Here is a 72,089-nt window from a genome sequence, read left to right on the forward strand (position 1 = left end):
TAACACTGAAGTCTTAAATGGAAAACGCCCCAAAACAGACTGTTTGAATCAGAGGATGAGAAACAGGGTGGGAAAAGGTCATAAATCACTAGATTTTAAAAGTTTTTCTTAAAACAAAATATATTAATACTATAATTGCACCTAAGGGAACATAATAATACAATAAAAAAACCATGTCATGACCCCTTTAATACTCTTTCAGTTCGCTACACTCAGTTGTTTATCAAAAACAACAAAAAACAAACATTTAATTCTATTCACGGGTAGGACAGATGAAATAATGCTGTTTGAGGCTCTTAGCATACGCACATTTACAGAGGCTGTTTACAAAAATGCCGTCTTAAAGAGACAGTACCATTTTTTTTAAAAACGTGTTCAACAACTCAATGTAAATACCTGTAAAAAGTACAACTTATTTTATTAATAAATACACATCTAACAAAAAATTATAAATGCAATATAAAGTGCCTATAAAAAGTGTTTATCCCCCTTGGATGTTTATTTATATATGTATTAGGGCTGTCAATCGATTACAATTTTTAATCAAATTAATTTCATGGCGTCCCAATTAATTAATCGCGATTAATCGCATTTAATCGCATATACAAATATTTGCTGAGAAAGCCCCTCTTATAACAATAATTCAATATATAATGATGAAATAATTATACTTAGTTATCTTTAAATATTAAAAAATTATAATTATATATACAGTATATATATATATATATATATATATATATATATATATATATATATTAAGCCTGTCGATTTAATCGTTAATTCAGTGCGATTAATTTGACAAAAAATAACGCGGTAAAAAAATTTACGCATTTAATCGCACTTAATGATTAATGTTCTACTTTTGTTGGCAAAGTTTAGTATTCATAAATGTAAGTATGGTGGTTATAAAACATTCATTTTAATTTTTAATTCAGAGGTTCAGCAATACCTAAGAACAATTTCCAATTTGAGTAAGAAGCTGTAAAGTGTATTGAAATATGTAAACAATTTGATATTTTTATTAAACTGTTTATTTATTTATTTTCCTTTTTGTTGTTGTTTGTTTTAATATACCTCTTGGCTCTAGATGTAAAAGTGTTGTAAGCATTAATAAAAATAAAAAATAAAATTGACGAACATTGACGGGTCCTTAAACCAACTGATTGACAAATTCACTTGTGAAATGGATTGCTGTGAACTGTGTGTCAATGATTGACTTGTGATCAATAATATGGTAGTAAACAATACATTGTATTCTAAAGACGCTTTTTATATTATCTTATCAATGATGAACTCTTCTGCTACAAAAAATAGGACTATGCAGGTTAATTTATAATTATGTTGTATTTAAATATAAATAAAATTAAAGTATCATAGTCACAAGTGCAAAAATTCAAGACATTAACTGTATTAAATTGCATGAGGTGTAATTGTGTGATTGTCCTGCAGGTGTATACATAAGTCAGATATGTCCTTACTCCAGAACATTAGATCTACTACCATTTTCAAGTAGTTACATTAAGATGCTTTTGGGAAACAGCCCATAATTCTAAGATGATTCGTACAGTCATTTCTATGATATAATTGGACTTATAATGCTTTGGAGAAATGATGCTTCACAGACTGAAGTGATGAGCACTTATAGCAGTGATAAGTGCTTGTAAAGCAGTCAATGGAAAGGAGGAGGCGAGAACCGGCTTGTCAATATAAACAATATTTTAATAATAAACTTAAAAGACAACAAACACACACATGACGGAAACGACCTCTCTCTCCTGCACAATCCTCCGCAGTCGACCTTTATCCCTCTCGGAGGCTTGATTAGCCTGATAAGGGACCAGGTGTGTATGATCATGACCCGGCCCCGCCATCCGCCCTGTCACATTCCTCCCTCGTTCTCTCAGGTAGGGGAGCCCCCGGCATGACACCCCCCCCCCCCTCTTTCCCTGGGGAGGGGCATGCCTTTTTGCCCCATCTGCTGGCAGGTCATCCCAGTCTACCTGGACGAGGGAGGGGACAAGGGGAGGAAAACAGAAATAATTAAATAGGGGGTACTTCCTGTAACAGTGTAGTACCCCCCAAAAAACACTGTAAAATTTAAACGAGAGGGAAAAGGCCAACGCGGAGCGGCAGTGAGAGAGGGAGAGAGAGAGATAAAAAAAAAAACACTTACTTGCCAGTTCTCCGATACGCCATTGCTTGTTCCTCGGCCACTCTTCCACCCTCTAACGGACGACAGTCACGCCTCTTCGGGCGGATCAGAGGCAGACCTCCAGCCCCTGACGGACGGAACGCCCTGCCGTGTTCTTGGGGAACAGAAGGGGTCTCCCCCGCCCCTGGCAGCGGTTCTCCCGCTCCAGGTGGTCGGCAGTGAGCCCCTCCCCGCTCGGGCGGTCTAGTAGGCGACTCCTCCGCCCCTGGCAGCAACCCTGACCGCTCCAGGTGGTCAGTTAGGAGCCCATTCTCCCCTCGCGGTCGGCGGCCGTTGTCCTCTTCCAGGCGGCCGGGCTCCTCGTCCCCCGGCAGATGGCCCCTGCTCCGTTGGGGTGGACGGTAGTGGCGAGAACTCTACTATGGCGTATCCCTCCTCCTTCCCGGATTTCAGCACCAGTGTAAAGTAGTCAATGGAAAGGAGGAGGCGAGAACCGGCTTGTCAATTTAAATAATATTTTTAATATAAAACTTAAACAGACACAAACACACACGACGGACATGTCCGTAAACTATCTCTCTCTCCCGCACAATCCGCCGCAGTCGACCTTTATCCCTCTCGGAGGCTTGATGAGCCTGATAAGGGACCGGGTGTGTATGATCACGACCCAGCCCCGCCCTCCGCCCTGCCACACTGCTTTTTAATGAGGCATATATTTTACCGGTTTTGTCAGCATCCTAGGGTATGGCAACTGCCATACTCTGCCATTCGCAACCGCCGCCACTGATCTGGACACAGCAATTTCCCCCATTATTCTTTGCAAAACTGTTCAAGCTCTGTCAGTTTGCATGGGAATCATGAGTGCACAGCCTTTTTCAAGTCCATCCATAGATTCTCAATTGGGTTTGGTCTGAATCTCTTGAAACGATGCATTAAATGGGATTACCCAAAAAACTAAATATAATATTGAATATTACATTTAAATTTTGTTCAGTTCAAATAAAAAAACTTACAGTTGTACTAACAGACTTTCTTGTGACAACAAATGTCTGTTTGCTAAGATGGTCATATAGCAAATTTATAAGAACATGCAGATGTATAGTGAAGGTTGTGTGTTTAACTCACGTCATCTCTCCAGATTTTAATGTCAGTATCAAAAGCACACAGTTTGTTAACTAACACTTTATAAAGTATCAAGAAGTGTGCACATAGTGTAACAATCACTGCAAACATAAGCAAAAGCTCTGAATCAAACTGTAAAACAAAGTCAGTAAATTTCAACTAGAAAAAGAGAAACTTTAGATGAAGTCAGCAGTACGTCAGGACACATTGGCAGGCACCGTGCCGTCCTGTCAAATTTACTCTGATAAATGAAAATAAATCCAATAATGAAACTGTGTTCAGCTCAGCAGCAGCAAATTTAATCTAGTCTGTTATTTCAGCACAAACAAATTCACTGTGTTGTTTACATCCACACAAGTGCAGCGAATCTGTGCTAACAAGAAAGGTGTGTGCGTGTCTCACAGCTGTTATGTCTCTGGAGAGAGTGCACTGGTGTAGCACACTGAGTGGCTGTCATGGATACAGCTCGCTTCCTCCTCTGTGATGATGTCAAACGCTGTATCGTCTGACAGAGAGGACTTCATCACCCCTGTGTGGACAACAGTCACATTGCACACAGAATTACAGGCCACTATCCAGAGACGTATATGTCTGTGAGAGATCATTTATAGTGGCAGGGTAGTACAGTACATTTACATTTACATTTATGCATTTGGCAGACGCTTTTATCCAAAGCGACTTACAGTGCACTTATTACAGGGACAATCCCCCCGGAGCAACCTGGAGTTAAGTGCCTTGCTCAAGGACACAATGGTGGTGGCTGTGGGGATCGAACCAGCGACCTTCTGATTAACAGTTATGTGCTTTAGCCCACTACGCCACCACCCCTCCATATTACAGTAGACAGCGAGACAGCTCACCAGGGTTTTTCTCTTCCTTCTGATCTCAGATGTGATCAATGTCCTAAGGTTCTTTTCCAAACCCTAGTCAGCTGCCTTGCTGTTTACTGTCTATGAGGGTTCAATTTGTTCTCTGTGACCTCTCACCTGTGAAACCAGGCGTGCTGGGGCTTGATAGTGGGCTGTAGGGTGGATGTATAGAACTATAAAGACCTGCCTGTGGGTGGCGCTCTGACACTCGAGTGTAACAGTATTTACAGCAACGCTCCTTTCCGCCGCCCTGCTGGCCACTCACAACATAACTGCAGCAGTAGTAACAGAAGGGATGACCACATAACCTGCCACAAAATATGAAAAACCAACAATCTAATACACATCTAAGTATACTGTTTCTATCTCTGACTTCATTATAACAGTAATGATATACTGAAAAAAGTGTTGACCAATGAGAAGCCTATAGTATGATGTACATAAAGCAACAATTACATTTATTTTATTTTTTTTATTAACTAGACTGCAAGAACTTGGTCTGTGCCATATTTTGATTGTTTGTAATTACACTGCCTGGACAAAAAAAGTTGCTGTTTGAATTTAAATAATGGTTATGATGCTTTTGGGAAACGCACCCTAGGTCGAACTTATCACCTTATGCACTCAATGAGTCTCTCTTCCAGGTTCTTCTTGGTGCAGTAAAGGTCATCTATCTCAGCAGATATTCTCAGCTCACAGGCTTGCTTCTCCCATGAACTTTTGCTGAAGATCACATTCAGGTCATGACAGGCCAGCTGAGCAAGAGCAAACTGCTCCTCAGCTCTAGCAGAAAAACTGCAGCCATTTAGAATGACTAGTAGATGGTGAAAGGAATTCTGCTGTTATTTGTTTTCAATTTATGGACTACTTGAAAAGCAGTACAGAGATTTCTTACCTTGATAATTCCTCTCTGAGGCTTTTTTATCTGTTCCTCTTTCTGATAAAGTATGGTTTCAGAATCACCAATAATGGTGGGTTTTTTTTTCAGATCATCTGACTGTAGTCTCTGTTGACAGACTTTCAAACACAAACACACATGGATGCAAGAGCACATTGATTTCCCCAGATATAAAGAACAGACTTCATCTAATTATTAGGAATGAAAATCTTTTCAGCACCTCACAATTCAGTTTCAATTCAGAGAGTCACAAAACAATAACTGATGCAATTTCTCAACAGCAAACAATGTACTGTGGTAGATCCAGCAATATCCTTCACTTTTTGTGATGTCAAAACTTTGATACTTGCTAAAAGATTCTTTGAAATGACAGCAAAACCAGAATGTTGCTCCATCAGCTCCAGTTGTAAACATGCAAAAATGCATGTTAGTCATGTTCTTGAAATATTTCAATAAAGTGAGATGTTCTGATCTGCATGCCACTTATCTGTTGTTTTGCACATCCTTTTGCAATAAACATTTCTTTGTAATTAGATGTTAAAATGTGAGAAAAAGTGTTTTTTACCCATGCAAAACTACTTACCAGTGGGGTAAGTAAAGGTGCACTCAGTAACATTTGTCTTTGTGTCATCTTGGACTTACACTGACACCTAGTGTCTTGGATGCTGCATTATATAAAATTAATAGTTTTCCATTTCAGATGCAGTTGTAGAAATGTAGTATTCACAGTTTGTCATGATTACGTTAATCAATGAGTGAAAGTGTCAAATAACAGGACGTTACTGAGATTAAGCGAGTCGTATTCGACATGTCATGTGATTCTAACATGGCAGCCAGCATGTTTGGACCCTCTCTGTCATGGTCCTGTCACTCTGTTAGTCTGGGTTTTTGTCTGACAGGACCATGGCACCATTGCACATGTCAGTCTTGTGTTTCGTTGTCTGTCTTTGTGTTAGTGCACGGTTTTGGTTGTATTCCCTGCCGTGCACTCTTCATGCTGTCTTGTTTCATGTCGGGAGCATGATGTCTGTATCCTGACTTCCTGTCTGGTTCGGTTTCGGTCTGTCAGGATTCGGACAGTCATGCTCCATGTCTGTCTATTTCTGATGTGGGTGCATTGCGCTTAAGTCATTTTGGAAGCATGCACTCGCTTCATGTTGTGCTGAGGTTTGGTTATTTTGGTCTAAGGTGTCGGGTGAGTATGTGGCAGAACTCCTGCACAGGTGTCCTGTCTTGGTTTTGTTGCCTGTTGCGTGCATCGTGTGGCGTTGGCCTTGTGATCCTTTGTTTTTGTTTTTTACTCTGCGTGTGGACCCTGCCAGTGACATTCTGTGACACTCTTTGTGTAGAATAAGACAGCTTTTACAATGTTACTGATATGACTATCATGTAAATATAATTTTCCCAGCCCTATTTATGGACAAAGTATATTCAGTTTTCCATGTCTGCGGAATGTAGACTGTTTGTGTGCAGCCTAGCTTTCTAGACTCGCAGAAAATCAGCATCTTTGTGCATTGTCTGCCCATATATTTACTGTTGACTGTGCTAGAAGTCTCTCAGTAAGCAGTCGAAGTGTGTATGCCTTGAATGTGTCTGACTTGGCTTGAGGTAAAAAGAGTATTCCTTTAAAGGCTAAGCATTCGACAGTGCATGAATCGGAATGGCATGCGGAAAAATTAAGTATACACTAACATTAATTATGTATATTTGTCTTGAGAAAGTAAAGACTAACAGCTATGTGTATAATGATCACAATACCTCTAGCTCAGAAACTCTGGACTCAAGACTTGACATTTTCTCAAGTTCAATGTCCAGCCTCTTCCTCAATCAATCCAGTTCCTCATTTAGAACATTCAACAAAAACATTTTAAAACACTGTGCAATTAAACTGAACAATACAGACCAAAATCAACATCCATGAGCAGCGTTTATTATGGTGTACAGATTCATCGCATGGCTGGGATCTCAGAGTGGCTCCTGGCTTATTCTTCAGCCTGTTCTAGCATCTCCTGCAACTTCACATTATGTAATAATGGAATGTGTTACTTATAAAAGTAATGAGAAAAAAAATGGCATATAAGTAACTATAAAACGTAACTATAAACTATAAAAAGTAAGTTTCTATAAGTAACTACATAACAAAATTTGTTACATAATAATGAAAGTTCCAAAACCCTGGTTTGAATTGAGACAGCTGCCATTTTGTGTTTATGTATTGTCCACGTGAAGCACATCATTTTGAGTATATGAACAGAATTGTCAGTTGTCATATTAGAATCTCTAAAGTGTTACTAAACCTGTGTGCAAGTGCTAACCAAACTGTTGCCACTAGAGCAGTGACTGGGTGGTTTCCACAAATGAGCGGGTAAAATAGTAAATCCTAGAGTAAAAGCAGATAAGAAGTATTTTTGTTTTATTTGATTCAGTTAAGTACTTTTAATGATTAGTTAACCATGCAACACATGGGCTGGGCTTAAAAAGTCTGCTAGTTGGCATTTATGTAGGAGTCATTTTGGGAGTTGCCTGATTCTTTTGAAAATACTGAAAAAGTAGATAATTAACCTTCAATTATTTGTATAAGCTTTTGAGTATGTGAAAATAATTTATTGCAACTTTATGCATAAATTCACTAATTATTCTCTAAAAACCAGATTGCTCATAGAATAAAAAAGGCTACAAAATACAAAGAATGCTGATCAAAACAGATGATTTACAATTGTGATATATATGGGTCAAACCATCATACTGTAAATTACCTGGCAAAAGTGGGCCAGTCAGAGTCAAGGTCGTGACCTCTGGATGCTACATCAAACTGGACCTCATTGAGTTCATACAGGTGGTTGATAATATCGATGTTTAGATGTGACTTCAGATAGGGACTGTGTTCATAATACCACTCACTGTGAATAATACATCATATTCAGTACATAAACAAGTGAAAAGTTCTCGGAATGTCTAAAAGTGTCCATTACTGTACATTTGTAGTAGCTATAAAAAACACTGTACATTGGGCAGCTTGTTACAGCTGTATTATCAGTATTGTGATTAGTTGTCACTATTGCATGCTTCATTTGAAAGAGGAAGGAACATAATTTAGTGAAGTCTCATGTTTCAGGAGAACTGAAAACACAATGAGGAAGAGAAATTAATGACTAGACAAGACTCATTTTCATAACTTTACATAAACAGCAGCTTTAATAAAATACTGCCTTTTTAGTGATATCAATAAATGTACTTATTAATGTACTGTATGCACTAAAGCATTAAAACTCTACAAAACACTACAACTCTACAAAATCCATATATATTTGATTTTATAATAGACTAAATGTAAAGTCTAACATTTAAAATGTTGAAAAAAGCTGACTTCTCTTTTAATTCTCTGAGGGTTTTTTTTTTCATGTGAATTTCTAACCGTACTTTGAAACTCAAAAGGCCAAAAGTGGTTGTGGTTTCCACTGATCTGGTTGTTTACAAGTTTGATTGCAAGTCTCATGTGCATTTACATACTCAAAGTATTTACTGGTGTTTAATTTTAAACTGCTACAATCTGTACGAATACATCTGACAAACACAACTTTTGCAACAAAAATAAATAAAATTGCATGAGTGCCACATTTATGCATTTTGAGCAATGTTTCATAATCATACTTGGGTAAAGTTAAGTACACATAAAAGACATACAACTGCACCCAAAAACCCTCATTTTGATCAAAACCCATATTATTTTTCTTTACTGAAAATAGAGAAATTTCAGCCTGTTTCTCAAGCAAAGCTCTTGTATGGCTTTAGAAGACTAAATGTATAGTGCACTAATCATATGCGCTACTTTTATGATACTTTGTTGTTCTTTTGTAAGCTTGACAGCCAAAATCAGTATCTACTTTCATTGTATGGAAAAGAGCAGCTTGGACATTTAGCTAAATAACTCCTTTTGTGTTCCACATAAAAAGAAATGTCATAGGAGTTTAAAACAACATGATATAAATGACAGAATTAGCATTTTTTGGGTGAACTATCCCTTATGATGGTCATATCAGGTTTATGTACAAATACATTACCATGTGATCTTGGAGTTCATAAGACATTGCTGAGTGTCTGCCAGTCTCTGGTGCACCAGACAGAAGCGGATGAATGCTCGTCCAATCCCTAAGGGCTTCTTCACCTAAACCACATAAAATGAACACAAATAGCCCTTGCATTGAATAAAGATATGCATGTTTTAAATGAGAGTTGAGAATGACATGTTAATGTTAACTACATACAAATTGCAAAATCTTCTGTTCAAAAATTACAATAACACAATAAAAAATAAAAATGTATTTGTATTTTTTCTCAATGTTTATTTCAACTGTAAATCAGGCATAGAGCATATGCATCACATTGGATAGAGCGGAGTCAAACATAGTTCATAGAAGTGCAACAAAACTATATACTAAGGGGCATACAGGACATATTAAAATGACATTAAATTCAAGTTTTTCAAAGTTTTTAAATAAAGTCTCATTTCTGTCTTAAAGAGTGTAAAATTGGGTTTTACTTTTGTCCATTGATATCAACCTTAAACTTTAGTAGCACCTTACAGGATAAATTAGATTCATTATTTTAAAAGAAACTTCCCTTACTTTATTGGTAATACAATACTTTCGGGTGATATTCCATACCGCTTTCCAATCAATATGGTCATATCTAGAATTCCAAAACATTTTAGCAGCAGGGATTGAAATGTCTGTGCACAAACTCCTTATGTAACACTTATTAGAATGTTTGTCTTTAATGCTACAAACATGTAATTTAGTTTCAAACTCAAACTCTCTTTAATACCATAGAAACCATTTTTATGAGACCACTTGGAATTACATCAAAAACTATTGCACAGTCTTTAATCGTCACTTATATGCGATATGTTTGTAGGTATTTGATATGGGTGGTGGAGGACAAGTCTCAGTTGCCTCCACTTCTGAGACAGTCAATCCGCACATCTTATCACGTGGCTCCTCGCGCATGACACCGCGGAGACTCACAGCATGTGGAGGCTCATGCTACTTGCCATGCGCCCCACTGAGAGCGAGAACCACTAATCGCGACAAAGAGGAGGTTACCCCATGTGACTACCCTCCCTAGCAACCGGGCCATTTCAGTTGCTTAGGAGACCTGGCTGGAGTCACTCAGCACGCCCTGGATTCGAACTCGCGACTCCAGGGGTGGTAGTCAGCGTCAATACTCGCTGAGCAACCCAGGCCCCCGCAATTATCATAATATTAACTATAAAAACAGTAATAATGATAAATGATACTATTAATAATAAATACTGTGTGAATATTAATCCAGAATTTTACTGAATTCATCCATCTGCTCAACAAAAGTAAGGTCATTCTGAGGTCAACCGTTGGTTGCTTCTCATTCAATGAATAAAATCCATTGCGAGCAAAATGACAATTCATCACGACTGTCACTAGAGGGAGAAATACGAAGTCGTATGTGAATTTCGGCGACAGTGAAAAGGCGGCTTAAGTGTGAGCTGTACTAAATCAGGTTAGCCGAGCACGCAGTGATGATGACATGCGCTAAGTGGTCTTTTGGCATAGGGGCATTTACATTTTTAAAGAGACATGACAAATAGCCTGAAAATACATTTCAAAGACATGGATTATTGTAAATAATTAATTCACTAAATGTATAATATCCTAACTGGGTAAATTAAACTATTTGTATTTATTATCTTTACTGAAATAAACCAGTATTTTTTATTTCTTATGGTGGGTCCCTTATGCCTTATGGGGGGTCCCGGTCCCCCCACCAGCCCCCTCAATTCAAGCATTTGTTACACTATAGTTGGTGCAGGGATTCTGGATTTGCTCTCAATTCAAGTGTCTTTCAAAACTATGCATTTCTGAGACGAAGGAATTTCATACTGACATCCTCATAACTACGATGACTACTAATCTACCTGTCATGTTTTGGTATGAGAACACTTGTGTCAAAAGTAAATGTGCCAATAATAGACTTATAGTGAGAAAGACTACTAGTATTAGTAACGACAGGCACATTAAAAGTACTTTTAAAACATATACTTTTGAGAAAGACTTCATCATAATGTTGACTTAAATACAAACCTATTATGGGGCAACTGTGACACCTGAAAAATAAATTAATCAACTGTGTCTACAAACAAAAACAAAGAATGAATTCATTATAATTTCATTGCCTTAACACTCCTTTATATAGTACTAAAGCTGTCAGTAATTTGTATTTAAAGCAAAAGTATAATTATATGAAAAGAGTTATATCCCTTTTATAAAATATATTTGTCAGCTGATCAGTTGAGAACAATCTTTAACTAGATGCTTTAATAAAATGTTGTTTGTTACATATTTAAAAAATGTAAACTTTCAATTCAGTCATATGACTTTTATTTTATTATTTGAGCTAAAATTGCAACAAAACTCAAATTCATGATATAATGTTGTATGACAACATCTGTCATTCATGTTAACTTTTAACCAACAAATTTGTGGTAAATTACACACTACATTTATATCTCAAAATCAGTTTCAATGGCACAAAGTGAAACTTTCATACATCATTTTCAAGATGAAACTAGAATTAGACTAGAATTAGTCACATCATTCTAATTGTCCCCGATCTCTTCTAGAGACACCAAGAGTTTTTTGTTAGAGTCTCAAAAAACAGTGCAGGAAGTACTGAGAGTGAGCATGAAGTGTGATATAACCTTTGAGAGAGACTCTACGGCTAGTCTAACTATACAAATGACCAGCCTGAGCCAGAGCGGCACTCTGATTTCCTGCTTCAAACCCACCGGAGAGAAGCAGAACAAAAACGGATATCAAAATGTCACAAAACCAGTGACATGAAACAGTGAAAGAGAAATAAGAAGGTACGCTGGACCCAAACACGAACTGGCTAAAGAAACAGCAGAGTTTTGGGCTCATGTGGTGGATTACCTCAGGGATTGATTTGACAAAGCGAATGCCGTCATTAGCTCCTTTAATCTCGGCCAAACAGTCACAGAAATAATCCCAGTAGTCTTTCCTGCTGCCCAGAATTGGGGTCTTCTCTTTCTGGTCAAACTGAACAAAACAGTAAACAATTAAATCTCACAGTATAACAGCTCTGTACAAACTTTAACATTTTCATTTATTCATTTAGCAGATGTTTTTATCCAAAGCGACTTGCAAAGGACTAACGACTGTGTATATTCTAGGGCTGGGCGATATGGCCAAAATTGTTATCGCGACAAGGGCTGGGCGATATGGCCAAATTTTCATATTGTTTGATATCGATATTTATCACGATTAGGGCTGGGACGGTTACCGCATTACCGCAATACCGCGGTCACGTGACTCCAACCGCGGGTCTGAGCTTGTCACCGTCGCCACCGCAAAAAACAAAAACAAAAAACATTGGCCTGCACATGTGTGCACGCTTGTGTCTAATGACATGGATTCGTTGTGTCTAATGACATGGATTCATTGATTCTAATGATATGGATTATGTCTAATGATATTAGCCTACATGGATTCAAGGTTTTCTAAACAAAACTTATCAAAATATGGAGCAAATCCGACCTTTCATGAAGTTGGGGAGCTTAATGTTCCATGACACATAATAACATTCCATTTGTATTAGAGATGCGCTGATGGGCTATTATTATTTAATCCGCGAACCGCGATCACAAAACTCATCTGTCCGCGACCAACGCTTTTTTGATAAATTTTCAAACCGCATCCACGGGCGCTGACTGTTTTAAGGTCTGAGCGATGTAAGTGCTGCTGTCGCGAGGCTAGAAAGCTCTTGGCTGTTCTAGAAAGGAGACTGATCCAATGCAGCAAAGATATTTTAAAGGCTAAAGTCCCTAGTAGGCTATAGCCTATTGGCTATGTTGTATCCCCAGAATATCAGCAGTGAAGTCCGCTTCCGATTGGCTACAGGGATAAAAAATAAATAAATAAATAGTAACGCATCATCGGCAACCTGACTACTAGGCTACTGTAGCCTAAAATTTTATCATTTTGTTTTGAATTTTGTTTAAAATGCATTTTAAGATTTCTATTTATTTCTCATGTCTGTGAGGCAGTAGGCCTAGCCACGAAGTTTCGGTTCATTTATGAGAGAGCTCACGCAAGAAGAGATCGTGATCGGGCGCTTCCACGCCCTGCTGCTGATTATATGTCTGCTATATTTGCTTCTTATTTATTAATTCCAGGCAATTAGTTAATGAAACAGTGATTAAAATTAAGATACAATTTATACAAAACGAAATTTTAAGTTAAAGAAAGGCTTTCTACAAAACAAAACTTAATAAAGTGGTCAAAATCATGTCTGACCCATCTTCAATGCTAATGTATCTGAGAATAATCTTAAATAAGGAAATCTATACAGTGATTAGTTCATGCCAAATTACTGCTTGATGAAAATTTGACTATTTAAAATTGTGCTCGCTTTTTTTCTTCGGATGTAGGTGACAATATTTAAAGTCTGTCTATCAAAAGCTTACTTCTGATGTGTGCTCCAAAGTCTGTCGGGGGGACTTCTCTGATCCAATGTAATGTATTTAATGCGCTTACCGCTATACCGTGAATATCTTGCTTTTCAACCGCGATTAGAAAAAATCCATACCGCCCCAGCCCTAATCACGATATACATTTACACATTGCACTTTCTATTTTATTTCAAAGTTGACGGAAGAAAATGTAAGGCGGGGTGCCAATGTGTTTGCATTCAAAGGCAAAGAGCAAATGCTTCCTGAGGCACCACACCCCACTGAGCGAAGACTGAAAAATCACACCTCATTGTTGCCCTTCCACATCTGTCCCATTCTCTCCCCTCTCCTCCTGATCCATTCCCTTTCAGCCCAGAATCACCTCAAACTCACCTAAGATCTGTATGTAACAAAGACCATATCTGATGTATACAAATAATGTAACTTGTGTAACATGTTTGGTATCATTTAAAATGTCTCGGTGTGTCTGGTATAGTGTTTTGTCCCCAGGTTTATAAAACTTAATGACAACAAAGTTATAAGGTCTTTGCCAAATACTGAATAATTCTGGAGGCCTATCCCCCTCCTTGAAGGTTTAACACCAGGAAGCCAAGAACCCTTTCACCCCCAAATTCTCATTGAACAAAGGATAATACCATTTGATACACAATGTGTATTCTGTCTGGATATTTAAGGAAGGCTGGCCCAGAGCTCAAGATTCTCTGTAGCCAGATGATCCCACACCTCGATGTGTGTAACTGTAATAATAGGAATCTGCATTCAGATTTCCCATGCTTTGCAATTACATGTACTTTTATCAACTGCCAGGTATGTTCTTTGACTTGTTTCTTTAACTTGTGTTTTAAATCCTACCTGGCAAATAAATTGTTACTTTTTGATTCATTCTGTATTCCTCTGAAATCATTTATATCAACACTGGGTCTTTAAAAAAGGATAAACCGCTCTGGAGGAACCGAGTCAGATAAAATTAATATCGGGATGAATTTGTAAAGTGCAAATTATTAACAATAATTGCTTTACTTCAGTGCTCAGAAAAGACAGAACAACGCAGAGACCTTCAAGGTTCAAATCTATATATTTTTAGCAGTTTTGCCTGCCATTTTACAAGTGGTGACCTGCCGACATGATCTCCAACGAGCGAGTGACGTCTTTTCAGCGCAACAACCTGTTTGGTACAGAGGATGAGTTTTGAGCTTCTTCTACTTCTCTGTCTACATCAGCTCTGGTAAGTCCATTCTTTTTGCCTACTAGAAGTTTTGAGGGAAAGCACAGACACATCCCATATAGACACATTTATAGAACGGGTCGGAATACCCACTGTTAGACCGGAGACCGGAAAAATCTGGTGGGGCTAAAGATATTAGACAAAAACATGTATCAGGGACATGATAGAGGCAGAGCAGATGAGGAGGTAATGGAAGCTCTGGCCATAAAATTCAAAGATCTCCTTTTTCGTTTACGCGAGAAAGGACTAAATTTAAAATGGAGTAATGATGAAATCTTATCATGGTACTCTACGGAGGGTCGAAGACTAGAATCTAAATCTAAATACCGAAGAACCCCCGTCGCTATAGTTTACTTGCTTCGCCGTAACGATATCGACACCATGGCTAATAATGAGCAAATTATAGTAAACATTAAAGAAATAGAGAAATCACGATCGGAAGAATTAAAAAAGTTGAGGGCTCAAGTCGACGCGTTTGTGTATAAAAAGCAAAGTTGGGCAAGACGGGTAGATGCGTTGGAATGATCTCCACAAAAACTCAGATCAGGTCGAAATTATGCATCTGCCTTAGAAGAGTGTTGTGATAACGCAGGCTTCCCAACATCAGCTATAAAAGAAGCAGCCATAAATTCACCATTTAATGCAGAAAGAAAACAGGATAGTGACGACGATGATGCGGTAACATTAGCTTACGCAAAACACACAAGAGAGGCTCGTAACCGAGCCCATGGGGATAGTCCCTCTCAGAGGACTAAAGAACGCAGCCCGGTTATGATGCGGCAAAAAGCTAGCGATGTTCTGAAAAAATCAGTTCAAGTCGCAGTCCTTAAGACAATAACAAATGTAGAAGATGACATCACAACTATCAGTCGTCCTTTAACGTGTGAGGAATGCAGCTCACACAAAGAAATAGTTGGCATGATGCCAAGAAGAGGTCCATTCCAGCCTTACTGGGACACCTTAATGTTACAGGCCAATATGTACAATCTAGAGATCAGAGACGTATGGCAAATTGCTCTCTTAACTATTCTGAACGAACTCAGACCAAAACTGAATGAGGAAATGAAAACGGGACGCATTATAACGAAAGACTAAAGCAAACACTGCTAGATCTGAGAGGACCCAGCCATGCAGAATGGAGTAAAATTGTTAACATTAAACAATCAAATAAAGAACCAATCGAAAGTTATGCAGAGCGTTTGTGGGAATCGTACAAAGAATACTCCGGCCTAAAAAACGCAGAAAAGGATCATGAAGTTTTACTTCAATTCCTAAAAAATAAAGCAGGACCCGCTGTTCAACAAGCTCTTTTGAATGGTGCCGACCCAGCTGAAAACACGTACAGGGTAGTGGTAGACTGGGCATCTAAAATCGAAAATAGACACAATCAGTCTAAATCGCATCATATTGCAGCAACCCAGTGGGTGACAGAGGGCAACGGTGCTGAAAAAACTAATTACCACCAACATCGATGCGATTATTGCAGAAGAAAAAGTCATAACATACGGGACTGTTATCAGTTAAATGCTGAGTACGAAAGAAAGGGAGCACCCTCCAACACTGACACTGAAATTCTCAAACGTTTAGATACCTTGAGTATGCAAAACAACACAAGTGCTCCCCGACAAATGGAGGAACAACAGCAACAGGGACAAAAACAACAAAACAGCAAATTACTGTCGAAATATAACATACAATAGGGATGCATGGCCTCCATTGCAATAGGGAGTAATATCAACAGCGGCAACCGTATCAAATTAAGGGCTAACACTGGAGGCCGGTTAGCCAACATACTTATCGATACCGGCGCTGCATGCTCCTGCACAAACATTCCTTTACCTCTAACAAATGAAAACATACAAATTAGAGGCATAGGCGACACACTAATGATCGCGAGCAAAAAACAAGCAGTTCAACTCGACTTAGGCATGATAATGGTAGAAGAGCCTTTTTGGTATTTACCAGACAACAGTGAAGGAACTGTATTGGGAATGGACATCATGCAAAAACATGGCTTTTTTATTCACTGCCTTGAAAAACAAATCGAATTGCGAACAAATAAAACAATTAAAAAAACATTTCACGAGACAAGGAAAGCATTATGTCCATTTCCAAAACAGACCCCATATAACTGCTAATGGATTAATATAGCAATGTTGCTACCTCCCCCACAAAAGCAATACCGCATTAAGCCAGAAGTAGAGGCTGCTGTTCATGAGAGAGTCCAACAGCTTGAAAAAAGAGGTGTAGTTCGACAGTGCAGTTCATCTACCAACTCTCCTTGTCTGCCAGTACCAAAACCAAACGGAAAATGGCAACTTTGTATAGATTATCAGCGTCTGAATCAAGTCCTGCCTAAAGCGACTGCAATAGTGGCAAATCCTTCTACAAAAGCCTCTTGGTTTACAATCTTAGACATCAAGAATGGCTTCTGGTCTATCAAGGTTAAGCGTGACGACCAGTGTAAATTAGCCTTTACTGTAAATCAAACTCAGTATACTTGGGAAAGGATGCCAAAAGGCCCTCACAACAGCCCTGCAATCCTCCATACAACTGTGGAAGATACACTTGGCCCCCTACTGGGTGCAGACAGAGTAGCTGACTATGTGGGTGACAACAACATTGCCACACACATAAACAGAAACCTCAACGAACGCGAGCAAAACAACAACATTGCTGATAAATTAGCAAAAATCACAGCCACGAAAGGAGACGAGTGGCAACCAGACATACTACCTGCCCCTGCTGTGAGTGCGGCCCAAATCACCCCCATCGACCTGAAACAATATCAGAAAGATTTGTGGACAGCTTGGGGGGAGATTGCACCGCACTTACAGCAGGATCAGTTAGTCACCGTCACAGAAGACATAATACTCAGAGATGGGAAATACGTGGTTCCAGAAGCTCTTCAAAAAAACCCATAATCAAATTGTACCATGAATATGCCCATATATCAGCTGTTAAAACACAGCAGTTGATACAAACACCATTTTGGTGGTCAGGAATGACTTCTGATGTGGACAGGTGGTGTAGTACATGCATAGTTTGTGAAACAGTTAATCAGGGCACTAATCTACGCAGGTCTACTAATTAGCACTAATCTACGCAGGTCAGACCCACCCAAGGGACCCTGGGAATCCTTACATTTGGATTTCATTGGTACAGTCCCCAGTGCCAAAGGGGGATATCGTTATTGCCTGGTGATCATTGATATATTCTCTAAGTGGGTGGAAGCAATTCTCACCCGCAATAACACTGCAAACACTGTGGCACGGGTGATAACCAACCAAATCATTCCACTTTGGGTTGCACCCATCTAAATCGAGTCTGATCAAGGAACCCATTTCACTGGGCAAGTAATGAAAAATTTGTGTGCAAAATTCTAACCCTCACAACCCTGACAGACCACAGAGATCATAGATGATCAAACATGTGAATAGCATCCTTAAAAAAATGCTAAGCAGAAAACACATCACCAAAAAAGATGAACTGCAGCTTAAGGTGCAACACACTTCAAAACTACACTAAAATATCAGCAGTAATTCAGATATCACCAAATATGCTCAGTCTAATTTGATTTCTGAAATAAAATTTGCATTAGACATTACAATGGTATATGTTTTTGTAAAGCAAAATGCTTATTTCCCCTGATGACACTAACCATACAAGTATGAGACTAAAAGCTGTCCATAACAGTTTGGCTTTGACCATCAGAGAAAAATAAAGAAAGTACCACATGTCTAAATGCAAATTAATTAAATGTTCAACATTAACTGTTTTCTCTCTCTATTTCAGGTAACAATCTCGTGAGGGACAGATGCAAAAAGGTTTCTGATCCCCCCTGCTTCAAGCCAGGACAACAATTTGGCCATGATGGAGATGGGTGTGGAAATATTCAAAGAGGCCACTCACACCTCACACCATACAACACTACATAAACAAAAATAGCTATATGGCCTTCCGGTTTAGCACCGGAACCACAATTTTGCAACACCAATTGTTCTAGAACAGATTCCACCCATCTCCTAAACACAGAACACACACTTTTATCATTACACATCATGGAACAAAATAATGGCCTAGATTCTGAAAGTACTAATCCACTGAAGCTCTGGCCTGCCTCTCACATACACATAGCCTCTCACATATAGGACATTACAAACCTAATCACTAATTACAACTTCCCAACAACTTATTTGAAATACTGTAATACGCATGGGACATTTGCATGGCTACAGTCACACATCGATGATTTAATTACAAATTGCAAACAAACTTGCCACCCAAATTTCTACATTTCCGCCTGCATCAAATTAAACAAAAAATTGTGCAGACACTTCAATCAATCAACAACCCACTTTGAAAATAGACATGTATCATCTATTTTGACTTAGCCAGCAAATCAATCACATTGGATAATTTTGAATTAGCACTGTGATTATTATATATATCTATAACTGTGATTCTACACTCATAGAATTCTTATTATTACTGTATGCAAAATGACGCATACCACTGGAGAAGATACTATTTATATTGACTCTGTGGTATGTTTCTTAAAATTTAAAAAAGAAGAAAAAATGTATTCTAAATAGTCAAAATAGTCTCTACAAAACTGCACAGGGGGTCCAGAGATGGCCAAAGCAGTGGGGTCGGCGGGATCTTTTACCAATTTTACTATCTTTTACCGTTTATCAATTGAAAATGAATGTTAAAAGATCGTCTGTTTGTTCTGAAGCATAGTGACAGCAGTCCAGTATTTGTTGGAATATTTTTACATTAAAATGAAATATTTGTTATATTTCTTTAGATTCAGATACCCAAGTATGGGGCATTGAAGCCCTTGTGACTGTGGAGTGATGCTGAATGTGGGTTAAGGGGTGTCCCGAGAGAAAATTTAGAAAACAATTTTTAAAAAATGTAAAAAAACTTTTGTATATTTTCATTAAAGTGAGAGACTAGTCTACCAACTAGTAATTTTAATCTTTCCTCCATTCCAGACATCTAATTAATTTTCACAAAATTAGAACAGAAATCGATTTGTGTATTCGATTTGTTTATTATTAAAGGCTCGTAACATGCTGTTTAATAGATACAATTAGAAGGGAAAAACGTTATGGTCTAAAAAGTGCTTTGAAACCACATTAACTCATGCGGCGCTTCACGTCTACACACATGCAGGGTAAAGAGGCAACGCGTGCGGAGTGGGACAGGGCAGAAATCCACGTTTGGTGCTAGAGAACAATATTCAAGATTACAGCACAGAAAGATCAGAGCCGTTGTCCACATCACTGTTTTTCTGTCGCGCTCTTCACTAGAGATGATGAGCAGGCAGCAACCGTTGTCATGAAGTCTTGCGGTGCGGATGGAATCAATGCGGTGTCCAACGTAACATCATTGTTAGCAAGGCAGCTAGCATTAGCAAGTTCATCCAGTCTGACCCTGCGTTACCACTGGTGCGTTGTGAGCGAAGCTGAGAGTGTTTTCAATTCATTCATATGAAAGCCGAGCGTCATGCTCGCGAGGTGGATCGTAGGATTGGCAGCGATGCAGAGCAAGCTCTCCTAGCGCTGTCAGCACCGTTGAGCGGATTTCGTCCACCCCAGTGGAAACACAGCCTGAGAATGCCAAACTGCTTGTGTTTTAGCGACACGCAGTAAATATCATAAATTCCTCAAAAGCCTATCGTGGATTTTCTTTATCGTGATATATATCGATATCATTTTATCGCCCAGCCCTAGTAGATTCTCAATCATCCAGGTCACAATAGAATTGGTCACCATTGATGTCGAAGACCAACAAACAACTAGTTGAAACAACATAGGCGGCATCATCACGTGATGATGTGACAATAACGTAATTTTATTTGATTTCACAAGACATTCTCGGTTCCCCATACATTTTGACCAATTCATTTAAATTACTCTTCTGGTTGTTCTGTGTCATTGACTTGATAAAGTTCTTTTTAAAAATAATTTTAAAGAGATAGAACTTAAAAATACTTTTTTTTTTTTTTTTAACCAATTAAATATTTTAGAGCTAAGAATAATGTATAGTCAGTACAGAAATGTCCATTACTTTTTACGTTTTAATAATTTTCCAGGCCTGGAAATCACAAATTTTAGAATTCCGTGACATTTGAAGATTTTCCATATCAATTGGGAGCCTACACATTCGACACTTAGGGAAGTTATAACAATGCCAATTTTCCATAATTGTAGTATTATTGTAGGGGAAATGTATTGTTCAATCATTGAACCAGAACTTAGAGTGCTTCATTATCACTGGTATCATAAAACAACACTGAAGGAATAGTTAATCATAAAAGAATAGCATAAGAAAGAAACCGAAACCGGTTTGGATGGAACGACATGAGTGTGACATAAGGATGACATAATGTTTGGGTGAACTATCCCTTTAAAGGTTAAAGCATCTTAAAGATTGTGTCGTACTTGCAGTAGGTACTCCAGGTTGTAGCAGAACTTGTGAAGGCTGGAGCTGTCATCTGTGATGGTTCTCCTGTTTCACGATGTTCTTTGCTCAACTCAGAAACAGAATCTGTACAAAGAAACATTGGACATGAGTCCCAGCAAAGTGTTAAAAGTAATTATCAAAATGTGTGGCACAAAAATAAATCAGTCAAATATGTAGGAGCTATATGACTAAGCATCATACACTCATGGTCATAACTCCAACAGAACTGATCAATCTTGAGAAATCAAATCACTCATACAGACACAGGCACGCACACACAAACTTGTTTTTACATCATTGTGGGGACTCTCCATAGATTCCATGCATTTGATGGATTTTATATAGATCTAATGATAATTTATATCCCCTAAACCTAATGCTCACAGACACCCTTTTTGCATTTAAAAAAAAACATTGTTTAGTATATTTTATAAGCCACTTCCCTCATGGGTACCTCTGGCTGGGCCCACAAGGATAGTAAAACCTGAGATCATGTGTAACCTTGTCACCTACATGTGTAAACATGTATACACACACACACACACACACACATGTGATGTTTTTAATGTGGAAGCATTGTAATGTAATCTTCATGTCATATCACGTGTATGAGTGTGTGTGCGCGTGCGCGTGCGTGCCTGTGTGTGTGTGTGTGTGTGTGCTCGCTAACAGCACTTGCCCCTACAGTCTGTTAAGGCTAAATGGGGGGTCTTTGTCTTTGTGTGTGTGTGTGTGTGTGTGTGTGTGTGTGTGTGGGCTTGTTTATGTGGTTTATGAGAACATTTTTTTAGGTTACAAATTAGTAATTACAAGGGTATTATGCTATAAATGTGGTTTATGAGGACATTTCTATTGTCCCCATAATTCAAATCGCTTAAAAATCATACTAAACAATGTTTTATTGAAAATGTAAAAATGCAGAAAGTTTTTTGTGAGGGTTAGGTTTAGGGGATAGAATCTATAGTTTGTACAGAATAAAAATCATTATGTCTATGGAGAGTCCTCATAAGGATAGCTGCACCAACATGTGTGTGTGTGTGTGTGTGTGAGCGAGAGAGAGAGAGAGGGAGAGAGGGAGAGAGAGAGAGAGAGAGAGAGAGAGAGAGAGAGAGAGAGAGAGAGAGAGAGAGTTATACCATGCAGGTCTCTTTATAATAAATCGATCAATAAAAACTCAGAACTGTTCCTTGGTATATGATGTGATAAACAAACAAACAAAAAAAAAAATCTTATTTATGTCATAAAACCAAAAAAATACATAAAATAGAATAATGTTTCAATCTTATGTTTCGATTAGATTTATTGATAAAAGTAACTGCAGGTGCAAAAGGGAGTTGTACTTTTTTTTAAACACAGGAAAATTCGCTGCAAAAAAAATATTTTTTAAATAATGATTAATTCATTTGCGATTAAATTGTTTGTACCTTGTAAACTTTATACTTAATATATACATATTTAAATTAGCCTTAGAGAGAGGGAACATTCGCACATGCTGAACTTCAAAACTTCACAGGACCAAAAAAACAACATAATTTTTTAGCCAAACTAATTTTTCAACAGAACAAATTAATTGATAGAGCATAAAGAGGTGTAATTCATGATTAACATATGTAAATATATACATACTTCATTAAGAAAGATGATCTTGCTCATCGGCTATTACAGTAGATACACCCATGCTGCCATTTCAATGGGGTGGTAACTAATATTGAGTGACAGCCTTCTGGTCCAATCAGAAGTGGCAGATGTTGAACGCTTGGTTTGGTTGCGCGGTAATAGCGCAGTAAACATACAAAAGTGAACAGGAATGAGCGCTTCATCACAGATTACGGCTGTTAGCGTACAGTACATGAACAGTAGCCTATATAACATTGCAAATAACCTTGTTTATGTGTAACCAACAATATTTAGAGGGGCTTCAACACACAGTTGCTTTATGTTTATATCGAAAATGCTCAATTGAATATTTGATAAGCCTGATAGTATATGAAACAGGCCTTTTTCTATTTTATAAGGGTGATTTTTAAAATCCTGTCAGAGGAAGTATATTTGTGTTAAATGTACGGAAGAGGATTAGGGCCAAGCAATAATAAAAAAATAAAACCATCTCGAGAATAAAGTCATTATAATGAGAGATTAAACTCGTTAAATTTCGAGAAAAAAGTCGAAATACAATCTTGAGAATAAACTCATTAAATATCGAGATTAAACTCGTTAAATTTCGAGAAAAAAGTCGAAATACAATCTTGAGAATAAACTCATTAAATATCGAGATTAAAGTCATTATAATGCGAGATTAAATTTAACGAGTTTTTTCTCGAAACACAACGACTTTATTCTCGATATTTAATGAGTTTATTCTCAAGATTGTATTTCGACTTTTTTCTCGAAATTTAACGAGTTTAATCTCGCATCATAATGGCTTTAATCTCGAGATGGCTTTATTTTTTTTTTTATTATTGCTTCCGTATAAATGGCATTGCATCATCTCAAGCTAATTAAATATGCCTATGTAGGGTACTGACAGTTTTACAGTTCAGTGCTCAAGTCATTTATTAGAAAGTGAAATGAATCAGATATTTCAACAAATATCCACGTTTTAATTAACAATTGTTTACAATACATCATGGTTAAAGGAACATAATTTGAGACAAAGTCTGAGAGTTTATGGGTTGTGATTGTAAGTTGATGCATAACCACAAATTCCACAAGTCTTTTTTGAAATACACTACATCAACCCAGTGTATTATATTGGTTGAGATACTTTACAGGCATACAATATATGATGGCATAAATGTATTAGTATTATATGACGCATATACTGTATTATAAAACAAAAGTTGACATATGAACGTAACTGTGGTGTCTTTCTTGTTTCAAGTGCTTTTTTTGACAAATGTATGTTATGAAGGAACAGAAAACCGAAAATGGACCTGTAATGGGTTTTGTGTTTGAAAATGGGGGATCTGAGCATCATTTATTGGGTGGTTTGCACTCTCATAGGAACAATCACACATGAGGAGGGTTTCAGTAGTTCGTCAACCCTCTTCATCAACCTGCAATCGTTTTCTTCAGAGCACTTTCGAAAAAAGGTAAGTGTATTGAAGAGTTTTTAGATGCTATTCTGTTTTTGCATTAACAAAATTATCTCTCCTTATGTAGAGATTATTTGGCATAATTATCAATGAATGAAAGAAGGTGTTTTCTTTAATGTTATGCAAGCATTGATTTACTGATCGTTGAAACTCATAAGGTCGTTACACATTATTTTCACAGTACATTTGTTGCAAATAGTCTACACGTACAGAACGATTTCAATAACATAAGAAATACAAATATAAAATGTTTTTTTTTGTCCCTCAGGTGCACGATTTGCACCCTTTCTAAAGGGTCCATTTCACATCATTTACACATTAAAGGAACTTTTAAAAAAAAAATTTCATCAAGATGAATGAAAGTGAACTGGGAACGTCTACTAGTGAAGATTACACAAATACTTCATCTTACAGTTACGATGAGACTGACTATAAAGATGACAGCTGTAACAAGACAAATGTGGTCCAGTTTGGAGCTGCTGTCACTCCAATCGTTTTCACCATAGTCATTGTGTTCAGCTGTGTGGGGAACACATTGGTCATATGGGTCCTTATGAAATACGAAAATCTCAAATCCCTGACCAACACATTCTTGTTAAACCTGGCTCTCTCCGATCTGATCTTCACCTTTGGCCTGCCCTTTTGGGCCTACTACTACATGTACGGCTGGACCTTTGGAGATCCCGCTTGCAAAACGGTTAACTTTGTGTTCTACACGGGATATTACAGCAGCATCATCTTCCTAACAGTTTTAACTGTGCACCGCTACGTGGCCGTGGTTTACCCCATGTCAGTGGTCATATCAAAGAAAAGTGTACACTGTTACGTAATATCTGCCGTCATCTGGAGCATCAGTCTTTGCGCTGCCGTGCCACAAGCCAAGTTCAACACAGTCATTGAAAATGACGAAAAAATACGATATTGTGATTTCGACCGTCAAGTTAATTGGAAGCTCATGGGTACATACTTGCAAAATTCCTTTTTCCTTGTCGCATTCACGATCATTGCTTTTTGCTACTCTCAGATCCTAGGACGACTGCTTCGGTCCAACATCTCACACTCGCAACAAGACAGTACGGTTAATTCTCTGCATCGTGGTGGTTTTTTTCCTTGGGTGGGGACCGTACAATGTGGCCATATTTCTGGACTCTCTGATCTCATGGGGAATTTCTCCTTTCAATGAATGCAATGTCAGTATTACTGTAGACTACTTGATGTACATCTCCCGGATGGTGGCATTCTCCCATTGCTGCCTGAATCCCGTGTTTTACGTCTTTGTAGGGATCAAATTTAGAAACCACTTGAAGAAAATGTTATGGACTGTCTGTAAGAAAGGTAGAGAGCCTCAGAATCGACACAGCAGGCTTATTTACTCGAATGGTGAAGAAATATCCATGTATTAGATCCCCATGCTTGAAACAATCAACGATAGCTTTAAAATAATGTGTAAAAATACATCTCTGCAACACAAATAATGTAAAGAACTTTAGAAATGCTCCAGCTGATTATATTGAAATTGCATGTTTTAAAAAGTATTTAAAATCAATTTCAAGCATGCTTTTTTAAAGGAACATATAGGAATGGCTTTTAATTGCATTATTGTATAGACAACATGCTATGTAATTTGCATTTGCATTATATGGTACATTTGCTTTGTTTTATACATTTCTGCAATGATTTTCAATTGTGAACTTTGATATATGTAATAACTTTATCTCTCCATACTGTATTTGCAATATTCATCATATACATTTGTAATATTTGAACAATGTAATAACAAAGTAATAACTTGTAATAAGGTGAACAATGCTTTTTGAAAATATGTGCATGATCTATGTCACTGCAAAATATGTCAAGGCTTGTTTTTGTCACATTTGTCAGCCACAAACAATAAAAAGACTTTCCAAACTCTTCTCACTGCCAGCTTCTGTGTTCTATATCGTGCTGCAGTTCACCACAGATTTGACACATTTGCAGTCGTGCGTGGTTTGCAGATTTAGCATTCTTTAGTTATTTATTTTACAAGTTTGCATGATCAAGAACAAATTAAAAGAAGACTACAAATGAGTGTGGCTTTTTGATTCTCATGGGACTAAATTTGCATGATCTAATATGGAAACACTCCACTCATTCAGCAATGTTAATTTGTGTTTACAGTAGAACCGTGCGTGAACAGAGTGCATATTAATAATATAGGTTAATCATAACGTAAATATGATGAATACTATTTATTTAATATCTTGTGTGAATATGATTTAATGTAGCAAATGATGACTTTTGCTTAAATTGTTTTCTCCTGAGAAAAAGATCCCAGTAATCTCATATGTGTTTCCTTTAAAGTTTAGGAAGAGATCTCAAGAATGTCTCAAACTGTGCTTATATTTGAGTATGCAGAATGCAAAGTATTAACAAGTCACATATTTCAATATTAACTACGAATGTCTTATCAAATAATTTTGTAACTGTTCTCTAACTGAATGCCATTTGTTCCAAATGTTGTAGTTTTCATTTCTACACAAGTGATATTTTGGGCAGCTGTGGCTCAGGTGGTTGAGCGGGTCGGCCACCAATCGCAGGTTTGGTGGTTCGATTCCCGGCCCACACGACTCCACATGCCGAAGTGTCCTTGGGCAAGACACTGAACACCAAGTTGATCCCAATGGAGAGCTAGTGCCTTACATGGCAGCTCTGCCACCATTGGTGTGTGAATGGGTGAATGAAACACAGTGTAAAGTGCTTTGAATACCGTTAAAGTTAAAAATTCACTATATAAGTGCAGACCATTTACATGTTCTTTTGAACTTATAGCAACTTATAACTTTGGTTAAACTACATTCAATCTGCTCTTTTAAAAATGTAGTTACACTACAAGCTACTTATCTACAATAACTACAATAAAACTATTTAAAGAAGAACATATTTTTTAGATATATGAAAATCAGATGATATTAATTAGTTTTGAAATCAGTCCTTGCAAAAATAAACAATGGCTTTGATACAATAACCAGTTTAACAATGCATCTGTTGTAAACCCTTACTAAACACAAAACAGTCATGCCTACTACAATATTACTATCATGAAACCATAGTTACTTTTTAGAAATGGATAAATAAATAGGTTGACAATGTTAAATTGAACCTAAATTGCTATACTCTAATAAAACTAGAAAACACCATATTTTATTAAACTGAATTGGAATTTAGTGAGAAACAGCTGTTTTAGGCTACTTGGGCTTAAGTGAATCATTTATGTGAACTAAAGTGCATTTCCTTGGACTATCTCTTTGGTTTATTCATTGTGAAACTGCTCACATTAGCAGAAGGAAATGGCATTGACAGATGTGTAATATCAGTTGTCAAATGCAATTCACACCTCAGCAGATTCACATTTCGGTCACAACAGACATTGAGGTAGGCTTGAGTTTCATGTTCTTACACTCTTCATAAACTATAGATGAAATAAACTGGCATAACTTCTGAATAAGCATTATTTTTTTTATTGAATTAGACATTGGTTTACAACATAATATACTGTAGCTTATTTTTTAAATATCAGCACTTGCAAAGAGTAAAAAATGCAAACTCATCTCTGTCCCAACCATGTTGGTTTCTTTTTTAGAGACGCAAAGGCAGAGATGATGTTCAACAGCAGCTTTGATTACAATAACTCATATGAGTATGACTATAACTTAATTCCAATGTGTGAAGTTGATGACTATCAAAAAACCACAGCCGTGAGTTATGCCATCATCGTCTGTCTCAGCACACTTGGTAACGGCCTCCTTATATGTGCCCTCACATGCTATGAAGACCTAAAAAGGGCCACCAACTTGTTCATGTTCTGCTTGTCTCTGTTTGATCTGCTCTTCACTCTGACATTGCCTTTTTGGTGCGTGGAGTTGCTCCACAATTGGGTCTTTGGCACCATCGCCTGCAAAATCATAACTGGGGCCTACTTTGTTGGCATCTACGGAAGTCTCATTCTTCTGACGTTTATGACGCTTGATCGTTTCATTGTCGTGGTGGTAAGAAGCAACTGGCTAACACGGCGTCGAAGACTTATTTGTTCGCAAGTCGCCTGTGCTGGTGCTTGGATCATCAGTTTGGTGGCTTGTCTGAGAGATTCGATGGCCTCAAAGGCGGAGCTAGATCATATCGACACCTACTTATGTAAAAGCACTCATACCGAAGATGATAATATGGGACATTACATTCAGCTCATTTTGCTTTTCCTCATACCGTTTGCGGTTATAGTTTTCTGTTACACCAAAATTCTATTGACGCTCATGTCAACGTCCACCAGGAAAAAATACAGGACTGTGATATTGGTGTTATGTATTGTCACTGCTTTCTTTGTATGCTGGGGACCGTATCATGTAGTCATAGTGTTGATGTCTGTCTACACGTTTGATGCTTGTGAACATTATCAGCTGCATGGTGCGTTTGTCGTCTGCAGGATTCTGGCATTTTCGCACTGCTGCGTGAATCCAGCGCTGTATTTATTTAGAGGAAAGTTCCGAATGCTAGTGTCCAGGTTGCTATTTTGCTCTCATGAACCCATTCAGTCGGGACAGTACAGAGAAGTCACGGATCAGAGTGACTTCCGGATTCATCCGTACATGACTGAAGTGGTTTCAGAAAATTGTGGTGTGAGACAAACAAATGCCGTAGAGGTGAACGAAAAGTAAAAGCTTGATGAAATGTCTGTGACTTTAAACTTGCATTTGAATTGATGTATTTATTGCTAAAGGAAATCTTATTGCTCAAAGGATGCACGTTCCTAACTCATGAGACTTTTAAGTGGGTTACTTTCTGTGCCACTAGCGTCAACATATAGAATTGCAAAAATAATGACTGGTTTCGAACAGGTTTCCTGAATACTCTCCCCATCTTCCATTGGTCAAAAACAGATAGTCCCACCTCAAACTCATGCCATTGGTTACTGGGATGGGCTGCTCAATCAAACACAGAAGTTGTTTGGAAAGTGCCACAGAATCAGCGTTTCTGTAGCCATTTTCCTCCAAAGTGCAAATTCAATTCATGCAAAAATTTGTGAATAAAGCACTGAACACAATTGTCACTTATGGCGAAATTGGCACAAAATGGAAGCTCAAGCCACTGTGGCTCTTTTATTTGATCCACAGTTATAAACTGCTTGCAGATGAGAGCATACAGACAAAACGCTCTGAAGAAATTCAAGTTTACTAGCATTCAGCAGACAATGCACAAACTTCACCTTTCAAAGTGGTTCTCGGTTATGTTTTATTCACTCATTAAGGATCAGCTTTGATGTTATTTCCTACATTTCCACAGGATCCATAGGAGGAAAATTAATTGGAGAAATAGATACAAATGAGACAATTGTTGGCATATACAGTAGTAAGATTTTTGAATTGTATAATTTATGTGGATAGCTCTTGAAGATAATTTGTTTTGGAACATTTTATTGGAAATGTTTGAGTTCATTTGTGTTCTCATCCTTATTGTGTTTAAAGATTTACTTTTATATGAGATTTTGCATTGAAGATATTTGTTGATGAGTTGTGTTTATACATTTGCCGTCAATTTTATTGCGATTTGACAAAGTGGGATGCGAGTGGGCTGGACAGTCATGCAGAAAGAGTTTTTATGAGACTGGATGGATATTCTAAGGAACAAACCACCACAACCAAGGTATTTCATATTTAATAAAGTATTTTTTTCTTTCATTCTTTCTTTCATTCTTTCTTTCTTCCTTTCTTGCTTGCTTATATTAATTTGTTATGCATTCCTGGTGGCTTTGAAGGAATAGTTCACCCCTAAATGAATATTCTGTCATTACATACTCACATTTATGTCGTTCCAAACCCGTACGCTGTTATTTTTTCTGCGGAACACAAATGCTACATTTGAAAGGAGTCTTTAGAATCCACGTTACTTTTTTCCAAACAATTAGTGACTAAATCTATCAAGCTCCAAAAACAACAACATCCCAAAAAAACACCCTAACACCATGAAATCAATCTATATGAATGAATTTGGAAAAAACTGCCATATGAATATAGAAGACTGAATATAGTACATCTGTTGAATAGACTACTTTTGTGTGTGTGTGTGTGTGTGTGTGTGTGTGTTTGTTTGTTAGTTTTTTGGAATTTACTGTAACAGCAGTTGTCACTTTGAAATATTGTTGTATTGAAAAAGCGTTGTAAAGATTAACTCCTACAAACATCTGACTTAAGTGTGCAGAAATAATTACATAATTTTCTTTATTGGATGAACTATTTCTTTAAAAGTGGACCAGTGCTATTATTTTACATGAATGAACCCGTTTAACTGTCATTGCACAGGTAGGATGTATCAAGAGATTTTGCCAGGGAACTTACATTACATAAACTACACATATGAGTATTATGAGGATTATTAGATAACATTAGAGGATTTTTCTGTTTTTCTGCTACAGCATCATCATCTGCATCAGTCTACCAGGAAGCACTTTTGTGATCTGGATGCTCTTGAAGCAGGTGGGTTTGAGCAGCTCTGCAGACTGACAACATCTGACCTGATCATCACCTTAACGGTCCCCTGGATCGTCAACCAGATCCAGGGCTGGATCTTTGGGGATGTGGCCCTGCAGACTATTCACCTGGGGTCTCTTCCTGTGTCTATACAGCTACACAATGACTCTCACAGTCATAATGGTTTATCGATATGTGGCTGTTGTGTGTCCAGTGTTTGCGTCATAGGCAAACTAAGTGGTCGCCGAGGGCGCCACCTGCTGAGGGGGTGCGAAAGAAGATGCCACCACAACGCATAAAGGCAAGACTTCATGTAAAGTTGGTCAATGCTGGCTTTAAGACAATACTGTACAATTTTCTATAAAGCTGATAAAGCTCTAGCCCATGTGGTGCTTGAACTCGCAACCTTAATCACTGAACCACACAACTGACAAGACAACTTGACACAAGAGACATGTTCCGAATTGCGAGTACAAAACTTCAGAAAAAAACAATGTAAGTAGTAGGATTTATACAGTGAAGTAGGGCCTACATTATAGTAAGCATAACATGAAAACTCAGAGGTTAAATTTTTAAATGGATTCAAACTCACAACCTCTTGAACTGTATTCTAATGCTTTAACCACTAGGCTATAGTGAGCACACAAAAGTGTTGGTTAGCATGCTAACCAATTACCATGCTAACCGATTTGCATTCTAAGCTAATGTTGACTACAGATAGAACTGCGATCAAATAGCATTAAAAGATAGAATTCCCTAATGTTAGCATGCTAACCGATTAGCATGCTAAGCTATTATAACCTGTAGCTTGATAACCATGCCAAACAGAACATTTTCTGTTGAACTAATGATGATGATATCTCCAAACTGATCAAGTAGGCCTACCCTCAGGACACGATGTGTATGAAGCATGCACATTTTAATTTAAATTAAACAATTGGTTTAAAAGATATATCACTTTATATAAAAATTCAAAATGGTGGAGAGGCAATATGCGTAATATTGAAAAATGTTGTCTGGTTGGATTCCGTATGACCCAAGGAATTTAAAAACACAAATGATTTGATAATTTTGGGACAAACAGTTCAAAAGTTATGACACAATAATATGCCAAACTGTGCATGTACCATGTCTCATGGTCCTAATGATGCATACCTAGTTCCGTTTCGATATAACAAAGTGTTCTGAAACAGAGTTTACATCCTATTTCATGTCAACATCATTAATTTAGCGTTAGCGTAACTTTTCAACAGTTGTGAAAATCAAAATGGGGTAAAGTCAGATCCGTGCTAAAAAGCTTAAACTGTAAACATCATAATCCAAGATGGCGGCCACTGTAATGGGCAGAATTTTAATGTAAAATTCCATTGGAATCATCAGGAGGAGATTAATCAGATGCTAAAGGGATTGTGTTTCCAGACCAGATAGTTCACAAGATATGCTCAAAAGAAAAGTAACATTTTTGAACTGGTGGTGGCGCTGTGTAGTTTGTCCTAGGGGTTCCAAATTTGCTATGGGGCATTTCATGCCCACCCCTATCAGTGTGCCAATTTTAAAAACGTATTCCTACATATGGATCATTAAGCTACTCCTATGGTGGAATAATACAAAGAAGAAAAGCTACAAAAGCACTAGGGGCCCTTTGTGACCCTTTGGGGCTTTCCTCCTAATAAGTAAATAAATAAAGAAATTGGTTCATGTCTTCAAAACTAATTTCAAGCATGTAAACAGAAGCCTTTAGATCCAAAGGTTTTTATGAACATGAGAAACATACTGTAAGTAGTTCAGTCATATGTGTCTAAACTTTTCAGTGTTTATTTGTATATATTGTTCATATTAAATGTAATATGTGTATGTCTGTGTTGGTTTGTGTTGCCTTTTTTTGGTTTTGGGAAGTGTTTATTAATGCCAATGTCACAAAGCCTTCTGAAAGAAGAACAGAGAAAGAATAAAAAACTGATGGAAAACTAACGGTGTGGTGTGTCTTCTTCAAAGAGGTTAAAAATAAAATGAAGAAATAAATGGAAAAAAAAAGGTATTGGAAAATATGGAACTTGTCTTCTCACCACGTTGATACTTTCTATTTTATGTTAGATTGAATAGTATGACATATCTAATAGTTATCACAAAAAAACAATAAAAAACAAGGGTTTTATGCAACTGTGCTTTTATAAAACACCTTTTTGTATTTTTTGTTTATATGTGGCAGTTTATGTTGCTGTTCAGCAGGTGGCAGTAGTGGCTAAGACGTGAAAAATGTATGGCCTACATTACATTAATTGTTGGGCTCACAACACAATATATATACTATCACTATCACTCTCTCTCTCTCTCTCTCTCTCTCTCTCTCTATGTATATATATATATATATATATATATATATATATATATATATATATGTATGTATTTTTTTTTTTTTTTACCCATAATTGATTCATAATTGATCACGGTCGAAAACCAACAGCATCATACATCATACCATTCCAAATCTTTATGATCTGGAAGACTATAAATATTAGAATAAATTATTCAAATAATATTAGACAAAAATAATTATCATTGAGCAGACATGTCTACCTTTCCAAAATGATAAAAAATGTAATTATCTACAATTAAAAAATTATTATATCTCTTTTAGTGAGCATTCCTGTATCAGTGACAACACTGACAAGGGCAAAATATTTTATTCTGTGTATTAGAGACCGGGGCTAGTTGTCACATGGGGACATTTTCACAACGGATATATCATAGTAACTATAAGGTTTTGATTCCAAAGCACAATTGTACAAATGTGCATTCTTGCATGTGTGTTATTTTGTATGTGTGTTTTGCTTGTCAGAAGAAATTGTCATGTGTTTTAAATGTTATAATTTTATAAAATATATTAATTACAATATTTGTTGGGCCAAAGCAATTGAAGAGATAGATCCGCACACTTTGATAATATTTTATTGATTAAAAATAGCAACTTTCCATTAATAAATGGGAATAATATAACAGTGTGTGGTTCTGTCTCTTCACTTGTACTTTAATGCTTTATGCTTTGGTCTGGCACGTGTGGAAGAAATATTGGAGTGTTTCCTATATACGTGTTTGCATTTTCCTCCTTTCTTGGGCAAAAACAATAAAGCTTCTCTAAACAAAAATAAACATTTTTTTTTGTATATTACCTTATACATTTTTGCTGTTTCATGAATTGTTTCATAATTACTTTAACTGTATAAACTTTTCTGAAAGCATAAAATTGGCTGTTTAATGGCAGGTCCCACCATAACTGCTTACCCTATATAAAGTGACAACATGCCCCTGCTATCACTACACAACACTGCACGTGTTCAGTAGCTTTTTGTAACCAAGACTATCTATGTTGAGCTGCATAGGCCTACAGCACATAGCTCATATGAATAAATGCAGTCTAGAATAGATTATTTGCCAGTAAACCATCTAGACCTGAATACTAGAGTGTGACTGACAGCTTTCTGCTTTGTAAAATATATAATATGAAATTATCAGATACCGTGTGTCTAATTATGGTCAGTGCATTGTTTCACCTGAACCTGACCAATATGACCAATTTTGCATTCTATATTTTTAGGTGAACTATCCCTTTAAGTGTTCACTGTGGTCACTGTGTATTGCTTAAGAAACATGTAAAACACCCAAAAATATAATACTTCCCGTTTTACTGAAACAAATGGTTTCAATTTACATTCTCTGCGCACATAACGCCAAACATCAACTGTAATCAATAACGTTTGTAAGTCTCAGAAGACAAGATGTGCATACTAATATATACAGCATTAATATAATGTACACTAACACACAACATAGGTGCTTTGACATTTCAACAGTGTCTGTATATAGCCATTACATGCTTCTCTACAGTAAATAACTGAAAGATATGATGAGGAGTGGTGGTGGTGTAGTGGTCTAAGCACATAACTGGTAATCTGGTAATCAGAAGGTTGCTGGTTCGATCCCCACAGCCACCACCATTGTGTCCTTGAGCAAGGCACTTAACTCCAGGTTGCTCCGGGGGGATTGTCCCTGTAATAAGTGCACTGTAAGTCGCTCTGGATAAAAGCATCTGCCAAATGCATAAATATAATATGAAAGTTATATTTTTCCTCAATGTTTTGAGTGTTCTAGATAGAAGTAAACTCGGTTTACACCTTCAATGTCACCTATCCAGCGTGATAAATAATGTAATTTCTTTAAAAGACCTTTGAAATCTGCTCAACTTTTCACGGTTTAAAATGTTTGTTGGAAAAGTTGAGCTCAGAAAAACCCGTTCAGTGCATCTGTGTTCAAGTTTCTTGAAAGACATGGTCCTTTACCATACTGTTCCTGTCTGGCAAGTGTGTGCTCAGATTATCGCCAGGAGCCAAACAGATGTTGTTTTCTGCTCAATAGAGACTCATTAGACCCTCCTGTTCTTACCTGCTTTCCTTCTGTCTTTATTTAACTTAGTGTGTTTTTCTTTTCATTTGCTATCTTTAACTGTCCTTGATATCTGAAAATCGGTGGTAGCTTCAGTATAAAAAGACTACTTTGACACATATCCACCCTTTTGAATATACTGTTGTGCTAGCTGTCACAAGGGCTATGATTTAGTCATACAAAAATGGCTTACACATGCTTTACGAATATTAATAACTAAAATTTCAGTGCCATTATATTTGTGTGTGTTACTATATAATAAAGGTAGATTTTAACAGAAAGTTTCAAGTTCTCAGAACAAGGGTATTTTTCCTAAATGTGGGCAAATAGGGCAAGCTGTCACATTTTATATGTTTATACTGTATGTTATACGATTCATATCTGCTATCCAATACAATGATTGTACATTTGTATATGCTATCCTTTTAGTTTTTGTGTAGTAATATATATAAACTGTTCATCTTCATCAAAAAGCCATTAAACCAAGGGTGTAACCAGGAAATTACTTTTGGGCAGGGCTGGACTGGGAAGAGAAATCGGCCAGGGATTTTACATAGCAACTCGCCCAAAAGTTGTCGCTGTCGTTTTCTGCATATCTCGGCGCCGTTTTGTGGTCCATTCTGCATGACACGGTGGCTCATTTTAGCTAGTCGCGGACCATTTCGCAGCCGACACACCGGTTCTCCCGATGGCCAGTCCACCCCTGATCGGCCCAAAAGTGTGTCGGCCCACTGGAAAAATGCACGGTATGCCAGATTACCAGTCCAGCCCTGCTTTTGTTTGGGCCTCAATTAAAATGAGTGGGCCAAGTTTTCTCCAAAATTAGTTTTGACCACATTTTTCAGTACATTCAAACAGTTCTTTCACATATTCAGAAACAATATTTTATGCCTTTATTTATCCACTTTTTTTTTACTATAGACAATAAAACAGGCAAACAAAAAACGTTTACATTAAAGGAGGGACACAAGATCAGGGCCATGCACAGACATTTTAAACAGGTCAGAATGCTCTCACAGTGAAATCGGAAACGGTAGGTTGACTTTCATTTAGCTAAAATCAGTCTGAGCGGTGAAATGTCCACAGAGGGGCGCCAAAAACGAGTTGTGAAGCCAGTTGTTTTTAGCAGCACAGGATAAAGTGAAGATTAATTCATATTTTCTCAACTGCACCCCTCAACCCAAACCCCAAACCAAAACCATCAGCCGAGTAAAAATGTAATGTCAGAGGAAAAATGCTACCTCCGAATTGTGCTTGTCACAGATTATACAAACAACAATGACTTGTGGTTTCAATGTGGGTTCTGAACCCAGGTCTGCCAAGCTGCTGACGCAACGCACTTCTGGTCGATCCACAAGAGAAGGTCAACCCAATTGAGGCAATGCAAAAATGTCTGAAAGGAGATGCCGTTTGTCAGTGAGTCTGCTTAATGTGTCCTATCCTAGGGAACTGGAACTCTCGGAAACAACATGCCAACCTCCTGTGTGATCATTTTAGAGGGGCAGTGGCCCAAACCATAAAAATTGGTTTCTCACCATTGATATCATCACATTATGGTAGAACCCATTGGTCTTACTGTCTTCTGGCTTACCAAAGCAGGCTAGGTATTGCATCACAAGTAACATACAGTTGTGGCCAAAAATATTGGCACCTTTGGTAAATATAAGCAAAGAAGTCTGTGAAAAAATCTGCATTGTTTATCCTTTTGATCTTTCATTTAAAAAATCACAAAAATCTAACCTTTAATTGAAGTAAACCCATTGAAAGAGGGGTAATATCTTCTCCAAAACACATTGGCCACAATTGCTGGCACCCCTAGAAATTCTTATGAGTAAAATATTTAAAAAAAGAATGTGTGCACCTGGCTGACTAGGAACATGAAACTGTTCAGCCATGACTTCCTGTTTCACAGAGGTATAAAAATGAGGTAACACACAGGCCAAATTCCCTTAATCATCAATCACAGTTTGTTAGACTAAAGATTATAGTTCTGATTTCACAAAATGGGAAGTGTCTAAAAGAAAATAGCCAAAGCATTGAAAATGCTCATTTCCACCATCAGGGCAATAATTAAGTTCCAATCAACTGGAGATCTTAAGAATCGGCCTGGAAAAGGACGTGTGTCTATATTGTCTCCACGCGCAGTGAGGAGGATGGTTCAAGTGGCCAAAGGATCACAGCTGGTGAATTGAAGGAATTAGTTGGTGTCTTGGGGTCAGAAAATCAGGCATCACCTAAATCACCACAAGTTGTTTGGGAGGGTTTCAAGAAAAAAAGCCTCTGCTCTCATCCAACAACAAACTCAAGCGTCTTCAGTTTGCCAGACACTGCTGGAACTTCAAATGCGACCGGGTTCTGTGGTCAGATGAAACTACAAAAGAGCTTTTTGGCAGCAAACACCAGAGATGGGTTTGGCGTACACGATGATGAAATACCCAATGCCCACGGTTAAATGTGGTACTGCATCTTGAATGTTGTGGGGCTGTTTTTTCTCCTGGACATCTTGTTCGGATACATGGCATCATGGACTCTATCAAATACCAACAGATAACAAATAACAAAACCTGACTGCCTCTTCCAGAAAACTTACAATGGGCCCTGGTTGGATCTTCCAGTAGGACAATGATCCAAAACAAACATCAAAATCACCACAAAAATGGTTCAATGATTCTGCCATGGCCATCCCAGTCCCCTGACCTGAACCCCATAGAAAAAGTGTGGAGTGAACTGAAGAGGAGATTCCACCAACATGGACCTCTGAATTTGAAGGATCTGTAGAGATTCTGTTTGGAGGAATGATCTTGGATACCTTGCCAGGTGTTCTCCAACCTCATTGGGCATTATAACAGAAGACTCAGAACTGTTATCTTGGCAAAGGGAGGTATTGAATAAAAGGGTGCAAATAATTATGTGTTTTCGAGAAAAATATTTCTTTAATAATGAGATTAATTGTTTTATTTCAACTAAAGGTTAGAGAATTTTGTGCATTTTTGGAATGAAAGATCAAAAGGCTAAACAATCCAGATTTTTTTTTCACAGCCTTCTTTGTGCATATTTACCAAGGGTGCCAATATTTTGGGCCACTACTGAAATTTCTAACTGTTCTTGTAAGCTGTCGAGAAATGTATTCATCCTCTCAGATAAAGAGAAGCACGTCAGTTTCACCATCTATCCAATTTAACATAATTTATGACTCCAGAGTCACAGGCATTAATACTTGAGGTCGACCCATATATCAGATTTACCTGTTAATCGGGGCCGAGAGTTGCGCTTTTTATCTATGCGTTTTTTAAGTATCGGAACAAAATAAACATAAATAGATTCTGATAGTATTTTTTGTTTGTATGAACTTCTTGGTTCTACAGTATAACAGCACCCTCAATCTTCTTGGACTTACACTGACATCTAGTGGTGTGGATGTAGCATTATTCTAATGCAATAGTTTTCAGTAACCAAGGCCATTGTCAATATTCTTTATTCACTGTCTGCCATGATTATTTGAATCCATGAGTGAAAGTGTCCAGTAACAGGGTGATTACTGAGATTATGTGAGTACTATCAGCTGGTCACATGATTCTAACATGGCAGCTCCCATGAGGGGACCCTCTATTTGTAGAATTAAACAGCTTCAGAAGGTTACTGATATTACTGGAGTCTTCATATCATGTGAGTGCTCATGATTTACATATGTTTTTCAAAATTACTATTCATTTCTTTGGGAGGAAAACTGTTTTATTGAGTGCACCTTTAAGACAACCAAAAGTGGTTTGATAAATAATCAGTCATCATTGTTTATATATAAATGGTAAATGGTAAACGGTAAATGGTCTGCACTTATATAGCACTTTTTTTTAACCATAAGTGCTTTACACTGTGTCCCAATCACCCATCCACACTCACACTCATACACCAATGGCAGCAGAGCGGCCATGCAAGGCACTAGCCTGCCATTGCAACTTGGGGTTCAGTGTCTTGCCCAAGGACACTTTGGCATGTGGGCCGGGAATCGAACCGCCAACCCTGCGATTGGCAGCCGATCCTACTGGGATGGTTAGAACAATGTAACAAAGTCAATGATGGAAACTACTTACCATTCCTCTTGATTCGCCGTTTTGAATAATCATAAAAATAAAGTCACATGAATTTGTGCAGATCTGTTGAGTTTCTTCATATGACAATAAAATAAAACAACAAATCTTGGAAGTAGCGATGAAGCACACAGCCACAATTTGTCTTTGTAAGGCATTGTTTTATGTCACTGCTGAACAACAAACATTTGGTCTGTAATATTTTAATGAATATTTTCATTCATTTCAGATGGCAAAGGCTTTGAAGGTGGTACCAGTATGGGAGAAGTATCGCCATTAAAAGTGATACTAAACATACTTTTGCACTGAGTGAAATCTATTTTATTCATATTATAGATTTTAAAAACTATTGACCGATCAACTATCTGCCTGTTTTCCCAAAATAGTTATCGATAACTAAACCCACTATTAATCGACCTCTAGTTAAAACCTGCAGGGTAACTGTGTTCTTTGTTTGCCCAAAGCAGACTTTTTATATCAGTGAGTCCTGACCTTGTACAGTGCTCAAACCATTAATCTTATGGTTTAGTTCACACATCGCATCCAGACAGAACTTTTTTGGTAATGATAGCCTACAACTTCTCATTCTGGAAAATTGCCAGAGCTGATGTACTGGTGTACCCCAAAGATTCCTGTTCACACATTACCTCTAAGCAGAAAAATGACGTACATTTTCCATACAAGGCTGTATGTTTGAAAGTGACTTATGTGTGATTTTGCTAATTTCTTCTTCTTATTGTTATTACATTTACATTTACATTTATATTTACATTTATGCATTTGGCAGACGCTTTTATCCAAAGCGACTTACAGTGCACTTATTACAGGGACAATCCCCCTGGAGCAACCTGGAGTTAAGTGCCTTGCTCATTATTGTACAAATCTCTTCAACTTTTTTCTCTGACACTTGTTTCAGAATTACAGTAGCCATACCGTGACCTCTTAAACATATGCCATCACCTACTTACTTTGGAAAATACAAAGCAAAGATATTCATAACCCTTGCCCACCTCCCCTACTGGGAGCAAAAGTTTTACAAGAAATAAATAAATAAAAAAATAGAGTGGACAAAGTGATTTTAAACTGCACTGTGCATGACTAATGGTTGAAACATGTTAAAATCATTGCAGAAATGTCCTTGGGAAGACAAATGAATTTTCAGCAGAATAATTAACTTAATTAACAAATTTGCATGCATATTCATCAGGGCCATTGAAGTCTCTCCAGCTCAGTTTGATGAACGCGAGAGTGTAATAACAGCCTCATTTACATTCTGTCGTATATTGCCATTTCTGTGGATTACGACGGCGCGGGCCTGCGCGTTTGCACATATATCTCACGCTGCATCCTCGCAAAGACACAGAGAATTGATTGGCTGTGCAAGGTACATGTAAGATCCGTGTCGATTCTGTCGAAATTCCCACTCTCTGTCCTTCATGATAGCTGTGAATGAATGCCTCCCTCACACCCTCTCTCTGGTGGGCATGTCTTGGCATGGCTCCCACCTCGTAACTCTCCAGGGCTGCCCGGCTGTTCGCCGTTCTCTGCTGTCTCTGCAGGGCAATCTTTAAAGGCAGTAAGGTGTGACGGTACCGACTGGCAGCTTGGCAGCGGTGCCCGATGATATCAGTGCTCTCTGAGCCATGTGCCGATCAACCGCCGCTATCATGATCATCAAACTATCTATACATTAACATTGGCACATATGTGGGTGGATGGGCACTCTTATGTGCAAATGTGATTGTTTTTTTAATGCATGTAGATGACTTGCTCCTGTAAACCATATGCCCATGCTTCCATTAGCCTATAAGTTTGTTTGCAAAGCACAAAGAGGCCATTAAAAATGCATAAATAATGAAACAGATTTGTGTTTTTGTCACAAAGGCACTGGACTGTATCGACTCCTCTTTAAACTCTTGCACACTATTAAGACTGAGATATTTGTACATTTTCTTATGAAAATGTGAGTAGCGTTTGCCAGTGTTGTATCGCATTGTGTTCCCTGTCGGAATCTGTTTCCCTCTAGCACAGATAGGGTATGGGTTATGGGTTATGAGTATGGTTATGGTTATGGTTAGGGTTAAGGTAGGGTTAGGCTTATGTTTGTGCATGGGGAACGCATTCTGACAGTGGAGAATGTACCATCAGATACTGTTCCCCCCCATACTGATCTGCTGGGGGGGCAGATCCCAATGGGGAAACAGAGTTTGACACAACACCGGTCTAAAACTTGCCTCCATGATTCTAGTGTGTTGTGCGGGTTTGCCAACATACCAGGGTGTATGTTTGCAGTTGCTTAAGTGTTCTGAATGTTTTAGCATGTTGCTAGGTGGTTGCTAGGTTGGTCTGATTTGTTGCTAGGCAGTGGCATGGCCAGAAACAAACTTTGGGTGTGCAAAAACTAAAGCACAATTAAGGGAAATTAATAAAATAACCATTAACAACCATTGCTTCCATTTCTTTTTTGTTGTGTATATATATATATATATATATATATATATATATATATATATATTTGTATATATAAGTGGTTGCACTCTAGTCCAAATCAAAAGAGCCCACCCAAGGTATCTAATATATTTTGGTTCCTAGGTATTCAATGTCTGGGATCACTTCGCCAATTTTACCATTCACCAGGCAAAAAAAACTGAAGTTAGATTGCTTGGAAAAGTCATAACACACCCGTCCTTTACTAGCTACAAGGTTTGAGATATACTGTAAGTCTTTAGCGAAAAACGATACTGGATGAATTGCATGCCAAAGTGTAGTGTTTGTTCAGATCTCTTAAGTATAAGCAATGAGATGTGTGATGGAAGTAGTAGACTCTTTTTTTTAAGTAAAGTAAGTAAAGATTTGATCAATTCCAGCACAAAAGATCAGGTCTTTATAACATAAGGCACAAAATAAAAAAAACAATTAAAAAAAAAGAATTCAATGCAGAAAATAAAAATATACAAAAAATGCACAATTTGACACCATCCCCTCCCACACAAGGAATTACACTTTTTTAGATCCAATATGTTTCGGCACCCTGGATATGTATCTGGTGTAATTAGCACCTTGTTAAGCAAGATTGACAACAGAAAATCTGTTTCATAAGAGCAACCTGTGAAAATCTCTCTCTTGTTTTTTCTCATATATGTGTTCATATGTTGTTACTTTTCTTTTTCTTTCTTTCTTTTTTTATCCCCTTTTCTCCCAATTTAGAATGCCCAATTCCCACTACTTAGTAGGTCCTCGTGGTGGCACGGTAACCAGGGTTGGGGAGTAACGTAGTACATGTAACAGGATTACATATTTAAAATAATAAATATTAGTAACTCTATTCCACTACAGTTACAATTTAAATAATTGGTAAGAATACAGTTACATTAAAAAAGTATTTTGATTACTGAAGAGATTACTTTGCATTTTATTGTCATTTATTTAATTTAATATTTAGTCCTTTCATATGAAAAACATTTATACATATAAATGATGTGATCTAAAGTGCATTTGAACAGCGGTGAAACACTTTCTAATGATGTGTTACATTCATACGAACAGACAGAGAAGTATGAAGTAGCCATTTTATTTTTTTTTTGTCTTTTATTTTGTTTTTTGCTGGGATAGGGAAAGTAGAGAGGTGATAAGAAATGAGAGAGAGAAGAGTGGGAATGGGATTGGGAAAGGACCTCAGGAACTCGCAAGGCTACTGCTCTGACACAATCATATTTTTTTTATAAAGAAAATTCACGTTGGATCATAATGTCTTTTATTTCTAGTAAGACCTTTGATATCAGGGCAAAAATCATAGTCTTGACATAAATTTGTGTATTGTTTTCATGTAAAAATATCAAAAAATCCTTAAAAAAAGATCAATTTGAAACGACACTGCGTAAGATATTTAGGTTTTTCAGAGGATGTATTTCTAACATGTGCATTTTGTCTTACTGTACTGAGTTTGATAGTCAAAACAAGTGAAAAACATCTACCAGTGCCGAAGAAGTAATCCAAAGTATTTAGAATACGTTACTGACCATGAGTAATCTAAGGGAATATGTAACAAATTACATTTTACAGGATGTATTCTGAAATCTGTAGTGGAATACATTTCAAAAGTAACTCTCTCAACCCTGGTGGTTACTCACCTCAATCCGGGTGGCAGAGGACAAATCTCAGTTGCCTCTGCTTCTACTTCACAATGTGGAGTCTCTGCATGTGGCAATCCATGCACAATTTACCACTCACCCCATTGTGAGCGAGAAACACTAATCGTGACCATGAGGAGGTTACACCATGTGACTACCCTCCCTGGCAACCAGGCCAATTTAGTTTGCTTAGGAGACCTGGCTGGAGTCACTCTTTTGTGTAGTAGCACTTGGGAATTTGGAAAGATATGGGGTGGACATGTTTTTTTAGTGCTGGCGTATCTGGTCCTACTCGGCCGCTCTGAGCGGGATTCGAAATGGGGTCTCTGACATGGGAGGTGATTGCACAACAAGGAGGCTAATGGCTACAGCCCCCAGTATCAGTCCCTAGTGCGCCTCTTGAGGCCAGGGGAGTGAGGTTTACACACTGCACAGCGACTTACCAGCTGGCTACCTTTACAATCACCCCCTAAACCTCACGCCCATTACGGGCACCACTGTAAGTGGTCCTACTCAGCCTACTCCGAGCAGGATTCGAATCAGGAGGCAGGCACTCTAACAAGGAGGTTAGTGTGCCAGGGGAGTGAGGTTTACACACTGCTCAGCCTCTTACTGGCTGGCTACTGTGACACTGGCTCAAGTAAGAGTAGGGGAGTACACTGATAAGTAAACAACTACAATTCAAATGTGTCAAACTGATTAAGATATATTAGGAAGAGTCATTATTGTTTTAGCAGAAATTCAGGGACAAAGTATGATTTTGGCTAATATTTACTCACCTAATGCTGGTGATCAGGCCTTTTTTTATAGATCTTGAAGGGATGTGGCAAGCTGCTGGCACCCCTCATGATATAATTTTGGAAGGAGACTTTAATCTATCGATGGACTCAGTCCTTGATCATAGTGAAGCAAAAGTGTGCAAGCCCCCTAGATCAACACTGATGGTTCACAGGATGTTTAAAAATCTTACAGATATTTGGAGACTTTTGTAACTATCTGGTAGTGACTGTACATCTGTTAGGGACTGTACATCAGTGCATAAGATTTATTCTAGAATAGATTTTTAGAAGATTTTTAGAAGTTCCTCATTTCATCTGTTGTTGAATTGGAAACATCTTAGTCTCAGATCATGGCCTGGTGAGTTTAGAGGTGTTGCCACATGGAGAAAAAAAATTTATATAGTTCGTGCTTTAATGTATCCCTTTTGCAAAATCCTGAATTCCAACAAATGTTAAAGGCTGAAATCAATGTTTATATGGAGACCAACTGGTCCTCAGTATCCTATGTGGGTGTGGCTTGGGAGGTACTTAAGGTGGTTCTTAGTGGTCAAATCATACAGTATACCTCATTCACCAAAAAATCCAAAGCACGAGAACTCGTGGAGTTGAAAGGGAATATTAAAAGTTTCATTTTGCCCCAGATTCAGTATTTTAGGCGATAGAGTGGTCATCAAAATAGAGAATAAACACATCAAAAATTGGGTCCTAATGAGTGTCATGGTCGCCAGGCAAAGGGATTTTAAAGGGATGGAAGTCAGCTGGAGCACCCCCATTTCAGGAGTGGTGCATGGAGATGAGGCTTTTGAAGGAGGGTCATCTAGAAGACTGGGGAAATTGGACACATATGTGGGGAAATGGGGCAAATATCTGTAGTTTTTGGAGGGCTCTCAGGGAGGGGCAGTGGAGAGAGAGGTGTAGTTGTTATTGTGTGTGATTATCATATTTGTTTTTGTGTGTGTGTCTATAATCATGAGTGACCTCTGGGATGTTGATGTCTGGGATCTTTGATTTATGGAGGGAATGATTACTACATCGGTAAACAAGTTGTAAAATTGGCTATAATTTAATAATATAAAATACAAAAACGATATACTTTCAAAAAACATCAAGAATACACATACCCAACTAAACTAGAAATCCCACTCCATTACCCTTCCCCGAGAACCCTCCAAAAAAATCAAAATATCCACCCCAATTCCTGACAAACAAATCCCATTTTTCCAGCCCTCTAAAAATCACGTTTGCATTTGCACACGGTATGGACCAAAGTGTCAAAGTGTTTAATTTGGACATTTATTTAAATGTTGCTTTGTGTATATGGTGGAACCCAAAAGTCCCCTTTCTGTTGGTCAAAGTGGATTGTGAGAGGGGCTATATTAACTTCATGCATGACAGTGCCAACTGGCGTCCATCCCTCTAAAGTCAAACAGTCCATGTACGCCTACGAGAGCCCTCGCAACAATTTTGTCATTGGACTGCTCAAGTCCGATGCTTCTAAACAAATACTTTTGAGACAGAATTACACAACAGAAAATAATTTATAAAAAAAACTCCAGCCAATAAGTGGAAAAAACATAAAAAACTTGTAGATTGTGGTGTTCCTTGTAGATACGTGTGTTCCTCCATAAAACTAACTCCAGCCGCTAGCGGAACCGGCACACATGCACACAGAAAATAAAAAGACAAAAAGAGGGCCGTTCAGTTTCTCATGCAACATGCCCTAATCCCTCCAATATCCTGCAAGAAATATTGCTCAAAACAAACTCCAGTCGATAGGTGGCAGAAGCACAAAGAACATGAAGATTCATCCACAATTGTCCCGAGGGAGTGTTATTCGACAAAACAAACTCCAGACGCTAGGCGGAACTAACGCAAAAAGAAATTAAAAAGGTGTCCATTTTGCTCGTACAGTCAAGTGAATGTTCAGTGAGCCAGGCCCACTAGGCAGCAACATGAAAATCACCAAATGGCTTACTCACTCGATTGTCTTCATGAAGGACATAGCTTGCTGTGGGCATGTGAATATTTTGTGGCCATCCTTAGTATCTATTCTCAGTTTGACCAGAAGCATCAGAGCAAAAGCGACCTTCCATTGATGTAAGAGTTTCTTGCATTCCCTGAATCATTCACGTTTCTTTCTGGGAACAAGAAAATGCTGTGGTTCTTCCAAGAAAGCCTTCCTTTACTCCTCGCCTCGTGTAACATGAGATCTTTATTGGATGATCTCAGAAATTTGGTCAGAATTGATCGGGCCTGTCTCCCTCCACGGATCTCCAAGCCAACTCTGTGAGTTCGCTCGATTTCCAGAGTATGGCCTGTTATGTCGAGCAGACTCTGGAAATGCCCATCTTGGAATTTTACCATATCTCGGCTTCATGCTCTGGTATTCCAACAATTCAGATGTTGTTTCGCTGATTACGATTCTCCAAATCCTCCAGTTTCTCCTAGACACGCTCCAAATATATCTTGGTCGCTAGTGGATAAGCAGCTAATTCCGATGACTCCAGATAATCGATCCCTTTCTCAACATCCGCAACTGTTGTAACCAACCCAGAGAATTTAATCATGGCAGTGATCGATCGATGTATTACAGCCAGATCCTCCAAGTCCGCAACAACTTTCGCCAGCATTGCCGACACATTCATCAATTCATGCCGGATTTTTTTCAGTTCACCTTCAGAATTGAGTCCGAGGCTTCTGGCCTGTTTCTTAGGGGAATCAGACCGAGCACATAAGAGTCTTTTAATATCTCCAGAGCTCGAGGATTTTAATTATATTCTTCCTAAAACAATTAAGGATCAGGGTGTTTCGAATCTCACCAGTTTGTGACACAAATATTATTAAAACTAGCAAAGTGCGCAGAGCTCGCCGTTCACACATCCGACCCTCGCATGGCGCCCATGAGTCCTCGGAACATGGAATGTTTCTTTAAGAATGAACCGCAAGTGCTATCAACTGTGATTTTTCATATATTTTTTCTCTTGACTCATTACTTGATTGGACTGCTTAATACAATTTACCTCAAAATTAGATTTTAATGCAGAAAAAAACTGTATTTATTTCCAAGATGACAACTGGAAGTCACTTAACGCTGAATGAAACGTCCTACATGAGGTAACACAGATTCTTTTATATATATGGAGACAGAAACCTCCACGGCTCTATCATGGGAGAGCTTAACGGCTAGTAATGATCAACTAGCGTGTTATGACTAAAGCAGTTTATTCAGCATACTGAATCATCTCCTCCATAGACATCCATTAAAAGTGTACAGTGTACCACCATAGAATGTCTACGGGAGCATGCGCATTATGCTATTTAGGCTAAGCATGTAGGCTCCCCTATTAGAAAGGTTCTGGAGGTAATGTGACAAATGTGAGGTCATCTGACCACAATGGTACATATATATTATCACAAATTATTTTACTATCACACTTATTAGCCGTTCACATCTTTTTGCATCCGTCCGCACAGTTTTTTTAAAGTTGTTATTATCATATAAACATGGGCTTGACAGACGTCTTTGACAGACGAATGAGCCGCATTTTTAGAAGCTGTGTCAAGTTAAAAAGAACTTCAACTTTTAGAAATGCATCTCACGGCACCACTATTTGTTGCGTGTTCCGTCCTAATGGCCCCTAATAGACATAAGAACTCTAGTATGTTGTAGATGCTTTTCTACAAAGTGTTACTTTTAAAAGATCTTTGCGTTAAAGGCCGCATTGAGTTTTGCAGGGTTCATACTGATGTAGAGAGCACATGACAGTCGTGAGGTTTGGTGGTACCGTTTGATGGTACTATTGATGGGAAAGTTGTGAGGAAAGTCACAGAGCCACAGAGGAATTTGATTACCTTCATCCATTATCTGCACAGTGAACGAAGGAGAAACTCGCCATCTGTCATCCGTTTCATTAGCATCGTCAACACCTGCCCTGCCTGTTTACCACTTCTTTCACTCTCTCTCAGTCTCTCTCTCTCTCTCTCCCTTTCTTGTTTTCTCTCTCTCTCATCCAGATTTTTTTTCAAACAAGCTTTTAATGAAATAATAAATGTTTTTCTGTGCTCCTGTATATATAGTCATATCCTGTTTAGGTGTGCATATGTGCTTCATATATGAGTGCTGCTTCAGGGAAGTTTGTCTAAAGAAGTTTTACAAAGAGAATGAACATTTAAATACTTAAAGCATCTGATATATTGAGTTCAGGTTCATCACGCAATCTGCAAAAATAAGATCAAAATCATTATGATACGATTGGGGTTTAGGTTTACATTATAGAGTATGACTTATCTGGCTACAAATGCTGATCTATCATGACTTTGTCAATGTTTGTGTCCTTTTTACTTATGGAGTATCTTGTTTCTACACTGATCTATCCATCCATCCATCCATCCATCCATCCATCCATCCAATCTAATCTATCTATCTATCTATCTATCTATCTATCTATCTATCTATCTATCTATCTATCTATCTATCTATCTATCTATCTATCTATCTATCTATCTGTGTCAAAATTACACTGACAACCACCAGCTAATGACAAACAAACAGGGCAGATAGCAAACTATAACATCTTGTCATTTTAGAAAGTCAAGTAACAAAAGAGCGGAGGAAGCAGTCCTTCTGTTTACCGAGGCATTCTGCAATCCTCCTCCAATCCTCTCCAAAATCCCCAGGTGCTGCTGTGGGGCCCATTAGCGCCCAAGTCCCTGCCTCCAGCAGGCCATGCGTGTCCCCAATGACACTTTGTTGGACGAGAACCAAGTTTTCCCCTCTTTGCAATCAGATTGCTCACTTCTGTCCAATAACAGGACAGGAAGACAAGGAGGTGGAGCCCTGGAGAACAGGGCAGTCCCAGTGGACAGGTGAAACAGAGGAACATAATGAGTTGAACAGAAGAACTGTGTGCAATGTGACAGGAGGGCAGAGAGTAAAATATGACTGTCAAAATAAATAAAATAAAAAATCAAGTTATTGTTTATTAGCTCACATGCCTATATTGTGTTTAGTGTGCTTAAAGGGTAAATATAGTAATCATTTACTTACTCTCATGTTCTTTCAAATCCTGCTTAAATTCCCACTTCCGTGGAACACAAAAGGGAATATTTATGCAGACTATTTGAGCTCTTCTCTTGCATTTAATGAAAATATATCATGATTCAAACTGCAAGGCATCAAATTTCGTTTGAACTGAATGCACTTTGAAGAGAAAGACATCACAGACCTGGTAGAGGTCAAGAATTTCAGAGAATAAATACTTGAATTTTGATCTTTTTCTTTAAGATTTATCTCTTTTTTTAAGAAGCTTAAGAACACTAATAATAATAACAATACAATACAAACTCCACTGTTTCCCCGCTGCTTTGTTGCACATTTATTCTAGCTTGAACATTTCTAGCCAATGACTCGCATCTGTTGTAACATTCATCATTTGTAAGTCACTATGGATATAAACGTCAGCTTAATGGAAAAAAAAAAAAACAAATGGTGTAAAACAACCCTGCAATGCATTGTTATAAAATCTGTTGAATGTTAGGATTGCATTTGCTTGTAAAACCCAATATTGCAGGATACATTTGCATAAAAGATGTACATCAAAAGCTTCCCAGTATCAAGTGTGTCAGAAATCTCTGTCCTAATTCAAATGGCCTGGCCGATCTCATTAAAGTATAAGATATTTGTGAAAATTGTTTTGAAACCATGCCACATGCTGCATTTTGGGTAATGTTCAAGCTGAATAGAAATAATACTCTATGAAATGTTTTGCCACATAACATGTAATTCATATGGGAAACATTTAATGAACTGTTTTTATTCAAGTCAAAAATATTATTTAATATGGCTAAATCAACCTGACTTTATTGAGTTCTAATTTAAGTCGTTTTTAAGGTCAGGTCAGATAGAAATAGCTCCTAACTGCATGTATGCATACAGAATGCACAATTTAATCCTTACCATTCTATTCCATATTGTAATAGGCATGCAATATAAAACAGTAAATGACTTCGATTGAGTTGCTTCAACAGTTCCCTGATGTTAATGCATGTAGTGTTCTCAAGGTTTTTGTATGTCTTCAACAACTAGCACATAGGATTTTTACTGCCATACGTCCTTGTTGCATTTACAAATGGTGCAACAGCAAGCACAACTAGATTTTAGCATTTACTGAATGAAATGTAAGTGTGCACCTGTGCAAAACTCACCATGCTAAACATTCCCAGATCGGCTAAGGTGTTCGGTTTGGTTGCTAGATGGTTGCTAGAGTGTTCAGGGTGGTTTTTAGGGTGTCTAGTAATAACTTACTTCCCCATATCAAAATGTCAGAAATAGGAATGTAAGGGAAAGCTCAGTTTGCATCTATCTGTTTAAAGTAGAATCATTTTATGTACTATTTATGCCCTGTTTATTTGAAATGTTGACACTAGAAAGACGACAAAAGCACTCTAAACAGTCGGGTTGTCCTGACTGCTCACTATTTTGAATCCTCTTGCGGGGACAATGACTGTGGATAAAAATGTAGACAGAATAAAGTTCTTGGAGATGAACTCTTTTATAGCTTAGTACATTTTTAACCCACACAAAGCTTTTATAAATGACCTGTCATCCCTTTTTACTAATGGAAGTTAAATATGTCTCTGATTAGTCTTTCTGAGGCTCTGATAAACTTATGATTTATACAAATGACTGTAACTCATACATGTTTAATAAATGGCTACATCATGTTCATTCCAATGAAATTAAAACCTCATATGAATTTAGATCTGTAAAGTAGGTCTTTGTATAAAAAAAAAAAAAAGAATGAATCCTTCAATGCAATACTGAAAGACAAAGGTCTTGGTACAGTTACTGGATATCGTAAAAACGAGAAGCGGGAATATATGCATCATTATGGAAATGTGTGTCATTCATCAGAGAGATTAATTGAGAATACTTGGACTCTGTGGGCATTTAAAAACACATGTGAAAATTTGCCCTACTCTGACATTTATGAAAAATACCCTTGCCCTGAGAACACAGTTCAAACTTTTGATTAAAGGAATATTCTGGGTTTAATACTAGTTAGGCTCAATTGACAGGCTTTGTGGATTACCTAAAAAAATGTTGAACTCATCCATCTCTTTAAAATGAAAAAGCAACAATCGAGGTTACAGTGGGAAACTTACAATGGAAGTGAATGGGGCCAATTTTTGGAGCATTTAAAGAAATGGGAAGCTTATGATTTTACAAAAGCACTTGCATTAATTCTTCTGTTAAAACGTGTGTATTACTTGAGCTCTAAAGTCTTTAAATGTGTGTTTTATTGTCGTTTTAGGGTTTTAGCTTTACTTTCTCATGGCAACAAAGCTGTAAAGTTGCAAATAACTTTACACAGAAAAGATAATTAAGCAATTTTATGTCACTAAATTAATGTTAACATGCTTATAGTTTACGTTTTGTGGCTATACATTAGAAACAGTGAGTATTTTAACCTTTAGAGATGGGCCCCATTGACTTCCATTGTAAATGCTTGTCACATATTTGTGTAGTTGAGAGGCTTTTTAATGAAGACGAAGATATAAAACAACGTGGTGTACCATAAAACAAATAAACTTCATACTGTTACACGGACAAGAACTGAACTTCCTTTGAATTAACAAAACTGGAGGGTTTTTATACACAGGAGGAACTAACACAGGAATGGAAGACAGGTCAGGATGAGGAACAGATGGAAGTGATGAGGGCAGTGCACTATGTGAGATGTAGTCAAGAGGAAAACTTCAAAATAAGAGTCCTTGGAAAACATGAGGGAGACAGACTGTATCCAGGAGTATAGTTCTGGGTCAGGAGGCCTGGAAGGCAACCACAGGGCAGGGACTGGGTCAGAAGGCCAGGAAGGCAACCACAGGGCAGGGACTGGGTCAGAAGGCCTGGGAGGTGGCCACAGGGCAGGGGCTGGGTCAGGAGGTGGAGCCACAGGGGGAGGAGTGCCAGAGCTGGTTTAAGAGGAGTCTCTGAGGGCGGAGCCAGGGAAGGCGGAGTCGTGAGAGGCTCGAGGGGCAGAGCCAGGGAACTTGGTGCCCGTAGAATAGCAGATGGCTTGAAGTTCCACAGTGGAGCCGAAGGTTCGGAGGACTGAGGCTGAGTTGGGGGATCTAAGGACTAAGGCGGAGCCGGTGGGCCTGATGATGAGCCGTAGGGAAGGAGGTCCCTGGTGAAGCCGGAGGCTCAGAATGATGAAGTGTTGCTGGAGTCTCGGAGATTGGCTAAGGTCCACGGTGGAGACAAAGGGACATAGAGCCGAGGTTGGGGAACGAAGGGCCAAGGCGGATTCCAGGGCTCTGTGGGTCTAGTCGGAGGGTTTGAGATTTCTCTTGACCATGGTTTTGCAGGGAGCGGAGGTCAAACTGGTGACGTGAAAGGAGCTGGCTGACCAGGAGGAGGAGAAAGTGCCTTAATGGAGCCAGCGGAGGAGGAAGGACCATAGAGCCTTCCTCCTAATAGAGCACAACCATTCCCATCCACTTTTTTTCCCAGAATTTTTCACATTCATTTTTTCAATAGGAATTTCATTAAATCCTTCAAAAAGAGTTCTAAGCCATGAACCAAACCAATCAGTTTCAAAGTGAATCACAAAATTACAAACTTTGTTTAAAGGAAAAAAGAAAGTAAAATCAGACCAAAAAAAAATTTCACGACTCTACTTAATGTCTTAAATGAAGTTTAAGAAATGTAAGCGCAGCGTAGTTCTAGCGGGAAGACTAGCAGCTGTACATCATCACACCATTAGCTGGTTAATTCCCAGCCAATCACATGTAAGCCATTTCTTTATAAGTCTGCTCACAATCTATCACATTGCTGTTTCAGTTTGCTAACACGGCAACCTCCACCACCCAACCACCACCAGTTGAGTCCCATTCTGGAAGGGGGTAGGCTCCTCGTCCCTGCCTTCTATCTCCGGCAGGATATGACGGTCCCGAGTACAACTTTTTCGGACCGCCACACCAAAGAGAGACATTACATTTCTGTTTTATATTCATCAAATAATTGTCATCTTAAATTTCACTCAAGTCTGCGAGTCTTCCTGATAGAACTACAATCCCATGAAACATTGCAAATTATGTAACCGATTAAAAACATAGAAAATAATAAACTATTGATGCAAAGTTGATTATTTTAAGATATATAAATATAGTTTGATTGTTTAGATAGACCAACTCTATTGTGTCATTCGCCATTCACAGTGCAACATGAAATGGGCAGCAGTCGATGCAGAGCTCTTTTGGCGCACTTTATTTGCTGCGATTCTCTGACTGGTGGATCTTTCTGTTCAAGTTGAAATAACAGACTGATGACTTCGACAGAGCATGTACCATCGATTAACATCCTCAGGGCTTATAGCAGGTGTGTCTTTAATAATTTTGAAGTGATCGTTAATAATCAATTCCCCTATCGACAAATTATGGATCTAATTATCTTGACAGCAAACAAACAAACTACCCAATGGGGCACAAACACTGTGACAGCAGAATCTACAGGCATTTGAATGTCTCTTCATAAAACCGGCATAGTTGGAGGGTCAAACTAAACAAAGCATGCCAAAATCATCAGTCGAGTTACAATGAATGTTTTTGACCAAATAATTACGGAGTCTCTCTCTTAATGGCATTCATATTTGTTTAAAGTAATTGCTATCCTGCATTATTACTATTACATAATGTTTGTCCTGTGTTCTCCTCTCTCACACCTCTTGGAAGATAATTGCTGTCTGCTTCTCCCTTCCAGACCTCTGACTGCTGAGTTCAGAAGTGTTTTCCTGTGCCCAGGCCTCGTGCCAATCCGGTGCCAATCTGACATGCAAATGAGCTTCTGACTTCTGCTGTGGTGTCATTTTATGGCAGCCCCTCACCCATCACTCCCAGAATGCACTGCTTCCCGCACAGCCTCTGCTTCTTAAAGCATCTAATTAAAACAGCAGATCCCTCAGACTCACCCCCCATTCAAAGCCCCTCACACCATTCCGCAAGAGAAATGATTATTAGGAATTTAATAGGGAGAGTTTTGTGTCCCAGGCCATCTGTGTCTCGAAGAAAGGCTGACAATTTTGGAAGGGTTGATGATGTGACTAGAGCTGTCCTTTTTTCGCTCTCTGAGAATTATTATTCACTTTCACTGCCAAAGTTTAAGGTGCTAAATCACCATTGTGGAGGCAGAACATTTTTAGCTTTTAATCACCCAGATTATTTCTAACTGGCTATTTATTTCAGGCAATGCCAGACTCATATGTGTATGTCCTTTATACATTCACAACACTGTTTGTCCATTTAAGCAACTGCTACTTATCAGGACTGCAGTTAAGTATTTCACTTCATTATGGTCTTGATATTGGCACTTTTTAGATCAATATCAAAAATATCAAATTAAAAATTGTCAAATTAAATGTATCTGAAATGTGACTTCTATGTTGTTTTATTGCCATGCAATTATAATGAACAAGTGGGTGTAAAATATTTACTGTATAATAATATAAAATAAAAGACTAATTATTTTTGCCAGTAAAATACATTTTAGTATTTCAACAAAATCCTTCTAAATATTTAATTTAATATTATATTTATTTATTTTTTTACTTTATAATTCTTTATTTTTTCATCTCTATACCTTAACTTTGTTTTTATTCTGCATATTGTCAACTAACAGTGGAATATAAATTAATAATAAAATAAAAAAATTATAATAATACTATAATTATTCTTGAATATCCTTTACAATATACATTGTAAATGTTATTCATATTTACATACATGTGACATATTGACAATTGTGCCATGGTGCAATTATGAACTAGTCGTTAATCGAGTCACTTAAAGTTAGTTGATTGTATGTGTTTATGTACATGCATATATGCAGGCAACGCACACATTATGAATAGCATTTTAATATGGATGCATCCATATAGAGAACAGATATGAATGTGAAAGCTGTGTCCATATAACTCCCCCCCCCCCCCCCCCACACACACACACAGCCCTGCCACCCACACAGGATACACCATATGCTGCTCTATACTTTACCTGTACAGAGGAGAGAGAGAGAGAGAGAGAGAGAGAGAGAGAGAGAGAGAGAGAGGGCACATTTATGGTTAACCTATTAGCCAAAGGTGAGCAATTGAATGCCAACCATTCAGACCATCATCCTCCAGAGTGTTTGCCTGAAGACCACACACACACACACACACACACACACACACACACACACACACACACACACACACACACACACACACACACACACACACACTTCTCCTGTCAAGGAGCAGCTGTCAAAAACAGAGAGTGAGAGGAAGGATGGTGTCAATGGCCTGGAGGTTTCCAGCTCCAGAGGTTCACATGTCAAACACTGTCTGAGAAACATTTTCACCCTTACATTCTGCAACGACAGTGAAATTTGCCATTTGAAACAATGTGATCTTATATTTAAGGCAAGAGTTTAAACACTTATCTCAACATGTGTTATGATTTACATTTTGTTTCAAAGTTTTTCATTCACATCTTGACATCAATGAGGTTTTCCGCTTTAAATGTAATGTATTTGTCAGTTTTACTAAATAATAAAAATAAGAAGAAGAAGAAGAAGAAGAAGAAGAAGAAGAAGAAGAAGAATAGGCACCACCTCTTGTAGTTTTGAACACTTGACATTAAGTAATTTGAATTCTCATATATTAGCGGGATGACAAAACAATGTGGATGATAAAATAAAAATAATAAAAAAAATGATTATTATTTATTAAATGAGAAAATAATTTCGTATTTACTAAAAATTAATTTGCTTTCAATCTTCTGACAAATAGCGATATGAGACTGTTTATCTGCTTTTGAGTCTCAGAGGGTTACAAAAAATTACATGGAAATATATGAATAATAATAATAATTCTCTTGACTATATTTAAGTTGTTGGATTGTAATACAATCTGATTTTGCGAGCTGTTTCAGTCAGTCCGGCCGCTTATAAAGAGCCCAATTCATGTCCGACCTCATGAACTATTCGTTTAATTCACAAGAGGAAATTAGTTTCGGTCATATAGTTGATAATAATAATAATAATAATAATAATAATAATAATAATACTAAGAATCACAGAATTATTCACTGATGTTTTTTTTATTATTATTCTTGAATATCCTCTCTCCATTGTACAAGTGCAAATTAATGTTTGAACTCTTGCAAATGCATTTATAGACATTTATAGACTTTAATAATAAATCCTCTATTTACACTTTGAAATCAATATATTTTAATGTAGGTCTATACTTCGTTTTAAATGGTAAATCTGTAGAAAAGCACCAAACCGTTTGATTGTTTAAGGAAAATACAATTCGTTCAATGTTTTAGCCAATAAATAATAATAATAATAAAATAAAATTAAAGTCATGCACATACATTATTAACATGCTTGTTAAATGTAATTATGAATTCAGCATGAAACCCCAGTGGAGCTCTTAAATCAAGATATGAATAAACATAAGGTCAAATACCAACAATTGCTAATTGAATATTTATTATTTTAACTTTTGTATTTAACTCTTTGTTAGAGTTCACAGCCGGGCCATACCTAAAAAAAATGTCCGAGATTAAATGTTGCCCTCTTTATATTGAATTGGCGGGTGTCAGATTACTTCGTGCTGTTGAGGGTTTATCTGAATGTATCAGTCAGTCCATTCAATGCCAAAAATAGGCATAATATATATATATATATATATATATGTATGCACAACGTTTAAAGACCTTTGCAAGACTCTTTGCATTTTCTTGCTGGCCAATAGAGCCTAAATAACAGCTACTTTTCAGGCCTACAAATTCTCTCTGGACGAATAAACTGAACTGATTTCAAATGATCTCAATTCCGCTGAAATCAAACAGATCTGAATCTGTTTATTTCATCACAATGTGCTCTTTATTATAGACTGTCCCGTATTTCAATTCATTTCCATTTTCTGTTTTCTTTCTAAAATACGTTTCAGACACTTAGTGAAATTGTGTTAATGAGTGTTGCTGATTTATTAATGTACATGTTTACATGTGTGCATATTTACATATTTGCTAATATGCATTCATTCATATCTTCACATGATAATATTTGTGTTCTGTTGATTTCAAAACACATCTAATCATAATGCTACTAAATGATACACTTCTACAAATACTTCCTGAAGAAAAGGCGAATCAAAAACACAATTCATCACATACAAGATTTATTTTGACAAGGTGATCGAAATACAAACGTGACCTCTTCAAGTTCACCTTTTACATTGGCATTTACAAGAAAACTAATAATTACAAAATCACATTATTTTTCTTTTGCGGATGTTTGCAACCAGATTCGGGAGTATCACTTCAAAGACAAAACTGTTTAACAAATAAATACAATTCACACATTTAGGCTATTTACACGCCATTTGTAAATACATGAATGTCATTGTGTGTTGCATAGTTCCATTATTGCTTTCATGAATCGAATGACGTTATAATAGCGCGTGGTAATATAACACTATTAAACAAATTTCCACAAATTGAGGCAAATATTTTTTTTATTTTCAAAGGTCTTAAATTATCCTAAAATTTCCATCCTAATTTTTTCGATGAATTGATTGTAATAGCTACAGGCCTACCACAGCCTGCATCAATGCATTAGCATGTTTCAATATCAACAAAACTATGCAATCTGAAATAAATAGAATTAATTTGACATTATTTTTAAATATGCTATGATGAAATCAAGCTTACAATGTTTAAACTGCAGGAGAGAAAAAAAAGAAAAAGAAAAACACCCTTTTCTGCAACAAGAACTAATTAATTGACAGATTAGTGTAACTGGCATCCAACCCCTACGCTTGCTTTTAATTATGGAAACCCGTATTTAATTCGTCCTGGCTCTGGAACGATTGGCTGCGGGGATGTAAGTCATAAGGGAAATGGCTGTCTGGGGAAACGCGGTACATGGAGCCCCGACCAGGCACGTTACAGTATCTCATTCCATAATGGCAATTCTTACTGTACTCTACTTGGTCCTCGTGTTTTTTAAGTGAGAAAATTCCATTATAATTGATCGGGGGGCTTATTTGGCTGTCGAAATGTGGGCTGCCACCCTCCGGAGAGGCACTGTCGTAATAGGACTCGTAGGACGCGTAATAGTTATACGGCCGGAACGGTTTGGCGCTGTCCCTGGTCCCGGAGCTGAGGCCGGTGGGCGTGCCCGTCTCAGCGTTCGGGTACGGATACATAGCATCAGGCCTGCCTGAGAACGCCACATCCCCATTGTGATCGGTGAGGAAATTTCTGGCGTTCAACTGCAGGCAGCCCGCAACCAAGTTGGTGGTGGGCTGCGATAGTCCTTTGCATAGGGTCTGCACAAAGGCGAGTAGGTCGGGTCTCTTGCCCGCACTCAGAGTCTCAGATAGAGCCCAGATGTAATTCTTGGCCAGCCTCAAAGTCTCGATCTTGGAGAGTTTTTGCGTTTTGGAGTAGCAGGGCACGACTTTGCGCAGGCTCTCTAGAGCGTCGTTGAGCCCGTGCATGCGGCTGCGCTCGCGCGCGTTCGCTTCTTGGCGCCGCACTTTCACGCGCTCGACGCGTCCGTCAGGAAATTTCTTTTTACGCGGGCCTTTCTTCTTTAGGAGACTGTTCTCGTCCCGGTCATCCTCTCTTTCTACTTCTTCCCTGTCCGTGTTGTCGTCCTCAGCCTCCTTGGGCTCCGTGTTGGAGGCGTTATTGAGCGTGCGAACTTCCTGACGCTGGAATCTGGCACCGAACTGAGATTCCCGCATCATGTCTGGATCTTCGAATGGTACGGTTAACATCGTCCCTGGAAACCAAACGTAAATTCAGTCAGTGAACATATGGGATAAGCCGAGATCTGTAAGGGAGAACATGAAAGTTGAACTACTTCTAACTTGACGCGTCAACGCACAGGGGAAATGGAGATACGGGTTAAAAAAAAAAAAAGACCCAGTCTGTCTGACGCATGTGTACACAAACCAGCAATTGAGAAACAGAATAACTCAGACGGAACGCTGGAACGTGTCCTGCGTGAACGACCCCTATAAAGTGTCAGGTAAATCGTTTGCTTAAATAACATGAAAAAGGTAGCCAACCATAACACAGAATAGCCTTCTTGTTTTTGAACAAAACATTACACCAAAAACAAATTCGCGCGGCAAAACTGACTATGAATCAATCGAAAAATTTTCTCTTAAAGGGGCGTTCAATAAGTCGCGTTCTTGCGTGAAGTAAAGACGCTTGTTACAACATAGCAAAGATTCAAGCCAAACTAAACTTCTTTTTTTTAACAACAAACAAGATGACATGACATCACTGTCACTATTAATTGACCGATTTTTCGATTGCAACATTTTGGCTTAAGAGGCCTTCACAGGTCTTGCGTTAAAAAACAGCGAGATGGAGCTTTGGTGTAACGCTCGTTTTACCAATATTGGTAAAGGAAAGATTTGAGGAAATCATGACAGAGAATTAAAAAAAAATGCATCGCAAAACTGACAAAAATATATGTAGAAGTCTATATGGCAAAATTAACATTAATTAATTTTCGATTGCTCACCTGCTTGTTTTAGTGTTTAGCTGGCATGCTCAAATTCCTCACGATATTCAGAACTACCTCCCATGTGCTTGATGTTGAGCCGTAAGAATTCCTTTAATCTCTCTCTCTCTCTCTCTCTGAGAAATGACACCCATGCCAGGCACCAGCACTGGTACCCATGCCATCTGCCACTGACGTTCTGATGGTCACGTGACGGAGTCTCGAGGGACCTTCATTCCTCTCTCATCATCTGGCGCGTTCGGTAATGGGCACCGGGAGGCTCGCATTTACCGTCAAAAAACTCAGAGTGAAAAAAGAGATTAATGCCAGTAGGCTACTGCTGGCAATACTATTGAAGAGACTGCTAAATCATTTTGCCTATAAAGTGAGGCATGTATTTGATTATAGCGCGAGTCACGTCAAAACAGGCCTACAGTTAAGATGCATTTACGCTTGCATAAATAACAAAAAGGCATATATTAAAGAAAAGCTCTGCAGGAGTATTGTTATTTACAATAAAGTGCCAATGAGCTAAAGCCGTGTCCTAAAATGTGCTTCATGTGCATATAAATTAACTGTAAATTAGCATTAAAATTAAAAAGTATTCAAATATTTTCCTCAGTAGTGTTGCACTTAGATAACCTGGAAATGTGCTTTAAGTTGTATTATCACAACTGATTATTTAAAGGAATATTCCAGGTTTAATGCAATTTAAAGGAATAGTTCACCCAAAAATTGTCACGAACCCCGCTCCCTCGCTCCGCCCCCTCGAGCTTCCTCGATCGTTTTGCTCCCTCGGGCTTCCACGCCCGTTTTGCTCGCTCGAGCTTGCACGCTCGTTTTGCTCGCTCGAGCTTGCAGGCTCGTTTTTGCTCCTACGAGCTCACATGCCCGTACACTATCTCCCCCCTCGGGCTCACATGCCCACTTCTGTCGCCAGAACATTATGTACACCTGCACTCGCGTCATTTGCACTCCTGTTCATTGTATACACCTGCACTCGTCCCTATCACCTGTCATTGTTTACACCTGCACTCGTCTCTATAAATATCACAGCACATTCCTCTCCCGCTTGTTGGTTATTGTGTTTAGTTTCCCGTATCTTTGCCCCCCGCTAGTCTCGTCTAGTTTTGTACTCCTCTAGTTTACCCCTTAGCTTGCCAGCTCCCCTTGTTCCCCTGTCTTTTGCTCCCACTAGTCCCGTCTAGTTGTGTCTGATTCCCGGCTTCGACCTCCCGCTCTCGTTGACCACTCTCTCCCGGATTTGCCCCTTTTCTCTACTTTGATTCCCCAGCTTTTGACCCTACGCTTCCTCGACGATTCTCCCTCTGGATTTTCCCCACTGTACCTTCGCCTGCTCTTTAATAAAAGCAGTGTTTACTCACATTGTGACTGTCTCATCTTGTGTGTGTGTGTGTGCGGGTTACAGAATAACCAACCCCACCGTAGACAGTCACAATGCATCACGCGGAGGATTCGCGCAGCTCACTAGAGCGGAGATGCACGTCACATTCGGCGTGAGGAGCTACAGTTTGGAGAGATGACCACGTGCTCACGGCCCAGGGGCAGCAGGTATGCACTATTTCTGATTTATTTCACCCTGTTTCACCTGTGTCTGCCCCTGAGCCCGTTTATGCTTCCAATGCATTTCTGAGCGCCGTGAGCCTTCAACCCTCAGAGCCCTCAGAGCCGCTTACAGTGCCGCCTCTGATGGCACCGCCTTTCACGGCTTAGCCCGGACTTCCTGACCCCCTTCCTGTCCTGTGGCCTCTTCCCTGGCCTCCGGACCCTATTCCTGTCTGGTGGTCACCTTCCAGACCCCCAGACCCAGTCCCTGTCCTCCAGTCGCCTTCCAGACCCCCTGACCCAGTCTCTGCCCTTTGGATGCCCCCTAGATCTCCCGACCACCCACCTGTCCGCTATGTTCCCCCTGACCTTGCCTTGAAACTGCCCATTGACCCCATGGACTGTCTCATTTCCCTCTGTGCCCCTTGGACTGCCCTCAATTTTGTTTGCGTGTTTTGTGGGTTGTCTGTTCAGGGTTTTTTGTTTGTTGGGATCGTCCAGCACCACTTCCCAGAGGTCGCGCTCCTCGCAACAGAGTGCGGCCGTCAGGAGCCGTCCGTTATAGAGGGGGGAGTACTGTCACAAACCCCGCTCCCTCGCTCCGCCCCCTCGAGCTTCCTCACTCGTTTTGCTCGCTCGAGCTTGCAGGCTCGTTTTTGCTCCTACGAGCTCACATGCTCGTACACTATCTCCCCCCTCGGGCTCACATGCCCACTTCTATCGCCAGAACATTATGTACACCTGCACTCGCGTCATCTGCACTCCTGTTCATTGTATACACCTGCACTCGTCCCTATCACCTGTCATTGTTTACACCTGCACTCGTCTCTATAAATATCACAGCACATTCGTCTCCCGCTTGTTGGTTATTGTGTTTAGTTTCCCGTATCTTTGCCCCCCGCTAGTCTCGTCTAGTTTTGTACTCCTCTAGTTTACCCCTTAGCTTGCCAGCTCCCTTGTTCCCCTGTCTTTTGCTCCCACTAGTCCCGTCTAGTTGTGTCTGATTCCGGCTCGACCTCCCGCTCTCGTTGACCACTCTCTCCCGGATTTGCCCCTTTTCTCTACTTTGATTCCCCGGCTTTTGACCCTACGCTTCCTCGACGATTCTCCCTCTGGATTTTCCCCACTGTACCTTCGCCTGCTTTTTAATAAAAGCAGTGTTTACTCACATTGTGACTGTCTCGTCTTGTGTGTGTGTGTGTGTCGGGTTACAAAAATGAAAATTCTCTCATTATTTACTCACCCTCATGCCATACCAGATATGTATGACTTTCTTTATTCTGCGGAACTCAAACTAATATTTTTAGAAGAATATCTCAGCTCTGTAGGCCCATACAATGCAAGTGAATTGTGACCAAAACTTTGAAGCTCCAAAAAAACACAAAAAGGCAGCATGAAAGTAATCCAAGTCTTCTGAAGCGATCCAATTGGTTTTGGGTGAGAACAGACCAAAAATCAAATTCCTATTTTGCAGGCTCAACTTGGCACAATCATGATTTTAAACTTGATTCCTAATGCTTGACGCATACGCAGAGCGCTAGATGGCACTAGGAAGTGTAATCGAGCTTGAAATCATGATTGCCAAGAAGACTATTGATGTCAAGATCTATAGTGAAAAAGGAGTTATATTTTGGTCTGTTCAATCCAAATTCGATTCAACTGAGTCTGAAGACATGGATTTAACCTCTGGAGTCTTATGGATTACTTTTATGCTGCTTTTCTGTGCTTTTTGGAGCTTCAACGATTTGGTCACCATTCACTTGCATTGTGAGGACCTGCAGAGCTGAGATATTCATCTAAAAATCTTTAAGTTCAGCAGAAGAAAGAAAGTGTCCACATCTGGGGTGGCATGAGGGTGAGTAAATGAGGAGAGAATTTTCATTTTGGGGTGGGATATCCCTTTAAGCTCAATCGACAACATTTGTGGCATAATACTGATAACCACAAAAAAATATGTTCAATTTATCCCTTGTTTCTTTTAGAATCGCAGTTACAATAAGGCACTTACAATGGAAGTGAATGGGGCCAATTTAAAAACATTAAAATACACACTGTTTCAAAAGTATAGTATACAGTATATGTGAGCATTATACATGTTAACGTGATTTTTGTGTGATTAAATCACTTACTAAGCATATCGGTGTAAAGTTATTTCCAATATTACTTCATTGCCATGACAACAAACCCCATTCACTTCCATTGTAAGTGCCTTACTGTAACTGCAATGGAAATCTTTTTTTGCGGTAGTCAATGTTATGCCACAAATGCTGTCGATTGAGCTTAACTTGTATTGTACCCGTAACATCCCTTTGATATGACTGAATCAACCTGTCTGCATTAAGTTACACCAACAAATGTCATTTTTAATAGTCAGATTACTCTAATGCAGCAACTGATCTTTTTCATTTTTAAAGTGTATTCTATCGAGTCTAGTTTACGCTTCATCGTCCCTAAATCATATACTAGACAAACTACTACTTTTTCAGGAAATATTTCTGTGTGCAGCAGAGGGCAGTCCCAAAAACAGGACATTTGGACACACACACACACACACACACACACACACACACACACACACACACACACACACACACACACACACACACACACACACACACACTGCCACCCCCAAACGGCTCAGCTGGCATTCTGTGCGTTCTGGTCCAGTTCACACCAGCATCTGATGAGTCAAACTCCTCATTTCAGACTAATCAGTTGACTGCACTAATTGCAAATGCAAATATGCAAATTTAAATTAATTAATTACTCCACTAATTAGTTCTCTGGTCTTTTCAGGTAATAAATCATTGTGTAGTTGAAAGAAATAGGGAGAGAGAGGCAAAATGCATGTATCTGCCATCTAATACTCTTATAGTGATACACAAGGGTTTAGCAGGACCTCAGCATGGCTCATTTGTTCACTCTGTCCATAAAGGAAATGAACGATACTTAATGTCCACTAATAGCTATTATTAGGTAAAACTTCCAGTGTGACTAGTGGATGCTTAAGTTTAAGCGATGCAACGGTTTGAGGCACACTGGAAACTTTGAAGTGAACATTGTATATGACATGCAAAAAGCATGGACCAATCAGGTGTGGGCTCGAGAAGACTTCAGGGACCATTATGGGTAAATAACCAGTAACATACTTTATTTTCAGCAGAAATCCACTGGTAAACATTTACTTATATAGTTAATACTGTAATGCTACTGTTAAAACTGCATATCGAGTGGTTAGAAACAAAAGATAATTTAAAGGAATGTTCCGGGTTCAATACAAGTTCAGCTCAATCGACAGCATTTGTGGCATAATGATGATTACCACAAAAATATATTTTGATTTGCCTCTCCTTTTCTTAAAAAAAAGAAAAGAAGCAAAAATCGAGGTTACAGTGAGGCACTTACAATGGAAGTGAATGGGGGCCAATTTTTGAACATTAAAATACTCACTTTTTCGAAAGTATAGCCACAAGACATAAACAATATGTGTGTAAACATGATTTTAGTGTGATAAAATCTTGTACCTTTTCTGTCTAAAGTTATAAGCAATTTTACAACATCGTTGCCATGATGATGTAATGTCAACAAAGCCTAAAATGACTAAAAACAATGATTAAAACAACTTGGTAATCAGAAGGTCGCTGGTTCGATCCCCACAGCCACCACCATTGTGTCCTTGAGCAAGGCACTTAACTCCAGGTTGTTCCGGGGGGATTGTCCCTGTAATAAGTGCACTGTAAGTCGCTTTGGATAAAAGTGTCTGCCAAATGCATAAATGTAAATGTAATTTAACAGCTCAAATAATTGATGAATTTTAACAGAATAATTAATGTAAGTGCTTTTATAACATTATAAGCTTCACATTTCTGCCTTTAACCCCTCCAAAAATTGGCCCCATTCACTTTTATTGTAAGTGCCTCATTGTAACCCTGATTTTAGCTTTTTCTTTTAAAGAAAGGGAGGGATGAGTCAAAATAATATTTTTTGTGGTAATCAACATTGTATGTATGTGACACAAGCTAGCTTATGTCACATACATGGTGCATCCCACACCGTGCACTTCTGCACTATTCTATGCATAGGCGGAAGTCGCGGGGGGGGTCGGCTATCTGAGGGTTGTCCCCCCCTAAAATATCATTAAAATATGTGTATTGTAAATAATATAATGATATATTCTTAAAATAATTGTTTAATAAAAAAAAAACCTTGGTGTCCCCTTCAAAAATTGCTCTTGAGAATTGTTATGTTTATTGTCACCCCCAACATTTTGATGAAATTTTCGCCCCTGATTCTAAGGCACTTTGTAGTATAAATTGTGTGAGTAGCAGGGCTGGACTGGTAATCTGGCATACCGGGCATTTTCCTGGTGGGCTGACGAACTTTGGGTTTGATCAGGGGTGGACTGGCCATCGGAAGAACCGAGCGGCCAGTGGGTCGGCTGCAAAACGGGCCATATGGCCCGCGATAAAATAAATGAGCCACCGTGTTATTCAGAACGGATAACATGGAACCCAATACAATATATGGTATCCATACATACGGGGCATCCATACAGTGATGAGCCACAATGGGCGCATCCTGTGTAGAAAGCGTAATTGATTATAATGGGATCTATTTGGTTTTGACGTGCCACTCACGTCCGGTGTAGACAGGGTGCGAGTACAAATGTCTGACAGTGACTTATAAGTACATTTAAGGTTTTTATCGCTAAATGTGTTTCCTGGAAATCAGCTCTTGACTGAATATTGGTTGAAATTCTGGGAATAATTTAGGCTACTAGCAAAAATTACCATTGTAATACCATGTTCTTTAGACGTGCATGGAATACCGCATAGAAAAAACACATTTTATCCTATTTTAAAGATTTAAGCATTTCAATTTCATAAGATATTCCCATAAAATGTAATTTTGTGTAATGTTGAACAAAATTAAGTTATATTTAGGTTTTTATTTTATTTTACTTTATTAAAGATTGGCAAATTCAGCTGATGGAATTTGGTTATGAAATTGAAATGCTTAAATAAAAAAATAAAAAAATTATTTTGAGTATAAATATCAATATGTATGAATATTGAAACCATTCGGTACCACAAAGTACCATAAAAGTACCATGATATTTCCACAACATCTTTTAGGGAGGTGTTTGCAGTGTGGAGGCTGTTAAACCTGGATGATGGTTTGCTCATTTTTCCACCTGTAAATTAGGTTCTATGTTGCCACAGCGATGACAGCTCGTGCTCGTCAGCTGTTTTAATGATCAAATTATCAGCATTTAAAGACAGTGTGATGAGCCGAGTTGCTACTGAAGGCGCTGGAACTCTCACAATGAGGAGACGAGACGAGCCGCCTGCCAGAATCACAGGTGACATCAGATTGATGGTCTGTTGCACAGATAATCTTACAAACAGAAAGAAGGAGAGATGTTTAGATGAAGACAATCTGCGCAGTAGCTTTTCTTGAGTAAATGTATTTAAAAATAGGTCTGGTGAAACTTTTAAACGAGTTGTTCTGCAGATGTTTCGTGCAATGGCATTAACTAACACCTACACTTTACTGACAGTGTGAGAGGCACCTTCACCTTGAATTTCATAATCACACCTTTACTGTGTTGAAAGATGCAAAAATTGCCCTGATTTCAACCACACACACGCACCGCACACACACACACAATACATCAAAACACAGCATAAGTAACTTCACATTTTAATAGGTGAGCAATATCTGTTGGATTTTAGACTTCCTGCATAAGGTGCTTAAAGGAATAGTTCACCCAAAAATGATTTTACTCACCCTCATGCAATCCCAGATGTGTAGGACTTTCTTTCTTCTGCAGAACACAAACAAAGTTTTTTAGAAGAATATCTCAGCTCGGTAGGTCCATACAGTGCAAGAGAATGGCGACCAAAACTTTGAAGCTACAAAAGGCACAAAAGAAGTAGAATGTGAAAGTGAAAGTGGAGATTTATTGTAAAAAGGGGCGTTTAAGGTGATTAATGTTCCCTTTGGTGATGTTGAGCATGTGAATGGGCATAGATGAAGTGCAGATTTGTTTGCGCTTGTTTGGAGAATACAAGGTTAATGACTGGCCTTAGTCATTACTTCCTTTTGAGTCAATTCACAAAGAAGAAACAATAATATACATTTGAAACTATGTGTTTTCAATCTTATTCATGTGACATACCTTTTTAAGTAAATAAAGTTGAATGAACATTTGTGTATAATCTAACAAAGTTTTTCTATTCACACAGTCCTAAAATTACCATAAGTTTAATTTACTTAAAATGATGCCAAAATGCTACACATATATATTTTAAGTAATATCAATATACATATATATATATATATATATATATATATATATATATATGTATATGAAGGAGCGAGTTGTATTAAATAAACGTAATTAGAATGCAAAAAAAAATGTAGGCCTCCAGAATATAAAATGCTAGTTCCTGAAAATTCATTCAAGAACAAAAACATTTTTAGATTATCAAAAGAGTAACTTCTAAGTGGAATGATTTCTATCAGAATCAAATAAGAACACCAAGATTTTAACAAGCTGATGAGATGATAAATTGATGTCGCTGTGGCTGTAGAGGACAGTCACACACAGCGAGACGTGCAGGTAGCCACTGTTATTCTAGAATGATTAGAGGACTTTGGGTTTCAGAACCACCATCTACAGCTGTGCTGTTTCTACCAATTACATGGCCCATATGCCAGCAGCACACTCCGCCCAGGTGGAAACTCAGATGGAAGGAAAGGACCTTTCCGGAAGGTGTGATGGTTACACACAAACACAACTCAAACAAGAACACACATGTAGAGGTGTCTTATTTCCTGGAAGTCACATGCACAATAACACTTATATGTTCTAAATATAGAAAGGTTCATCTTTTTGTGTATAATTCAATTAAGGAGAACAGTAGATATACAAGAAGGAAGTTTGGTGCAACATTGTTTAAAATGAGTGTATGATCAGGACTACAAGAAATTAAGTATTTAAAATATTCATTGGGGCCTAAAATCATGAAAACACAGATGGAGATACACATATACTAATTAACATAAAATATGAAATCATGAATAATTGATGTGTTTTTAAAATGTACAATGTAAATACATTAGAGGTAAGGTTTTGAGGAAGGGGGGGGCAACTTCATAAGCACTACCCCCACCCCACCCCACCCCACTTCCGTCCTAATGATGGGGTTGTTTATAACAGCTTATAAAGATTCCATTAGAATAAATGAATATTCAAAACAATGAATCAGATTTAACAGTGGATGTTCATTTTTTGCACATTTACATATGTGTGCAGGTCATGTGATAATTATTTTTTGTTAATTTTAAACATCACAGAGTGCTTGCATAGGCCATACCATACCAAGTTTCCAGTGGTTTAATCCATGTCTTCAGAAGTGATATGATAGGTGTGGTTGAAAAACAGATCAATATGTAAGTCCTTCTTCACTATCAATCACCACCTTTGACCAGCCCTGACCAGTAGGTGGCTGAATGTGAAAGTCACTACCACACCTGAATGTTAAAGTAAAAGTGAAAATGTAGATTTACATAACAAAGGACTTAGATATAGATCTGTTCTTCATCCACACTTACCATATCACTTCAGAAGACATGGATTTAACCACTGGAGTCTTATGGATTACTTTTATGCTGCCTTTATTAGCTTTTTGGACCTTATGAGTTCTGGTCACTATTCACTTGCATTGTGAGGATCAACAGCTGATATATTATGCTAAAAATCTTAATTTGTGTTCTGTGTTATAAAGAAAGTTACAAACATCTAGGGTGGCATGAGGTTGAGTAAATGATGAGAGAATTTTCATTTTTGGGGTGAACTATCCCTTTAAAAATACACTTAAAAAAAATAGAGCTGCACATTTCTTCTTTTAAATCCTCCAGAATGCCTTGCCCCATAGACTTCCACTGCTTATTTGTAAAAATAAATACCAATCGAAGGTATTGTCTGAGGTAATCAACAGCATGCCAGAGATGAACCAGAAACATTACATTTAAATAAATGACAAAAAAAAAAAAAAAAATACGAAAACCTTCCGGGCAACACTTACTTTGACACCTTTGCTTCTGCAATATTCTTCAGATAGCACAGCATATGGCCTGTTGCAATGGCGACTCGCTCTTAATTACAATATTCCTATTGGAAAACTGAGCTTCAATACGCTGACCTTTAGGAAACAGGACTGTAAAATACAGTCCATTTCGTTTGACAAAAATTAAGTCAACAGAGAAGTGAATTTTATATGAACATTTCATTTAAATGAACACATTCATGGAAACTAACTCTCAATCCCTAAATGCACAGTTGCTAACATCAGCTCTTAATGTCCATACTGTTGTTTTCCATCTTGTTAATATTCTTGTCATTGAGTAAAGAATGAAGTGCCTGACATTGAGTGCCTGAGCTTGACCTGAGCATATTGCTGAAGTCTGGTACAGAAATACTTCCTTAAATTGCAATACAAGCACAATCATTGTTAATAAGTGTTAAGGGTACTGCATAACAAACACGACCCAGTTGTAATATGGAGGTAGATAGGGACTCTTAAAAACTCAGACACAGATGTATGTCATGTGATGTGTGCGCACACCTGCTTAGATGCCCCGATGATCATTTTCGCTTTGACATGTTTGCTGCGAAAACTGAATATGGTGTAACTGAGGTGCTATGTTTCTGTCTCGAGAGTTCTTGTTTGTGCTGTTTTTTATGTATGAAACACACATGTCATTTTAAATTAAAATCTGTGATGTAAAAACAGATGGAAGCTTGTATTTCAGGCCCAATGCTGGTACAAAACCAATACGAACTCTCTCAGTCAATATGTTTGATTTAAAGGTTTAAAGCAAACTGTGGAACATGCAGACTGCACACTACTGGTGTATGTTAATCAATAACTCTATGCTGTCTCTTTTACACGAAGGATGAGTTGGTAGATGTTCCAGAGAGATTGAACTGCTCACCTGCTGTTCCACCAAGTAAAAAAATAAAATCAATCAACTCTGACAAATCTTGGAGATTAAAGAATGCACTTCAGTGAGATAGACAGAAAGAGAACAACACACAAGCCCAGACAGTCTTTCACACACACCATATTCCTTACAGAAAATCTGTTCTCTTACAATGACAGTAGTGACATCTTGTGGCTGGTTTTAGATGCACACCTTAAAAGGAATTTTCTGTGTTATTTGCAACTTGCCTTCTCAAATCTTAAAAAGCCTGGCATGCTGTCAGTAACTTCTCATCATTTACTCACCCTCATTCCATCCCAGATGTGTATGACTGTCTTTCTTCAGCAGAACACTAATAAAGATTTTTAGAAGATTGAGCTATGTCAGGTCCTTTTAATGCAAGTAAATGTGTGCCATATCTTTGATGGTCCAAAAGTCACATTTAGGCAGCATAAAAGTAATCTACTGGAGTTGTTTGGATTACTTTTATGCTGCCTAAATGTGAATGTTTTAGTTATTTGTGTTCTGCTAAAGAAAGACAATCATACACGTCTGGAATGGCATCAGGGTAAGTGAATAATGAGAGAATTGTCATTTTTGGGTGAGCTATTCATGGAAGTGGAGCGTAGTTCTAGCGGGAAGACCAGCAGCTGTACATCATCACACCATTAGCTGGGTAATTCCTAGCCAAAGCTATTATAATTGTAAGCCATTGCTTTATAAGTCCGCTCACAATCTATCACATTGCTGTTTTGGTGTGCTAACACTGCAACCTCCACCTCCCCACCACCACCAGTTCAGCCCTGTCCCACAGGGGGGTAGGCTCCTCGCCCCTGCCTCCTATCTCCGGAAGGACATGACGGTTCCGGGTACAACTCCCTCGGACTGCCGGATGGGGCCTACGCCAAAGAGAGAGACATTACCTCCAGTGTTACATCTATCAAATAAATGGCATCTCAAACTTCACTCAAGCCTGCGTGTCTTCCTGATAGATCTTTAAGTTATACACACAAACACAGGTTTGTTTCACTATATACAGTACAGTTGATGTCAGAAGTTTACATACACCTTAACCAAATACATTTAAACTAAGATTTTCACAATTACTGACATTTAAAGATTACCTTTTTAAGGTAAGTTAGGATCACTACTTTATTTTAAGAATGTGAAATGTCAGAATAATAGTAGAGAGAATTATTTATTTCAGCTTTTATTTCTTTCATCACATTCCCAGTGGGATGTGGATGTTGTATATCCACATAATTTTCCTTCCTCATGATGCCATCTATTTTGTGAATTGCACCAGTTCCTCCTGCAGCAAACCACCCCCACAGCATGATGCCGCCACCTCCATGCTTCACGGTTGGGATGGTGTTCTTCGGCTTGCAACCCTATATCCTCCAAACATAACGATGGTCATTATGGCCAAACAGTTCAATATTTGTTTTATCAGACCAGAGGACATTTCTCCAAAAAGTAAGATCTTTGTCCCCATGTGCACTTGCAAACTGTAGTCTGGCTTTTTTTATTGCAGATTTGGAGCAATGGCTCCTTCCTTGCGGAGCAGCCTTTCAGGTTTTGTCGATATAGGACTCATTTTACTGTGGATATAGATACTTGTCTACCGGTTTCCTCCAGCATCTTCACAAGGTCATTTAGCTGTTT

At 38.3% G+C, this 72,089-nt stretch overlaps 4 protein-coding genes and 1 long non-coding RNA gene across 8 annotated transcripts; 2 read left to right on the forward strand and 3 right to left on the reverse strand.

Annotated features, from left to right (window-relative positions):
• Positions 1 to 4,286: 4,286 nt before the first annotated feature.
• LOC127645664 (uncharacterized) lies at positions 4,287 to 5,351 on the reverse strand. Its single transcript, XR_007970797.1, has 3 exons — positions 5,042 to 5,351; positions 4,762 to 4,929; positions 4,287 to 4,454 (listed from the first exon to the last, which is right to left on the reverse strand). It is a non-coding gene; the product is annotated as an uncharacterized LOC127645664 (long non-coding RNA).
• A 1,596-nt stretch (positions 5,352 to 6,947) lies between these two features.
• Positions 6,948 to 16,624, reverse strand: LOC127645058 (FYVE and coiled-coil domain-containing protein 1-like). The gene is made up of 5 exons (XM_052128579.1): positions 16,598 to 16,624; positions 12,010 to 12,135; positions 9,106 to 9,209; positions 7,801 to 7,944; positions 6,948 to 7,059 (listed from the first exon to the last, which is right to left on the reverse strand). Exons 1-5 carry the CDS (start codon positions 16,622 to 16,624, stop codon positions 7,044 to 7,046), a joined length of 417 nt encoding a protein of 138 aa, XP_051984539.1. The 3' UTR covers positions 6,948 to 7,043.
• A 7,630-nt stretch (positions 16,625 to 24,254) lies between these two features.
• LOC127645660 (chemokine XC receptor 1-like) lies at positions 24,255 to 26,263 on the forward strand. Its single transcript, XM_052129344.1, is given in 3 exon segments — positions 24,255 to 24,359; positions 24,631 to 25,413; positions 25,415 to 26,263. Coding segments are annotated over 2 exon segments (1,050 nt in total). The 5' UTR covers positions 24,255 to 24,359; positions 24,631 to 24,714; the 3' UTR covers positions 25,766 to 26,263.
• Positions 26,264 to 27,744: 1,481 nt separating this feature from the next.
• Positions 27,745 to 33,177, forward strand: LOC127645658 (chemokine XC receptor 1-like). 4 transcript variants are annotated; one of them, XR_007970796.1, is made up of 4 exons: positions 27,745 to 27,773; positions 27,982 to 30,035; positions 30,805 to 30,865; positions 31,015 to 33,177. XR_007970796.1 is itself a non-coding variant. In XM_052129342.1 (2 exons), the coding sequence occupies exon 2, from the start codon at positions 27,998 to 28,000 to the stop codon at positions 29,048 to 29,050; it is 1,053 nt and encodes a 350-aa protein (XP_051985302.1). In that variant the 5' UTR covers positions 27,745 to 27,773; positions 27,982 to 27,997; the 3' UTR covers positions 29,051 to 33,177. The 4 variants fall into 4 exon arrangements, 1 of the variants encoding a protein (XP_051985302.1); XR_007970795.1 differs by having other exon boundaries at positions 27,982 to 30,865; XR_007970794.1 differs by having other exon boundaries at positions 30,805 to 33,177.
• Positions 33,178 to 58,170: 24,993 nt separating this feature from the next.
• Positions 58,171 to 59,177, reverse strand: LOC127645661 (neurogenic differentiation factor 6-B-like). The gene has a single exon (XM_052129345.1). It carries the CDS (start codon positions 59,128 to 59,130, stop codon positions 58,171 to 58,173), a length of 960 nt encoding a protein of 319 aa, XP_051985305.1. The 5' UTR covers positions 59,131 to 59,177.
• Between the last annotated feature and the right edge of the window lie 12,912 nt (positions 59,178 to 72,089).

Source organism: Xyrauchen texanus, chromosome 6 (assembly GCF_025860055.1).
Source record: "Xyrauchen texanus isolate HMW12.3.18 chromosome 6, RBS_HiC_50CHRs, whole genome shotgun sequence".
Taxonomy (NCBI): Eukaryota; Metazoa; Chordata; class Actinopteri; order Cypriniformes; family Catostomidae; genus Xyrauchen; species Xyrauchen texanus.

Excerpts from the sequence above, each read along its gene's own strand:
- LOC127645058 (XM_052128579.1), bottom strand. The coding sequence starts at position 16,624 with ATGTTTGTGCAGGAGCATGCAGCGCCG. Across the intron at positions 12,136-16,597 it reads TGCAGGAGCATGCAGCGCCG|TTTGACCAGAAAGAGAAGAC; the intron begins GTATCGATAAGT and ends TGTTTTGTTCAG. Across the intron at positions 9,210-12,009 it reads TTGTCAAATCAATCCCTGAG|GTGAAGAAGCCCTTAGGGAT; the intron begins GTAATCCACCAC and ends TATGTGGTTTAG.
- LOC127645658 (XM_052129342.1), top strand. The coding sequence starts at position 27,998 with ATGATGTTCAACAGCAGCTTTGATTACAATAACTCATATGAGTATGAC.
- LOC127645661 (XM_052129345.1), bottom strand. The coding sequence starts at position 59,130 with ATGTTAACCGTACCATTCGAAGATCCAGACATGATGCGGGAATCTCAG.